The sequence below is a fragment of the Podarcis liolepis genome, assembly GCF_965112155.1.
Source record: "Podarcis liolepis genome assembly, contig: HAP1_SCAFFOLD_111, whole genome shotgun sequence".
Taxonomy (NCBI): Eukaryota; Metazoa; Chordata; class Lepidosauria; order Squamata; family Lacertidae; genus Podarcis; species Podarcis liolepis.
In genome coordinates, this window is record NW_028148713.1 from 30,663 (window position 1) to 92,022 (window position 61,360).

Genomic DNA, 61,360 nt, shown 5'->3' on the forward strand with positions numbered 1-61,360 from the left:
CCGCCCCAAGCCTGGCGCACCCGGCAGGAGGTCCCACCGGGTGCGCCAGGCTTGGGGCGGCAGCGGACTGCTAGCTTCTAGGTGCGCGCAAGCAGTCCGCTGCTGCCCCAAGCCTGGCGCACCCGGTGGGACCTCCTGCCAGGTGCGCCAGGCTTGGGGCGGCAGCGGACTGCTTGCGCACACCTAGAAGCTAGCAGTCCGCTGCCGCCCCAAGCCTGGCGCACCCGCAGGAGGTCCCACCGGGTGCGCCAGGCTTGGGGCGGCAGCGGACTGCTAGCTTCTAGGTGCGCGCAAGCAGTCCGCTGCCGCCCCAAGCCTGGCCACCCGGCAGGGGGTGCGCGAGGCTTGGGGCGGCAGCGGACTGCTTGCGCGCACCTAGAAGCTAGCAGTCCGCTGCCGCCCCAAGCCTGGCGCACCCGCAGGAGGTCCCACCGGGTGCGCCAGGCTTGGGGCGGCAGCGGACTGCTAGCTTCTAGGTGCGCGCAAGCAGTCCGCTGCCGCCCCAAGCCTGGCGCACCCGGCAGGGGGTGCGCGAGGCTTGGGGCGGCAGCGGACTGCTTGCGCGCACCTAGAAGCTAGCAGTCCGCTGCCGCCCCAAGCCTGGCGCACCCGGCAGGAGGTCCCACCGGGTGCGCCAGGCTTGGGGCGGCAGCGGACTGCTAGCTTCTAGGTGCACGCAAGCAGTCCGCTGCCGCCCCAAGCCTGGCGCACCCGGTGGGACCTCCTGCCAGGTGCGCCAGGCTTGGGGCGGCAGCGGACTGCTTGCGCACACCTAGAAGCTAGCAGTCCGCTGCCGCCCCAAGCCTGGCGCACCCGCAGGAGGTCCCACCGGGTGCGCCAGGCTTGGGGCGGCAGCGGACTGCTAGCTTCTAGGTGCGCGCAAGCAGTCCGCTGCCGCCCCAAGCCTGGCCACCCGGCAGGGGGTGCGCGAGGCTTGGGGCGGCAGCGGACTGCTTGCGCGCACCTAGAAGCTAGCAGTCTGCTGCCGCCCCAAGCCTGGCGCACCCGCAGGAGGTCCCACCGGGTGCGCCAGGCTTGGGGCGGCAGCGGACTGCTAGCTTCTAGGTGCGCGCAAGCAGTCCGCTGCCGCCCCAAGCCTGGCGCACCCGGCAGGAGGTCCCACCGGGTGCGCCAGGCTTGGGGCGGCAGCGGACTTCTAGCTTCTAGGTGCGCGCAAGCAGTCCGCTGCCGCCCCAAGCCTGGCGCACCCGGCAGGGGGTGCGCGAGGCTTGGGGCGGCAGCGGACTGCTTGCGCGCACCTAGAAGCTAGCAGTCCGCTGCCGCCCCAAGCCTGGCGCACCCGGCAGGAGGTCCCACCGGGTGCGCCAGGCTTGGGGCGGCAGCGGACTGCTAGCTTCTAGGTGCACGCAAGCAGTCCGCTGCCGCCCCAAGCCTGGCGCACCCGGTGGGACCTCCTGCCGGGTGCGCCAGGCTTGGGGCGGCAGCGGACTGCTTGCGCGCACCTAGAAGCTTGGGGCGCACTGAGCTCAGCACGCCCCAAGCTCCTGGTATAGCGCAGCGATCCGCTAGCCCTGGGAGAGCCCCGCGGCTCTCCCAGGGCTAGCGGACTGCTTGCCGGCACGCAGAAGCTTGGGGCGCGCTGAGCTCCGCACGCCCCAAGCTCCTGGTGTAGCGCAGCGCACCTGGGGGGGAAATAAATTTTTTTTCCTTTATTTCCCCCCCAAAAATCTAGGTGCGTCTTATGGGCCGGTGCGTCTTATGGGGCGAAAAATACGGTACCTCCTTTGCCAGTTTCCTCCATTCCATTGCCCTTGGAAAAAGGACTCTTTCCCCTGCCACCTCTCCGAGCGTGAAGACATGTATACACACCTCCTAACCCAGGAAATGCCCAGAGGTGACAATTGCTGGGCTCACTGTTCTCCAAGGGAAGCCAGATCTCATCACGAGACTTGCCTCAGGCTCCAGACATGCAAAGGAAGTTCTGTTGTACTTTTGGGTGGTGGGTACTTAAGACATGTTTGCCTATGCTAATCTTATACTTGGGTGTTGTCCTGACACATTTGCCTATGCTAATCTTGTGTAACCCTCCCCTTTCTGACATTTTAGCGATGTAACAATGATGTATTGATGGTCGGCCAATTGGTGCCAAAGAAGGATAGAACTTTTTTTATGTATGCTACAACAGCAGCAAGAATACTCATCGCGAAGTATTGGAAGACACAAGATTTACCCACCCGGGAAGAATGGCAGGTGAAGTTGATGGACTATATCAGGGGTCTGCAACCCGCGGCTCCGGAGCCGCATGTGGCTCTTTTACACCTTTGCCACGGCTCCGGGGCGGATACTAGCGAGGGGAGGAGGCGCATTGTGCACCCCGACACTCCCCACTGTGGCGGGCGCTGTACTGGCTGTGACGTCACATGGGGGCGGTGCGTGCGTTAGTCACCTTCCCGCCCGCCGGCTACATTATAAGGGGCATGTACGCTGGTCACTGTTTTGAAGGGGAGTGAAGAACACACACACACAAAAAGGTAACTTGTTAATTTAATGTTTATTTCTATGAGGAGGAGTAATTCTGAGGAGTCAAACAAAGAAATAATAAAAAAGTGACAAAAAAGTTATTTTTATAATGACGGGTTTTGCGGCTCCCAGGTTTTTTTAACCTTCGGAAACGGGTCCAAGTGGCTCTTTTTGTCTTAAAGGTTGCAGACCCCTGGACTATATGGAATTGGCGGAAATGACTGGCAGAATCCGAGACCAGGGAGAAGAGTCTGTGGAAGAAGATTGGAAGAAATTAAAAGACTATTTAGAGAAATATTGCAAAATTAATGAATGTTAGAATGAAGTAATACGGCTTTAGTAGAAATATTATAAGGAATTAAGTATAGATAGGTTAATAGAGTATTAAATGAAAAAAATAAGGTTAGAATGAGTTAAGATGATTATAGGATTGAAAACAGAGGAGGATGGAAAGGAATTGCTGAAATAACTAACAGAAGTGGAATACAAAAAGGGAGGTGTGAGGAGGTCGTGGAAATAAGTGAATGAAAGATGGGATAACGAAATTGGTTGATTTATTTTATTGTCTTAATCTTGTTTTGTTAATTTGATGTGTTGTATTGTTTTCCTTGTTTTTTGTTTTCTTTTTTCTTTTAGTGTTTTTGGAAAAATAATAAATATATATATTAAAAAAAAAGATGCATTGATGATTCTGTGCAATGTATTGATGATCCCCCCTCCCGCCGCAAAAGGCAATCAGGCCGTGTTTGCAGCCTAGCCAGGCGCGCGATGTCCTCCCGGGTCAGCAGGGGTCCCGGGCCGGCGGTGAGCGATGCCTCCCCCGCCGCCGCAAAAGGCGAGCAGGCCGTACTAGAAGCCCCGCTGGGGCTCAGGCCAGCAGCCAGTGGAAGAGCAGTCAAGCTCCCTCCCACGCTGCGGGGAAAAAGCCGAAAAGGCCGCAACGTGCCCAACCGAGCACGCCAAAAATGCGGCCTAGCCTGGCTGAGGGGCCAAATCTCTCCCCCGCCCCCCATCCAGGCAAAGCAAAGAAGGCTGGCTACTTACCTCCATCCAGCCGCCTGGACATGCTCCTGATCTTGGAAGGAAGAACAGCAAAAGAGGCTTGAGCAACGGAGTCATCCTCTTTTCTTTTGCCCCCCCCCCCCGGATAGCAGAATAAAACGCTCTTTCTCTGGATTAACCCCTTGGTGTCCTTTGGCTCCTTTTGTCTCTGCTCGGGTGCAACAATTATTCCGACCCATGGATTAATAAGGCTACAGAGAGGCCTCCTCTGTTGGGCAAACATGGCGAGGAAAGAGGCTGCCCTGTGGAGGCAAAACCATCATGGCAGGAAGGCGGCTGTGGATACCCCGTGAGTGCTGGCACCCAAAGGTGCCACCCTCCTTCAGCCAGGAGGAGAAACCCCAAGAGCGTGGGACCCATGTGGCCCACAGGGGAGCCATGGCATCTCTGGGAGCGGCTGGGGCCTCCAGAAGATACAACATGGTGTTCCTGCCTATTTCAGAAAAGGGCGGGAAATGCCATCTCCTGGCCCTGCCGCCTCTGTGGGCTCCTGTGGCCATGGGGGGGACCCAGCTGACCCCCAAAACAATGGGGGAAAGAGGAACAGGGAGAGAATGAAGGAGAAATGAAGAAGAAGCTGGGAGGGGGAGCAGCCAAGACTCAGGAGGAAAACTCCCTCAGGAAAGTGGGTGAAGAAAGCGGATTGGCCAGCTGTCCAGTGCAGAGGCTTCTGAGGTGGGAAATGGGGTCAGATGGTTCTGGGAGCCCAGTGTAAACTGGTTTTCTGGCTGGAAACACAGGGAAAGGATGGCAGGTGTCCCTCTTGTTTTTAACTGGCGTTGGGAGAGTCCCATGGTGAGGGGCTGCCCCCTGAGCAACATGCACCCCTCCCCACCTTCCTGGGCTTCCCCATTCATGCCTGTGGGACTTTTATGGGGGGGGGCTTGTTAGACCAAAACTGTCCAGGGACTCTTTCCCAGAGGGATTCAGATGTCTCTGTGAAAGGAGTCACAGCACTGCACAGGCAAAGACCCCCCCCCAGCTCATGCTGGAAAGAGGGAGTGCGCATTCCAGTTCACATCACAGATCATTTTTAACCTAAGACCGTCCGAATATCCCTCCTCCAATTCCTCTTAGTTAAGAAATTGCACTTTACAGGCTTCCCGCAAGGCCTTCTTCGTTTTTGCTCCTTAATATGCTCTCCCACCTGTACATACATTACCTGGTCATTCAAATGAGCCATTTCTCCCGCAGAGGTGTGTTCTATAATATTCATGAAGCGTTTGCGCATGCGCCCTCATTCTTCAGCTACCACCTGCTCTTTCTCCTTCTTATCTCGAGTCACCTCTCAACTGTAAATTATCTGTCCCTCTTTCAAGGCAAACCACCGACTTCTGACACGTTCTTCCCTTGGTTGGAACACCAGCAGGGAAAGGCGCCTCTGAGGGAGTCTTCCCACTTGTCATGTCCAACATCTGCTTTGTCTCATCTGTAGTGTCTCCAGCAACTCAGGTTGGGAGACATGAAACAACTCAGGTTGTCAAGATCAAGAAGAGAAGAAAAAGAGGAGTTTGGATTTGATATCCCGCTTTATCACTCCCTTTAAGGAGTCTCCAAGCGGCCAACATTCTCCTTTCCCTTCCTCCCCCACAACAAACACTCTGTGAGGTGAGTGGGGCTGAGAGACTTCAGAGAAGTGTGACTGGCCCAAGGTCACCCAGCAGCTGCATGTGGAGGAGCGGAGACGCGAACCCGGTTCCCCAGATTACGAGTCCACCGCTCTTAACCATTACACCACACTGGCTCTCCGAAGCCATTCCCCGAAGGGACCCCCTTCTTTTGCTTTTGGGTGTCGGTTGAAACAGAACCTCCGTCTTTGAAGGCAGGCATGGTCGCTTCTTTTCTCCAAGGCCTTCCACCATGAGAGGAACGCAATGGGGTTGTGAGGGGGGGGGAGAGAGACGAGAGACCCCCCTGCCGCCCCCTTGTCTGAGAGCCCCCCTTTCTGCTCCCCTCACAAGAGGGTCCCCGTTGTGTCTCTGAGGGGCAAGAGAGGAGGAGCCCCTCCCCCCGCTCCTTCCTCCCCTCAGCGGCTCTGAGGGAAACGACTTTTCCCGCCTTTCGAAATCGGAGCCTCGCCTCAGGTTGAGGCGCCAAGGAGGCCGGTTCCTGGCAGGCCAGGCTGCAGTATCCCTGCAGGGCTGCCTCGCTTATCGGGGGATTTCTTCTATTTCGCCCTCATTTCTCTTCCTTTCTCTCGCTTTTCAAGCTTCTCTCTCTCTAGAAAGGCTGTCTAAACAACCCCTTCGCCAATGCCTGCATCCCTCCCAGCATTTAAAAGTCCGACTTCTTTTCATTTGCTGCGTATAATCCTAACACCAGGACTTTTATTCCTTCCTGGCAATGTCTTTTTTCGATTTATCTGAAGGTATAAATTACTGGCCTCAAGCTTTACTGATTAACCATTTTCCATGGGTCCTTTTTACGTGGGTCTTCTGCAAGCTTATTAAATCTCATTCCCAGGGGCGCCGACTTATAAAAAATATTGGGGGAGCCCGCGAAAGCTCATGAATAATAAATAAGCTCATGAATATGCAAATAAAGTGGCGGCGCCTCCTCGTGAGCGAATAGGGGAGAGCGTGCTGCGCCTATTAATCAGCTCCGAAGGAAATTGGGTGGAGCTTTTGCTCGGGAGGGAGGGCAGGAGGCATGCAGTCCGACCCTGTGCATTTTGGGCTGGGGGAGGGGCGGCGGCGGCGCTCGGCTGGAGGGGCGCCCGAGATTATTGGGGGGGCAGAGCCCCCCCAAACGAATTTTTGAGGGGGCTCGGGCCCCCTCAGGCCCCATGGAGTCGGCGCCTATGCTCATTCCTGCTTTCTTAATACATGTGTTATCTTACGCCTTTCGGATTTCAAATTTAGTCCATCACATTCCAGGTTAGAAATTTATAAGCCATATTTTAGAAACCCGAGTCTTTATTTTCGCAAAGAAAACAATGAAGGAAGGTGAGGAGAGGTGACCCCACCTAGGCCTGAAGTCACACCCCCCCCCCAAGCAGGCTCAAAGCTTCTCAAAGCTTCTCAAAATCATTTTCTCAGCCGCTAAGCATCAGAAACATTCCGCTTGCTGTAACTAAAAAGATTGCAACAAGGTAGAGAACAGAGCCCATTGTCTTCTCATGCCTTTCTCAGAACCACATTGCAACTTGCTTTCTCTCCGGGAAGCATGCCAAAGCACAAGAATGAAACAACGGGAACACTCTGAAAACCCCATCAACCCCCTTTCCTGCCAAGAGTCCACAATAGTCCCAAGACAGCTTTCTGTACATGCTCAGGAACCTCAACATGGGGCAGGACTCCTGAGGGAGGAGAAAGGAGGAGGGAACTGGAAAGGGGTAGATATGATTGTGCACATGACTGTGAACTTCATGCATGCTTTTTGTGACTTATCACACTTGCTCCTTCTACCAGTTCATGGATGGTAGAAATAAAAGCCTTTTTCTCCAAAACTATTCCTTGAGTGTCTGTTGACTCCCACTTCCCTTTCCCAGGCGCAATATTTTCCCCACCCGAGGGCAAAGCCTCATAAGGCTACATTTCTTGGTGCGTTGGCCGGGAGAAACTGAATCCCTGAGGATAAGGGATGTGGGTTCAAGGCGTCCCTGCCGTGAACAGCTTGGTTCGTGTCAGCAGTTCCAGTGCACATCCTGCCAAGTTCGTGGGAGGAATTGCCACCCGTTCCTGAGTGGACACACTGCAAGGACCGGAGAAAAAGCAACGGCCGAAGGAAGGAACCTCGAGGAAAAAGGTAGGCTCCACAGGGTATAGGTGGGAGCAAACAAACAGGGCCTGATCAGCCCGACCAGTAGGGCAGGAAAAGTGCCACTGGTTTTGGTGTCACCCAGAAAAGCAGCAAAAAGGGTGCTGCTGGGCCCCGGTCGAAGTCTAAGCACTGCCGGTTGGTTGGTTTTGGTAAAAAAGGGGGATTTGGGGAGGTGCATGGGTTTTTCTGAATGTGCGTGTGGGGACACTCCAGTGAATGTTTTGAGTGTGTGAGACGTTGGAAGCAACGTCTGGCCTGTGACTGAGTGGAAAAATAACGTTAGGAGGAGGGGTGTCCCAGTATCCCAAGTGTCCAAGTGTTCCAGGGTCATGGAGAAAAAGCAGTAAAACAACTCCCACGACCCCCCTGCAATGTTTCCTGAAGAAGAAAAAACCTGATGAAAAATAGACTCCAACACTTATGTGAAGTTCCTGACCGTCCCCCATGGCTTAGGAAAAGCAGAACTGTGATTACCCGTGCCGTGCCAAACGGTGCCCAGTATGGCAGCAAGTACAAGTTAGGAAAAAACTAACTGAGGGAGGAGGGAACTGGAAAGGGGTATATATGCTTGTGCACATGACTGTGAACTTCATGCATGCTTTTTGTGACTTACCACACTTGCTCCTTCTACCAGTTCATGGATGGTAGAAATAAAAGCCTTTTCTCCGAAACTATTCCTTGAGTGTCTGTTGACTCCCACTTCCCTTTCCCGGGCGCAATATTTTTCCCACCCGAGGGCAAAGCCTCATAAGGCTACAACAGCACAAGTCCAGCCCCAATAATTCCGACTTGCTCTTCTTCATGAGATTCCACCTGTGCAGGATCTCCCAGCTCCTTCTATTTCTTCCTCCAGAATTCCTCCGCTTTCAGAATCATAACTGTCAACTTTTCCCTTTTCTTGCGAGGAATCCTATTCGGAATAAGGGAATTCCCTTTAAAAAAGGGAAACGTTGGCAGCCATGTTCAGAATCTGCACACACGTTTCTTTCTTGGCTTTGCAAGTGAAGCAGATCCCTTCAGGAAACTCCCAGCAAAAGGGTCCCTATTGCATCACCTGCAGTTACACGCAGGGGTTTGTGAACCCTTGTATGTGTGAATGCACTTAGCCCTGTGCATTTATAAGAGCACGGCATTAATTTCGTGAGATCCGCACACTGATCCCATCACTTTTGGAAGCACTGCTGTGCAGCCCCACCCGAGGCTGGCTTACTCAGAAGTAAGTCCTACTCTCCCATGCAGGCAGGCATGGTCATTTCTTTTCTCTTCCACATCTGTCCCCCCCCCTTGAGTCTCCCCCACCCAAAGGATCGCGTGGGCGTTTCATTCCTTGCATGGGACACTTTTTCCTCTCTTTTTCCTGGGATGAAAAGCGGCTGCAGAAGCAGGAAAATCCGCTTGGCGGGGGGAAGAGATCATTTTCGGGAGGGGGGATCTCCTGTCTGGGAAGCCACTCGCTGAGCTGGGGGTTTTCCCCCGGGGGGGGGGGGTGTCTTGATGGAGCCATCTCTGAGCCCAAGACACCTCCTGCCACTGCGCAGACCTTCGCCTCTTCTCCATCCCAGCCTTTCCTTGGGATCCTGGAGCCTCTCTTTTGGGGGAGGGGCAGAGCCAAGGTAACCCCCCCCATGGCCACCCCCGCCCCCCTTGCTGTTGGTCTGCTTCGATGGGGGCTCCTTGGGGCAGAGTCCTTGGCCCAGAGGGAGGGAAGGGGGCAGCCCCTGGAGCGCAGGCGCAGAAGCAGCCAGGGAGAGGGAGAGGCGGGCTCGGTGCCCTCGGCTTGGCAAGGGTTAAAAGGAGCCGAGCTGGATTGCCCTAGAGAGGACAGGAAGTGAAGGACCTCCCTGGCCCACTTCCCTTCCTGCCAGCCGCGAGGAGGCTGCTGCTTTCTTCTCTCGCCTGGGCCCAAGCTTCCTGGGTGAGTCTCCTCTCTCTTCCCCCGGAGGGTGCCGTGGGGAGAAGGGGGTCCCAGGGGGCAGGGAGGGGCATGGGGGGCCCTGCTCAGTGGGGGGAGACCCCCAAGTCATGGCAGAAGGCAAAGGAGGCGCAGCAGCGAAGGGAGGGAGGGAGGGAGGGAGGGAGTGGCTGGCAGGCAGGCGTCGCCCCAGGAGTTGGGCTAGAAGCCGGGGAAGGAAGGTGGGGCGCCCGGGGGGGGAGGGAGGCGCTCCCCTCCTAGCCTGGAGGTCATCAAGTACCTTTGGCTGCTTCGTTCCTGTGCTTCAGGTAGAGTTGCACCTTTGCTTGGGCAAAATACAGGTGTGGGTGTGTGGGGGGTGTAACTGGGGGGGCTACAGATTCCTTGACCTGGTGCAGAAACCCCTTCAAAGCAATCCGTTCTTGTTGTTGAGTCGTGTCCGCCTCTTTGTGACCCCCTGGACCAGAGCACGCCAGGCCCACCTGTCTTCCACTGCCCCCCACAATTTGGTCAAGCTCATGCTGGTCTCTTCGAGAACACTGTCCCACCATCTCGTCCTCTGTCGTCCCCTTCTCCTTGCGCCCTCCATCTTTCCCAACATCAGGGTCTTTTCCAGGGAGGCTTCTCTTCTCATGAGGGGGCCAAAGTCTTGGAGCCTCAGCTTCAGGATCTGTCCTTCCAGTGAGCACTCAGGGCTGATTTCCTTCAAAATGGAGAGGTTGGATCTTCTTGCAGTCCATGGGACTCTGCACCATAATTCAAATGCAATGCAATGCAATCCATTACAATGATCCAATGGAAGCTCACAGTCACTGCAAACATTCCAGCAACAATATTGACAGGAAATCCTCCTGACCTGCTGGATTTCTGCCTGCCAGAATGATGTAGAAACCCAGCCCAAAAAGTGGGGAGGGGGGATGGTGGGAGAGAGAGCAACAAAGCCTGCTTCTCTTCCTCATAGATTGGCATACCCCAGGGCACCAAGGTCCCTTTGGCTCCCCCATGAAATATTTGAGGCCCCCACCCCGTTAATGGGCATTGCCATTCAACTGGTGTGTGCACGCTGCATCTTGGGATCAGCTTTGCAGGGTGGGGCTTACTTGGGTCCATGGGCGTCCGATGGGGAGAATTAAATCCTTGATTAAATGAGATTCTGCCCCTTAACATCAATCCTGGCTATGCCCGATGCCTACTTCCTCTAATATTTTATTCAGGTTGGCACCCCTGATTAACTGTAGCTGTTCACTGCTGCTGCTGCTATTATTATTACTACTACTACTACTACTATTCGGTGTGTATCCTGCCCTTCATCCAAAGTTTACAGGGCGATTCACAACATAAACATGCAAAATTAGAACACCAAACGCATAATGAAACAAAGGCAAAGGCAATGATCTCTCCTCCCACAAACATATTGAAAAGGCCATAGAATGCTAACCAGCCAAAGGCCCAGTTATAGAAAAAGGTTTTTGCCTGGCACCTCAAGATGTCAGGAAGGGTCCAGGCGAGCCTCTCTTGGGAGAGCTTCCCCCGAATGGGGAGCCACTGCAGAAAAGGTTCGTTTTTGTGTTGCCACCACCCAGACCTCTCATGGAGAAGGCACACAGAGGAGAGGCTGGATGGCCATCGGTCAGGGATGGTCTAGTTGAGATTGCTGCATTGCCCCAGAGGGTTGGCTAGATGACCCTCAGGGGTCCCTTCCTACTCTACAACTCTCTGACGCAGGTTTGTGAAGATATTTAGGTACAAGTTGGATGCAGGGGGTGCATAGGATTCTAGCCCACCTTATGCACCGTCGGCTCAGGAATAAGTAAGTCCCGCTGATCATGATGAGACTCCCAGGCTGTGCAGTCTTGCTTTTTAAATAAATGTTTTCCTTTTCAGATAATACAGAGCATGGTGAAATCCCAATAAATAGTGCCTTTGCTAGACTCTTTTCAGGCACCTGCTAAAAGCAGTCTTGTTTAGGCAAGCTTACTCAGATGATTGGGAAGCTGAAGGAATTTTAATCTGTTTTAATACTTTAGCTTTTGTATGTTTTAAAGTAGGGTTGTTAATTTTTCTTGATTTTACTGCTGTGATTTTTTGTTTTGTTTTATGTTTTGGTAAACATTTTTGCAGGCTTTTAAAAATAAACTTTATTAAATAAACAATAAATATAAATAAAATAACAGAACCCATCCTGTGGATTTAAGTATCTGCCCCCAGTGGCCTCCTTGTTATCAGAGGCCCAGAATCCACATTCCTTTGTAAGAAAATATGAAATAAAGTCAAAACAAAATCAACGGGGGGGGGGGGGAGTGACAGGAAATTTTCCGCACCAGCTAACACCTGACCTTGCTACGCCACTGCATGGGGGCATGCAAAGAAACCCCCTTCAGATTGAGGGATAAGTCACATTTCTGAACAGAGGCTGTAGCCAGACGGGAACATTTGCACATGGGAGGAGCACAGGGAGAAGAAAAGCCCTTCTGCATCTGCAGCAGCACAACTGGGCCACTTCCTCTGTCCCAGATGCAACAAAACATGTCTCTCCCCTATTCAGGCTAAACAAGTAGACAAACTAATGTGAAAGCAGATTTATCCTCAGGAAATGCTAAACAAGGATAAAAGACTCCTTCTCCCAACCTTCTGGGATTATCAGTCATTGGGTGGCTTGTACTATTAACAGAGGACATGGAAAACATAAAATCATTTTTGGCTATCTGTAATAAAATTCTAACCATCTTGAAAGGTACTTGTAAAACCTTCTGGAAAAATCTAGCAGAGCGTCTGTGAGTTTTGATAAAAAAGAAATGGAAATTGGTGCAGTCTCAAAATAGGCTAGTTCTTTCAAGCTACCCTCAGCCTTTGGGAATCTTGTCACAAGAGGAGTGTAAAGCTCACCTCTGGAGTTTATAAAGGGTATACATGCCTGGTGTTCTTAAGAACACTACAGATTTAGGACATGGGGAAGATCTATACATTGATGGCTTCCATGCCAGGGTGGGGGCCACATTTTGAGACTGGAGACTTGCGAAGGTGGTGTATAAACACAGACAATATCTAAGGAGGAGTGGTGTTTTCGTCTCATGATATTTCAGAAATGTGGCATCACCAGCTCCTCTGCTTCCACATACAGATTTGGTCCCCAGGCAACCCCTGACAGAGGCAAATAGGGCCACAACATCTGCCTGGCTTGCAGTGAGAGAGCTCAAAGAGTGTGAACTGGGCTCTCCATTCAAAGCACCTAGCATGGGGGCACCCACATGTAATAGCTACTTGTCTACTTTCTGCCCATGCTCTGGGGTTGCAGTTTTCAGGATTGGGGACAGGGCGCCACTGGTTCTGCCACCAAGTTCTGTCCAAAAGCCCCACTGAGTTCAATGGGATATGTGAGAGAGTATAGGCCCATACCCCAGAACGAACCTAAGGATTAGGTTGTTCATAAGAAGAGGAGGGAGTGAAGGGAGAGGGAAGGGGTAATCTCAATAATATCAGGACCCAAGCTAACTGCTGCAGTTGTGGTTAAGCAGCTAGCAGCAGCTGTGGTTAAAACCACAATTGCTTCAGCTATGTAGGCCAGAAGCTGTTTCCTGCTTCCTGCTTCAGTAATGCAAGAGAAGAAGAACACACATACAAGGGAGGGAGGGGAGCTTAGCTAGCCATATAGCCATATGCCATATAAGGTAATAAGTTGTAACCTTGCCAGCTGATTGGGGAGACGAATGCATGCTCCCAGGTATAAGAATGCTTGCTGAACACAGTATACGGGCCGCCAGTCTTTGGAAGATATTCCACTGGCTGCCTCTGCGCAGATCTCAATAAAACTCTTTTCTCCGAAGAAGTTGCTTCCCTGGTGCTTTTGTTCTCTCCTCGGTCCTGGGCAAGCAGGCAAATGAATCCCCTGTAAGCTAAGGCTTCATTGTCAACCTACGTATACAAGCTGACGTGGTTGGAAGGAGGGAGAGGGTGCCTGGAGGGTATATATGCTGCATGTAACTTGTCATTTTTTTGGACTTGCTGTGGACTCACCACGCAAGTGCCTTCTGCTATCCGGAGAGCAGAATAAACTCTTTCTTTGAACCAACTCGGTGTCATTTTGACTTCCTTCCTCCTGTCACGGAGCAACGCAGACCCAATCGGTGAACTCCAATAAGGCTACATTGGAACCATTGGAGATGTTTAGGAAAAGGGCTTGTGTTGGGAAGGGGCTGCCCCATTTGTGCTTCTTCAGGGGCAGGAGAATATCTAGGGCAGGAGAATCCCTGCAGGGCCTCTGAGGTTTGCTTCTTCCTCTCTCCCAGGCTCCTCGACTCCTCAGGAAGGATGAAAGAGACGGATCCTGCAAAGCTAGCGAGGATGGAAGGGGGAAGATGGACGGTTGACCTGGTCAGGTTATCTCCCGCACCCCTCCCCACAACCTCTGAGTGTTCCCTCTCAGGGACCTCCAAGAGATCTGGTGACTTGGATGGATGGAGCTGGAGAGGTATTGGGGCTTGCTCAGCTTGGGGGTGGGGGGAGGCAGGCAGGCGGATGGAGATGGAGAAGGGGAGCACCTTTTCAGGCTCCTCCACCTGCCTGCCTGAACCTCCACTGTTTGGAGGGAGACCAACAGTGTCTGGGATTCTAACATCCCCACGGTGAATCCTGAATGGAGGGATATCAACTCTTTCCTCTGTGAATGTTCTCCATCTAGTCATGCCTTTTTAAACAAGGACCAGGCTTGTCTGAACCTCCAGGCCTTCTTCAATATTGGCTTCAGAGCTTTTAGGGAAGTTGAAATAACTTCTGTGAGGTCTGTTGTTTTGGCTCTGTCTGCATTAGACTGACCTCGGAGATGGAGTGGATTCCAGGATTGAGCCAAACAAAATCTATCCCAGATTAAAGCCAAGCAGTATGTCAGTTAATACCAATCAACAAAGGCAGTGAAAACTATAGTAAGGCCTCACACCTAACTCTCTCCAGTTCTTCCTCTGTCACAAGCATTTATTAACTTTGTTCAATAATGGATGTGAACCATGTCGCCTTCGCTCTGAGTGGGGTTTGGGTCCAGGACAGCGATGCAGAGTGACTTACACTAACATGGCAGTGCATTGCTGGGGGAGGGGGGGGCAGGTGTTGGATTTGATGCTTCTGTGTCATCTGTGCCCCGTCACGGTATGCTGGCAGTGTGGCCCCACCGGTTTCAAGAGAGTCAGGTGCCCCGCAGGTATGCAGAAATGCTGGGGGGGTCAAAGATGCCACACATCAACAATGACATTAAGTTAGACTCCAAGGATGTCTGCTTGAGGCTGAAACAGAGCACTCTCAAGTCTCGCGGGGGGGGGGATTTTGTTCAATAATCTGGAGCGCCATTTCTTTCCGAGGCTCCAATTAGCTTCTCTTTTCATTGCAGATGGTGAAGAACTGGAAGAGAAGAACAAGGGGGACCAGAACAGAATCCACATAGCAGAGAAGTCATATAAATATTCAGAGTGTGGAGAGAACATCCGTCAGAGCTCCCATTCCACCTCCCATCAAAGAAAGAGCTTCGTTAGGAGGGATAGCTTCACTTCACACGAAAGAACAAAGAGTAGGGAGAAATTGTATCAGTGCAGAGAATGTGGAAAGAGTTTCACTCGGAAGGACAGTCTCGCTTCCCATCATAGAATTCATACAGGGGAGAAACCCTATAACTGCATGGAATGTGGAAAGAGCTTTAGTTACAGCCACCATTTCACTTCCCATCAAAGAATTCATACAGGGGAGAAACCCTATCATTGCTTGCAGTGTGGGAAGAGCTTCAATCGGAAGGATCATCTCACTTCCCATCAAAGAATTCATACGGGGGAGAAACCCTATCAGTGCTTCGAATGTGGAACGAGCTTCAGAAAAAGTTCCCATCTCAGTTCTCATCAAAGAATTCATACAGGGGAGAAACCCTATCAGTGCTTCGAATGTGGAAAGAGCTTCAAGGAGGGGGCAACGCTCTCTTCCCATCAAAGAATTCATACTGGAGACAAACCTTATAAGTGCCCAGAATGTGAAAAAAGCTTCAGCCAGAAGGGTAGTCTCACTTCACATCAAAGGATTCATACAGGGGAGAAAACATATCAGTGTTTGGAATGTGGAAAGAGCTTCCGGACGGAGATTAAGCTCACAAGCCATCAAATAATTCATAGAGGGGAGAAACCTTTTCAATGCCATGAGTGTGGAAAGAGCTTTCGTATCCGGCTGAGTCTCACATTCCATCAAAGAATTCATACAGGGGAGAAACCCTATCAGTGCTTAGAATGTGGAAAGAGCTTTAGTCAAAGTGCACATCTCACTTCCCATCAAAGAATTCATACAGGGGAGAAACCCTATCAGTGCTTCGAATGTGGAAAGAGCTTCAGTCTCAGCCATAGTCTCACTTCCCATCAAAGAATTCATACAGGGGAGAAACCCTATCAGTGCTTGGAATGTGGAAAGAGCTTCAGGGATAGGTCAAAGCTCTCTTCCCATCAAAGAATTCATACAGGGGAGAAACCTTTTCAATGCCATGAGTGTGAAAAGAGCTTTCGTCACAGTTCCAGTCTCACTTCCCATCAAAGAATTCATACTGGGGAAAAACCCTATCAGTGCTTGGAATGTGGGATGAGGTTCAATCGGAAGGATGGTCTCACTTCTCATCAAAGAATTCACACAGGGGAGAAACCTTTTCAATGCCACGAGTGTGAAAAGAGCTTCAGTCAGAGCTCCAATCTCACTTCCCATCAAAGAATTCATACAGGGCAGAAACCATATCAGTGCTTGGAATGTGGAAAGAGCTTTCGTCAGAGAGGTGATCTCACTTCCCATCAAAGAATTCATACAGGGGAGAAACCCTTTCAATGCCTGGAATGTGGGAAAAGCTTCAGTCTCAGTCACAGTCTCACTTCACATCAAAGAATTCATACAGGGGAGAAACCATATCCATGCCTGGAATGTGGAAAGAGCTTCAGAAACAGTGCCCATTTCACAGTCCATCAAAGAATTCATACAGGGGAGAAACCATATAAATGCCTGGAATGTGGGAAGAGCTTCAGTCACAGGAAGACACTCACTTTGCACCAAATAATTCATACAGGGGAGAAACCCTATCAGTGCTTGGACTGTGGAAAGAGCTTCAATCGGAAGGATGGTCTCAATTCCCATCAAAGAATTCATGCAGAGGGAAGACCAAAAAGGAAAAGTAATGAAGCAAAAATTATTAAACAACCCGTACAAAACACAGTTGAATGGGAAAGAGAAAGGGACGGGGGAGAATAACTAAAAATACCCTTTATCACATTTGTATCATATAACAATAGAATGGGAAACACCAAAGATCTGTTCAAGAAAATTGGAGATATGAAAGGAACATTTCGTGCAAAAATTACCATAATAAAGGTAATTACGGAGTTACAGTGAGGGAGGGGGGGTGAGTATTTGACCCCCTGCTAAATTTGCCTGTTTGCCCTCTGATGAAGAAATAAGCCATCCTTAATTTAAATGGTATGTTTATTTGTAGCTGTGAGAGACAGAATAACAACAAGAAAACCCCCAGAAACCCAGAAGACAAAAGTCAGAGATTGATGTGCTGTGCATTATAATGAGTGAAATAAGTATTTGATCCCTTTGCAAAAGATGACTTCGTCCTTGGTGGCAAAACCCTTGTTGGCAATTACAGAGGTCAGTCGTTTCTTGTAGGTGGCCACCAGGTTTGCACACGTCTCAGGAGGTATTTTGTCTCACTCCTCTTTGCAGATCCTCTCCAAGTCAGTAAGATTTCAAGGCTGGTGTGTAGCTACTCGAACCTTCAGCTCCCTTCACAGATTTTTTATTGGGATTAAGGTCTGGAGACTGGCTAGGCCACTCCAGGACCTTAATGTGCTGCTTCTTGAGCCATTCCTTTGTTGCCTTGGCCGTGTGTTTTGGGTAATTTCCATGCTGGAATACCTATCCTCGACCCATTTTCAATGCCCTGGTATGATTGATTGCTTCTGTCAACAGGTGTCTTTTGTACAGGTACTGTAACAACCTGGGATAACAGGTAAGATCTCTGCCTTACAGCAGGTGCTTCTAATCTCAGTTTATTACATACAGTGAAGATACCAGGTAGATTTGACATCTGGCTGGTTGATAGGGGATCAAATACTTATTTCACTCATTATAATGCACATCAATCTCTGACTTTTGTCTTCTGGGTTTCTGGGGATTTTCCTGTTGTTATTTTGTCTCTCACAGCTACAATAAACCTACCGTTAAAATTATGGACTGCTCATTTCTTCGTCAGAGGGCAGCGATGGATAATTTTGGGAATATATGCTCCCAATGAGAGGACACCTGAACTTTATAAAGGGGGGATATAAACTTTATAGGGAATATAATGTTAATGGGAGATCTAAATGGGGCCGTTTCATTAGGTTAGGACAGGATAATATGGAAATTAGGACACAAAAGGAGGGGGAAATGCCTAATTCCTTTTTGAACATGACAACAAATTAGTGGACCTATGGAGAGAAACATCTATTAGACAGGGAATATACATTTTAATAATAATAATAATAATAATAATAATAATAATAATAATAATAATAATTTATTATTTATACCCCGCCCATCTGGCTGGGCATCCCCAGCCACTCTGGGCGGCTTCCATAAAACCAAAAATACAGTAAAATCACACGTTAAAAACTTCCCTGAACAGGGCTGCCTTAAGATGTCTTCTGAATGCCAGGTAGTTGTTTATCGCTTTGACATCTGCTGGAAGGGCGTTCCACAGGGCGGGCGCCACTACCGAGAAGGCCCTCTGCCTGGTTCCCTGTAGCTTTGCTTCTCGCAATGAGGGAACCGCCAGAAGGCCCTTGGCGCTGGACCTCAGCGTCCGGGTAGAATGATGGGGGTGGAGACGCTCCTTCAGGTATACTGGGCCGAGGCCGTTTAGGGCTTTAAAGGTCAGCACCAACACTTTGAATTGTGCTCGGAAACGTACTGGGAGCCAATGTAGGTCTTTCAAGACTGGTGTTATATGGTCTCGGCGGCCGCCCCCAGTCACCAGTCTAGCTGCCGCATTCTGGATTAGTTGTAGTTTCCGAGTCATCTTCAAAGGTAGCCCCACGTAGAGTGCATTGCAGTAGTCCAAGCGGGAGATAACCAGAGCATGCACCACTCTGGCGAGACAGTCCGCAGGCAGATAGGGTCTCAGCCTACGTACCAGATGGAGCTGGTAAACAGCTGCCCTGGACACAGATTTGACCTGTGCCTCCATGGACAGCTGTGAGTCCAAAATGACTCCCAGGCTGCGCACCTGGTCCTTCAACAAGTAGAAGAGATGCGGTGTGGGCAACAAAAGAACTGGCTCTTTTGTTGGAAAGTGGAAATACAACTGAGAACAATCTTAAGACCACTATTCAGTATTAGTTATATGTCAAAGGGAACAATTAACACATAGAAGATGGAGACTAAATGAAGCTTCTGGGAGGGGGCCAAGCTCACTAGCCATCAAAGAATTCATACAGGGGAGAAATCTTTTCAATGCCATGAGCGTGGAAAGAGCTTTTGTCACAGTTCGTCTCACTTCCCATCAAAGAACTCATACAGGTCAGAAACCGTATCAGTGCTTTGAATGTATTTTCCAGTTTCTACCCTCAAGACTTTTGCCATGACATTCTACCCCTCTGCCAGAAGAGCATCTTTAGCTCCCTAGTTTCTGTGGCAACACTTTTTGGGATGTGGTTCTTTGCAGGCACAATTGTATTCAATAAAGGCCTTATCTTTCCACTTGGACACTTCCTCCTTTTCTTTTGGTTTTCTGCGGGTAACCTCCAGTCTAGGATTCTCTTTTTGAATTTCTCCTGCATACACATGACTGAATTAAAAAAATAAATATATATGAAAATGATTTATAATGAGACTGAAACACTAATTTTTTTGGTAGGAACAACTCTTTAAAACATTCAAAAAATGAATCAGCGACAAATTTTAAAAAATATTTTTTTCATACTGTGAAGTTCATTTTACAGGTGGTTTGGGGGGGCATTATTCCAAAGCAGAACCCATCTTTTTCACAGGATCCTTATGAAATTTGGGGATGTCTGCATGTGATCCCATCTCTACAGCTCACATATAAACACCACAGAGAAGGTGGCCGGAGCCTGAAAGGCGAAAGCATCGGCCTCAAATGCAGGCCTCAGGGATGCTTCCCCTCCATGGAGACCTGGGACCCCTTCTCCTTTGGAAGGGACCTCCGAGAAGGAAGCCAGGGCAGATCAGTCCCTGGACCTTGGAGGCAATTCCTAGACTATTCTGTAAAGATGTGTGATGGAAATGACCGGGGGGGGGGCACATCATTAAAATTGTTAAATGTTACCAATATTCTGCCTGAATTTATCCTTTCAACTTGACAGCTCAGGGAAGATACTTAGCTTTAAAAATATAAAATTACCTCCTTTGCCAGTTTCCTCCATTCCATTGCCCTTGGAAAAAGGACTCTTTCCCCTGCCACCTCTCCAAGCGTGAAGACATGTATACACACCTCCTAACTCAGGAAATGCCCAGAGGTGACAATTGCTGGGCTCACTGTTCTCCAAGGGAAGCCAGATCTCATCACCGGACTTGCCTCAGGCTCCAGACATGCAAAGGAAGTTCTGTTGTACTTTTGGGTGGTGGGTACTTAAGACATGTTTGCCTATGCTAATCTTGTGTAACCCTCCCCTTTCTGAAATTTAGCGATGTAGCAATGATGTATTGATGGTCGGCCAATTGGTGCCAAAGAATGGCAGATGAAGTTGATGGACTATATGGAATTGGCGGAAATGACTGGCAGAATCCGAGACCAGGGAGAAGAGTCAGTGGAAGAAGATTGGAAAAAGTTTAAAGACTATTGTCAGGGGTTTAGGAGCAGAGGCAAGGGCAAGGGAGGAAACAGAGAGCGAAGGGGAGGAGGCAGAAGAAAAGATGAGTGATGACGACGACCCGAGATCTCCGAGTCTTTCCAGTGAATCAGAGGATTCACAGAAAGGAGCACCAGTGGCCAGGGCAAGGGGGGAGTCTAGGGGGGCACCCCAGGAAGATAGAGCCAGAGGGGACTCAGAGGAGAGCAGTTGGAAATTGGGACCAGCGTCACCGCCAGAGAGCAGGGAAGAGGAAGGGAGCCAGGGGGCAAGCGCTGGCAGCTCACCACAGGAGGGAGGGCACGAGTCAGGAGTGGCCACACCTCCATCGGGGAGCGAAGAAACGGTTAAGCGGAAAGTGGAAGGTTGGGCGCGCGCGCCAAGTTCAAATGCAGAGGAAGGCGGCGCAGTAAGCAGCCCGGAAAGGGAGCCAGGTCCTAAAGCCCGGCGCAAGGAGACAGGAGGGTCCGGGGGGTCAGCGTCAGAAGAATCCCGGAAGGAAGAGACCCCGGGGGGTAGAGGGACCCAGAGGAGGACAGTCAGGCGGAAAAGGTGGAGCCGGGCTAGGATATTAAGTTGGTGCACACGGGGCGGAGACTCAGACGGAGCTTCGCCGATCTAGCTACTAGACGTAGAGTTGCACGCAGCAGCTTGAGAATGGAAACTGTAACTCAATAAAGACTTTTACTTAATGATCGCTGGCTAGCGTGATCCTCTGTGAGCTAGGATCTTCAAGCAGCTCTGACAACTATTTACAGAAATATTGTAAAATTAATGAATGTTAGAAAAATGTTGGAATGAAGTAATATGGCTTTTGTAGAAATATTATAAGGAATTAAGTATAGATAGATTAATAGAGTATTAAAGGAAAAAAATAAGGTTAGAATGAGTTAAGATAATTATAGGATTGAAAACAGAGGAGGATGGAAAGGAATTGCTGAAGTAACTAACAGAAGTGGAATACAAAAAGGGAGGTGTGAGGAGGTCGTGGAAATAAGTGAATGAAAGATGGGATAACGAAATTGGTTGATTTATTTTATTGTCTTAATATTGTTTTGTTAATTTGATGTGTTGTATTGTTTTTCTTGTTTTTTGTTTTCTTTTTTCTTTCAGTGTTTTTGGAAAAATAATAAATATTATTTAAAAAAAAGATGTATTGATGATTCTGTGCAATGTATTGATGATCCCCCCTCCCGCCGCAAAAGCCAATCAGGCCGTGTTTGCAGCCTAGCCAGGCGCGCGATGTCCTCCCGGGTCAGCAGGGGTCCCGGGCCGGCGTTAAGCGATGCCTCCCCTGCCGCCGCAAAAGGCGAGCAGGCCGCACTAGAAGCCCCACTGGGGCTCAGGCCAGCAGCCAGTGGCAGAGCAGTCAAGCTCCCTCCCACGCCGCGGAAAAAAAGCCGAAAAGGCCGCAACGTGCCCAACCGAGCACGCCAAAAATGCGGCCTAGCCTGGCGGAGAGGCCAAATCTCTCCCCCGCCCCCCATCCAGGCAAAGCAAAGAAGGCCGGCTACTTACCTCAATCAAGCCGCTTGGACACGCTCCTGATCTTGATCCTGATCCTGGAAGGAAGAAGAGCAAAAGAGGCTTGAGCAACGGAGTCATCCTCTTTTCTTTTGGCCTTAGGCCCACCCCCGGCCGGCTGTCCATTGTCCTCCCTGGCCAAGGGCAGGTCAAAGGCCGGATCAAGCAGGTAGGTGGCACCCGCCCAGGTGAGCCCCACTCGGTGCTGCAAACCCCGCCCACCTGTGGGGAAGGGAGGGTGGATATTCTGGGATATGGTGCAAAAGTTTTAAAAGTTAATGTCTCCCCATGCTCAGAGTTCATACTGCTATTTGAACCTGTTGCGCAACAATAAAGGCTCTAAGTCTACTGACTGCTGTTTTGCTCCAAATTACTTGGCTGGAATTTCCTTCTTTTACTGACCACATGGACCAGTGGGGGACTTGTACCCCAACGAGCTGGGCTGCTGAGTAGTCTCTCCACCCAGAGTTTTCTTTCACAGAGGCCATATAAAGTTCCTTTCCCCATTTGTCAGGAGCCTGATCTCCATTTGGGGTTCCTCCTTCCGCACCCCAAGGTTCCTCCAAGGCCTTGGGAAAGGAAACTGATGCAGGCTCTGGTTGCTGCCCAGGGCCCTGCAGGGGATTCAGGCTGGGGGGGGGGCTGTCTCTTCCTCTGGCCATTGCAGCCCCCAGGAAGCCTTGGAAGAAAGGCAGGAGACCCTCAGCAGACAACAGCCAAGCTCGGTTCTTCTCCAAAATGGCTTCCTCTTCTGAAGCCGCTGGCCTGGCCTCTTCCAATGGAGAGGCCTCCTCTGTTGGGCAAACATGGCGAGGAAAGAGGCCGCCCTGCGGAGGCAAAGCCATCATGGCAGGAAGGCGGCTGTGGATACCCCGTGAGTGCTGGCACCCAAAGGTGCCACCCTCCTTCAGCCAGGAGGAGAAACCCCAAGACCGTGGGACCCATGTGGCCCACAGGGGAGCCATGGCATCTCTGGGAGCGGCTGGGGCCTCCAGAAGATACAACATGGTGTTCCTGCCTATTTCAGAAAAGGGCGGGAAATGCCATATCCTGGCCCTGCCGCCTCTGTGGGCTCCTCCTGGGCCTGCCAGGCCATGGGGTGGGGGGAACCCAGCTGACCCCCAAAACAATGGGTGAAAGAGGAACAGGAAGAGAATGAAGGAGAAATGAAGGGGAGCAGGCAAGAGGGAAACTCAGGAGGAAAACTCCCTCAGGAAAGTGGGCGAAGAAAGCAGATTGGCCAGCTGTCCAATGCAGAGGCTTCTGATTGGTCCAGCCCCGCTCTGGGGTGGGAAATGGGGTCAGGTGGTTCTGGGAGCCCAGTATAAACTGGTTTTCTGGCTGTAAACACAGGGAAAGGATGGCAGGTGTCCCTCTTGCTTTGAACTGGCGTTGGGAGTCAGGAGGGAGAGTCCCATGGTGAGGGGCTGCCCCCCTTATCAACATGCACCCCCACCTTCCCCATCCCTCTCCCCTCCTTCCTGCGCTTCCATGCCTGCCTGTGGGGCTTTTATGGGGGGGGGGTGTTAGACCAAAACTGTCCAGGGACTCTTTCCCAGAGGGATTCAGATGTCTCTGTGAAAGGAGTCACAGCACTGCACAGGCAAAGACCCCCCCCCAGCTCATGCTGGAAAGAGGGAGTGCGCATTCCAGTTCACATCACAGATCATTTTTAACCTAAGAGCGTCCAAATATTCCTCCTCCAATTCCTCTTAGTTAAGAAATTGCACTTTACAGGCTTCCCACAAGGCCTTCTTCATTTTTGCTCCTTAATATGCTCTCCCACCTGTTACATACATTACCTGGTCATTCAAATGAGCCATTTCTCCCGCAGAGGTGTGTTCTATAATATTCATGAAGCGTTTGAGCATGCGCACTCATTCTTCAGCTACCACCTGCTCTTTCTCCTTGTTATCTCGAGTCACCTCTCAACTGTAAATTATCTGTCCCTCTTTCAAGGCAAACCACCGACTTCTGACACGTTCTTCCCTTGGTTGGAACACCAGCAGGGAAAGGCGCCTCTGAGGGAGTCTTCCCACTTGTCATGTCCAACATCTGCTTTGTCTCATCTGTAGTGTCTCCAGCAACTCAGGTTGGGAGACATGAAACAACTCAGGTTGTCAAGATCCACCATTCCCCGAAGGGACCCCCTTCTTTTGCTTTTGCAAGCAGAGGTCGAAAGAGAACCTCCGTCTTTGAAAGCAGGCACGGTCGCTTCTTTTCTCCAAGGCCTTCCACCATGAGAGGAACGCAATGGGGTTGTGAGGGGGGAGAGAGACGAGAGACCCCCCTGCCGCCCCCTTGTCTGAGAGCCCTCCTTTCTGCTCCCCTCACAAGAGGGTCCCCGTTGTGTCTCTGAGGGGCAAGAGAGGAGGAGCCCCTCCCCCCGCTCCTTCCTCCCCTCAGCGGCTCTGAGGGAAACGACTTTTCCCGCCTTTCGAAATCGGAGCCTCGCCTCCGGTTGAGGCGCCAAGGAGGCCGGTTCCTGGCAGGCCAGGCTGCAGTATCCCTGGGCTGCCTCGCTTATCGGGGGATGTCTTCTATTTCGCCCTCATTTCTCTTCCTTTCTCTCGCTTTTCAAGCTTCTCTCTCTCTAGGAAGGCTGTCTAAACCAGTGTTTCCCAACCGGTGTTCCGCGGCACACTAGTGTGCCGTGAGACACCGGCTGGTGTGCCGTGGGAGGGAGGCGGGCGAGTCGGGCGGCGAGAGGCGGCGGCGGCGAGGATCCGCGTCGAGCCGGGGGCGGCTCCGCGGTGCTGGTGCCGAGCGGCGGGGCAGCGCGCGCAAAAGGGAGGAGCGCGAGACAGCGGAGGAGGAGGAGGCCGGCATGTCCGGGCAGCAGCAGCAACAGCAGCAGCAGCAACTCCCGGCGACGGCTCCTCCTCCGCCCGCTATCGCCGCCACCACCACAACAGCCGCCGCCGCCTCAGCTGCCGCCGTCCCTCAGTCCCTCGCTCTGCTGCCTCCTCCCACCCCGGCAAGGGGAAGGGAAAAAACTTTCACTTTTGTGCGTCCCTCCCGGCGTGACGCTGCGCGCTGACGTCACGGGGCGGGGCTTTAATGGTGGTGTGCCGCGAGATTTTTTTCCGGTAAACAGGTGTGCCGTTGCCCAAAAACGTTTGGGAAACACTGGTCTAAACAACCCCTTCGCCACTGCCTGCATCCCTCCCAGCATTTAAAAGTCCGACTTCTTTTCATTTGCTGCGTATAATCCTAACACCAGGACTTTTATTCCTTCCTGGCAATGTCTTTTTTCTTTTTGCAAGTGAATTTTTATTGTTTTCCTTACATATTCTTTTCCAACAAATTGTAATAGCACCATACATTTCCTTTGACTCTGCCGAGTCACGACCCCCCTCCCTCCCCACAACTGGTATATTTATCGTCTTTCCATCACACACATCATTCTCAAATTAGTACTATTATACATTGGAGGTATTATGTCAATCCTGCTAGTGTCTTGACCTCTTTACAATTCTTCTTTAAGTATTCAATAAATTTACTCCAGTTATTTTGGTATCTTTGATCTTCCTGGTCCCGGATCCTCCCTGACAGTTTGGCAAGTTCTGCCTATTCTGTCAACTTCGCCTGCCACTCCTGTATAGTTGGTATATCTTGTACTTTCCATCTTTGGGCCAGAAGGGTCCTCGCAGCAGCTGTAGCATACATGAACAAATTTTGATCTTCTATTTTAATTTCTGTTCCTATTAAGCCTAATAGTCACGCTTCTGGTCTTTTGGGGAAAGTATATCTAAATATTTTTTTGAGTTCATTATAAATTGCTTCCCAAATTTTTTTTTACCTTATCGCAGGTCCACCACATATGGAAATAGTCCCCATCTGCCTTTTTACATTTCCAACACTTTCTTTCTTTTTTCCTATACATTTTAGCTAATTTTACTGGCGTCAAATGCCATCTATACATCATTTTTAGCAAGTTTTCCTTCAAAGCCATGCATCCTGTGAATCTCAAACCCTCCTTCCATAATCTTTTCCACGCATCCAATTCAATGTTATGCCCAATATCAGTTGCCCATTTTATCATTGATTCCTTTACTTCTTCATCTTTTGTATACCATTCTAGCAATAAGCTATACATTCTTGATAAAGTTTTATCTTTACAGTCTATTAACTCGATTTGGAATTTCGATTTTTTACCTTCGAACCCATTTCTTTTTTTGTCTTCCTTTAATAAATCACTGATCTGATGGTATTGCAGCCACCCTGTTAACCTCTTTTCAATTTGGTCGTATGGTTTGAGCTTTATCCCTTGGGCTGTTTTCCTAGTAATATCCTCATATGTTATTCTTTCCCCTTCCATGTTTGCTTTTTTTGTTGTCAGCACCTCAATTGGTGATATCCACCACGGTGTCTTTCTTTCCAGGAGGTTTTTATTCCGATCCCATACTTCATATAAAGATTTCCTAATCACATGGTTTAGAAAACCTTTATGTACCTTTACTTTGTTATACCATAGGTACGAATGCCAACCATATCTATTATCATGGCCCTCTAAATCTAATAGGTCGGTGTTTTCTAAGGTCAGCCAGTCTTTTAACCATACCAAGCACGAAGCTTCATAATATAAAGTCAGGTCTGGTAAATCAAAACCTCCTCTCTCTTTCTTATCTACTAGTATCTTCATTTTTATCCTTGGCCTTTTTCCCTGCCAAACAAACTTCGCTAAGTTTTTTTGCCAATCCTTAAATTGTCTTTCCTGGCAATGTCTTTTTTCGATTTATCTGAAGGTATAAATTACTGGCCTCAAGCTTTACTGATTGTGTGAATGCACTTAGCCCTGTGCATTTATAAGAGCACGGCATTAATTTCGTGAGATCCGCACACTGATCCCATCACTTTTGGAAGCACTGCTGTGCAGCCCCACCCGAGGCTGGCTTACTCAGAAGTAAGTCCTACTCTCCCATGCAGGCAGGCATGGTCATTTCTTTTCTCTTCCACATCTGTCCCCCCCCCTTGAGTCTCCCCCACCCAAAGGATCGCGTGGGCGTTTCATTCCTTGCATGGGACACTTTTTCCTCTCTTTTTCCTGGGATGAAAAGCGGCTGCAGAAGCAGGAAAATCCGCTTGGCGGGGGGAAGAGATCATTTTCGGGAGGGGGGATCTCCTGTCTGGGAAGCCACTCGCTGAGCTGGGGGTTTTCCCCCGGGGGGGGGTGTGTCTTGATGGAGCCATCTCTGAGCCCAAGACACCTCCTGCCACTGCGCAGACCTTCGCCTCTTCTCCATCCCAGCCTTTCCTTGGGATCCTGGAGCCTCTCTTTTGGGGGAGGGGCAGAGCCAAGGTAACCCCCCCCCCATGGCCACCCCCGCCTCCCTTGCTGTTGGTCTGCTTCGATGGGGGCTCCTTGGGGCAGAGTCCTTGGCCCAGAGGGAGGGAAGGGGGCAGCCCCTGGAGCGCAGGCGCAGAAGCAGGAGAAACTGCAGCCAGGGAGAGGGAGGGAGAGGCGGGCTCGGTGCCCTCGGCTTGGCAAGGGTTAAAAGGAGCCGAGCTGGATTCCTAGAGAGGACAGGAAGTGAAGGACCTCCCTGCCCACTTCCCTTCCTGCCAGCCGCGAGGAGGCTGCTGCTTTCTTCTCTCCCTTGGCCCAAGCTTCCTGGGTGAGTCTCCTCTCTCTTCCCCCGGAGGGCGCCGTGGGGAGAAGGGGGTCCCAGGGGACAGGGAGGGGCATGGGGGTCCCTGCTCGGTGGGGGGAGACCCCCAAGTCAGGGCAGAAGGCAAAGGAGGCGCAGCAGCGAAGGGAGGGAGGGAGGGAGGGAGTGGCTGGCAGGCAGGCGTCGCCCCAGGAGTTGGGGGGAGAGGGGCGGGGAGGAGGAGGGGGAGAAGGGGCAGGAAGGGGGGAGAAGGGTTAAAAGGAGCCGGGGAAGGAAGGTGGGGCGCCCGGGGCGGAGGGAGGCGCTCCCCTCCTAGCCTGGAGGTCATCAAGTACCTTTGGCTGCTTCGTTCCTGTGCTTCAGGTAGAGTTGCACCTTTGCTTGGGCAAAATACAGGTGTGGGTGTGTGGGGGGTGTAATTGGGGGGCTACAGATTCCTTGACCTGGTGCAGAAATCCCTTCGTGACCCCCTGGAGCAGAGCACGCCAGGCCCTCCTGTCTTCCGCTGCCTCCCTCATGCTGGGAGCTTCCAGAACACTGTCCCACCATCTCGTCCTTCTCCTTGTGCCCTCCATCTTTCCCAACATGGGGGTCTTTTCCAGGGAGTCTTCTCTTCTCATGAGGGGGCCAAAGTATTGGAGTCTCAGCTTCAGGATCTGTCCTTCCAGTGAGCACTCAGGGCTGATTTCCTTCAGAATGGAAAGGTTTGATCTTCTTGCAGTCCATGGGACTCTGCACCATAATTCAAATGCAATGCAATGCAATCCATTGCAATGATCCAATGGAAGCTCACAGTCACTGCAAACATTCCAGCAACAATATTGACAGGAAATCCTCCTGACCTGCTGGATTTCTGCCTGCCAGAATGATGTAGAAACGAAGGCCAAAAAGTGGGGAGGGGGGATGGTGGGAGAGAGAGCAACAAAGCCTGCTTCTCTTCCTCATAGATTGGCATACCCCAGGGCACCAAGGTCCCTTTGGCTCCCCCATGAAATATTTGAGGCCCCCACCCCGTTAATGGGCATTGCCATTCAACTGGTGTGTGCACGCTGCATCTTGGGATCAGCTTTGCAGGGTGGGGCTTACTTGGGCCCATGGGCGTCCAATGGGGAGAATTAAATCCTTGATTAAATGAGATTCTGCCCCTTAACATAAATCCTGGCTATGCCCGATGCCTACTTCCTCTAATATTTTATTCAGGTTGGCACCCCTGATTAACTGTAGCTGTTCACTGCTGCTGCTGCTATTATTATTATTACTACTACTACTATTCGGTGTGTATCCTGCCCTTCATCCAAAGTTTACAGGGCGATTCGCAACATAAACATGCAAAATTAGAACACCAAATGCATAATGAAACAAAGGCAAAGGCAAACCAATGATCTCTCCACCCACAAACATATTGAAAAGGCCATAGAATGCTAACCAGCCAAAGGCCCAGTTATAGAAAAAGGTTTTTGCCTGGCACCTCAAGATGTCAGGAAGGGGCCAGGTGTGCCTCCCTTGGGAGACCTTCCCCCAAATGGGGAACCACTGCAGAAAAGGAGAAGGCACACAGAGGAGAGGCTGGATGGCCATCGGTCAGGGATGGTCTAGTTGAGATTGCTGCATTGCCCCAGAGGGTTGGCTAGATGACCCTCAGGGGTCCCTTCCTACTCTACAACTCTCTGGCGCAGGTTTGTGGATTTTTAGGTACAAGTTGGATGCAGGGGGTGCATAGGATTCTAGCCCATCTTATGCACCGTCGGCTCAGGAATAAGTAAGTCCCGCTGATCATGATGAGACTCCCAGGCTGTGCAGCCCGGCTTTTTAAATAAATGTTTTCCTTTTCAGATAATACAGAGCATGGTGAAATCCCAATAAATAGTGCCTTTGCTAGACTCTTTTCAGGCACCTGCTAAAAGCAGTCTTGTTTAGGCAAGCTTACTCAGATGATTGGGAAGCTGAAGGAATTTGAATCTGTTTTAATACTTTAGCTTTTGTATGTTTTAAAGTAGGGTTGTTAATTTTTCTTGATTTTACTGCTGTCATTTTTTGTTTTGTTTTATGTTTTGGTAAACAGTTTTGCAGGCTTTTAAAAATAAACTTTATTAAATAAACAATAAATATAAATAAAATAACAGAACCCATCCTGTGGATTTAAGTATATGTCCCCAGTGGCCTCCTTGTTATCAGAGGCCCAGAATCCACATGCCTTTGTAAGAAAATATGAAATAAAGTCAAAACAAAATCAATGGGGTGGGGGGGAGTGACAGGAAATTTTCCGCACCAGCTAACACCTGACCTTGCTACGCCACTGCATGGGGGCATGCAAAGAAACCCCCTTCAGATTGAGGGATAAGTCAGATTTCTGAACAGAGGCTGTAGCCAGACGGGAACATTTGCACATGGGAGGAGCACAGGGAGAAGAAAAGCCCTTCTGCATCTGCAGCAGCACAACTGGGCCACTTCCTCTGTCCCAGATGCAACAAAACATGTCTCTCCCCTATTCAGGCTAAACAAGTAGACAAACTAATGTGAAAACAGATTTATCCTCAGGAAATGCTAAACAAGGATAAAAGACTCCTTCTCCCAACCTTCTGGGATTATCAGTCATTGGGTGGCTTGTACTATTAACAGAGGACATGGAAAACATAAAATCCTTTTTGGCTATCTGTAATAAAATTCTAGCCACCTTGAAAGGTACTTGTAAAACCTTCTGGAAAAATCTAGCAGAGCGTCTGTGGGTTTTGATAAAAAAGAAATGGAAATTGGTGCAGTCTCAAAAGAGGCTAGTTCTTTCAAGCTACCCTCAGCCTTTGGGAATCTTGTCACAAGAGGAGTGTAAAGCTCACCTCTGGAGTTTATAAAGGGTATACATGCCTGGTGTTCTTAAGAACACTACAGATTTAGGACATGTGGAAGATCTATACTTTGATGGCTTCCATGCCAGGGTGGGGGCCACATTTTGAGACTGGAGACTTGCGAAGGTTGTGTATAAACACAGACAATATCTAAGAAGGAGTGGTGTATTCGTCTCATGATATTTCAGAAATGTGGCATCACCAGCTCCTCTGCTTCCACATACAGATTTGGTCCCTAGGGAACCCCTGACAGAGGCAAATAGGGCCACAACATCTGCCTGGCTTGCAGTGAGAGAGCTCAAAGAGTGTGAACTGGGCTCTCCATTCAAAGCACCTAGCATGGGGGCACCCACATGTAATAGCTACTTGTCTACTTTCTGCCCATGCTCTGGGGTTGCAGTTTTCAGGACTGGGGACAGGGCGCCACTGGTTTTGCCACCAAGTTCTGTCCAAAAGCCCCACTGAGTTCAATGGGATATGTGAGAGAGTATAGGCCCATACCCCAGAACGAACCTAAGGATTAGGTTGTTCATAAGAAGAGGAGGGAGTGAAGGGAGAGGGAAGGGTTAATCTCAATAATATCAGGACCCAAGCTAACTGCTGCAGTTGTGCTTAAGCAGCTAGCAGCAGCTGTGGTTAAAACCACAATTGCTTCAGCTATGTAGGCCAGAAGCTGTTTCCTGTTTCCTGCTTCCTGCTTCAGTAATGCAAGAGAAGAAGAACACACATACAAGGGAGGGAGGGGAGCTTAGCTAGCCATATAGCCATATGCCGTATAAGGTAATAAGTTGTAACCTTGCCAGCTGATTGGGGAGACGAATGCATGCTCCCAGGTATAAGAATGCTTGCTGAACACAGTATACGGGCCGCCAGTCTTTGGAAGATATTCCACTGGCAGCCTCTGCGCAGATCTCAATAAAACTCTTTTCTCCGAAGAAGTTGCTTCCCTGGTGCTTTTGTTCTCGGTCCTGGGCAAGCGGGCAAATGAATCCCCTGTAAGCTAAGGCTTCATTGTCAACCTACGTATACAAGCTGACGTGGTTGGAAGGAGGGAGAGGGTGCCTGGAGGGTATATATGCTGCATGTAACTTGTCATTTCTTTGGACTTGCTGTGGACTCACCACGCAAGTGCCTTCTGCTATCCGGAGAGCAGAATAAACTCTTTCTTTGAACCAACTCGGTGTCATTTTGACTTCCTTCCTCCTGTCACGGAGCAACGCAGACCCAATCGGTGAACTCCAATAAGGCTACATTGGAACCACTGGAGATGTTTAGGAAAAGGGCTTGTGTTGGGAAGGGGCTGCCCCATTTGTGCTTCTTCAGGGGCAGGAGAATATCTAGGGCAGGAGAATCCCTGCAGGGCCTCTGAGGTTCCCTTTGCTTCTTCCTCTCTCCCAGGCTCCTCGACTCCTTAGGAAGGATGAAAGAGACTGATCCTGCAAAGCTAGCGAGGATGGAAGGGGGAAGATGGACGGTTGACCTGGTCAGGTTGTTTCCCGCATCCCTCCCCACAACCTCTGAGCGTTCCCTCTCAGGGACCTCCAAGAGATCTGGTGACTTGGATGGATGGAGCTGGAGAGGTATTGGGGCTTGCTCAGCTTGGGGGTGGGGGGAGGCAGGCAGGCGGATGGAGATGGAGAAGGGGAGCACCTTTTCAGGCTCTTCCACCTGCCTGCCTGAACCTCCACTGTTTGGAGGGAGACCAACAGCGTCTGGGATTCTAACATCCCCACGGTGAATCCTGAATGGAGGGATATCAACTCTTTCCTCTGTGAATGTTCTCCATCTAGTCATGCCTTTTTAAACAAGGACCAGGCTTGTCTGAACCTCCCAGGCCTTCTTCAATATTGGCTTCAGAGCTTTTAGGGAAGTTGAAATAACTTCTGTGAGGTCTGTTGTTTTGGCTTCTGTCTGCATTTGACTGACCTCGGAGATGGAGTGGATTCCAGGATTGAGCCAAACAAAATCTATCCCAGATTAAAGCCAACCAGTATGTCAGTTAATACCAATCAACAAAGGCAGTGAAAACTATAGTAAGGCCTCACACCTAACTCTCTCCAGTTCTTCCTCTATCACAAGCATTTATTAACTTGCTTCAATAATGGATGTGAACCATGTCGCCTTCGCTCTGAGTGGGGTTTGGGTCCAGGACAGCGCTGCAGAGTTTGCATGACTTACACTAACATGGCAGTGCATTGCTGGGGGGGGGGGGTCCAGGTGTTGGATTTGATGCTTCTGTGTCACCTGTCACAGTATGCTGGCAGTGTGGCCCCACCGGTTTCAAGAGAGTCATGTGCCCCGCATGCATGCTGAAACGCTGAGGGGTTGAAGATGCCACACATCAACAATGACATTAAGTTAGACTCCATGGATGTCCGCTTGAGGCTGAAACGGAGCACTCTCAAGTCTCACAGTGAGGTGGGGGGGATTTGTTCAATATTCTGGAGCACCATTTCTTTTTGAGGTTCTAATTAGCTTTTCTCTTCATTGCAGATGGTGATGAATTGGAAGGGAAGAACAAGGGGGACCAGAACAGAATCCACATAGCAGAGAAGTCATATAAATATTCAGAGTGTGGAGAGAACATCCGTCAGAGCTCCCAGTCCACCTCCCATCAAAGAAAGAGCTTCTTTAGGAGTGATAGCTTCACTTCACACGAAAGAACAAAGAGTAGGGAGAAATTGTATCAGTGCAGAGAATGTGGAAAGAGCTTCACTTGGAAGGTCAGTCTCGCTTCCCATCATAGAATTCATACAGGAGAGAAACCCTATCAGTGCTTCGAATGTGGAAAGAGCTTTAGTTGCAGCCACCATCTGACTTCCCATCAAAGAATTCATACGGGGGAGAAACCCTATCATTGCTTGCAGTGTGGAAAGAGCTTCAGGCGGAAGGATCATCTCACTCCCCACCAAAGAATTCATACGGGGGAGAAACCCTATCAGTGCTTGGAATGTGGGAAGAGCTTCAGTCAAGGCTCCCATCTCACTTCCCATCAAAAAATTCATACAGGGGAGAAATTGTATCAGTGCTTTGAATGTGGGAAGAGCTTCAGTCAAAGTGCATCTCTCACTTCCCATCATAGAATTCATACAGGGGAGAAACCCTATCAGTGCTTCGAATGTGGGAAGAGCTTCAGTCAGGGGATTTCTCTCACTTCCCATCAAAGAATTCACACTGAGGGACAACCAAAAAGGAAAAAAGGAAAAAATATTAAACAACCCTTACAAAACACAAGTGTATAAAAAAGAGAAGGGGGGAGAATAACTAAAAATACCCTTTATCACCTTTGTATCATATATATCATATCATTTATCAACCCATAGAAAGGCAGGCTCCCCCAGCTCTCCCCTGGGTGCCCCCCTCTTTTCCCCGTCTTCCACCCTGAGAGATCTTTCCTTCCCTGCATTCCTTGCAGGTCCCTCCCCCCTCTTCCTGTTTTTGTTGTTGTTTTTTAGTCGTTTAGTCATGTCCGACTCTTCATGACCCCATGGACCAGAGCACACCAGGCACCTCTGTCTTCCACTGCCTCCCGCAGTTTGGTCGAAGTCATGCTGGGTGCTTCGAGAAACAGGTAACTTCCTGTTTTAGATAATTTTTAAACCTTTATTGTACCGAAATTTTAAAAATACATACAATATAAAACATTACATTCAAACATTACAGATTATGAATACACAAAAAGTATAAATGAAATAAAAGAGAGAGAAAAAGTAGAAGAATAGAAAATGATGTTATTTACGATAAAGAAAAGCCTTCCAACTATACTCATTGTACTATTTTGAACTTAAATTTTTTACAGTTTCCTAAATCTTCGCCCCCACACACCTCACATTCTCCTTTTTGGTTCTAGTTTTCTCCAATATTTCCTTATACTAAAGGACTCATTCGATATACTGTTGTTACCTGCTCTGAGCCCGGCTTCGGCTGGGGTGGGCAGGATATAAATAAAATATTATTATCATCTGCCATAAAGCTTTTGTTATCACAGTAATCTTTAAGATATTCTTTGATTACTTTCCATTCTTTATTACCATCTTGTATTTCCTCTTACTGCTCTGGTTATTCTTGCTAATAATAATAATAATAATAATTTATTATTTATACCCCGCCCATCTGGCTGGGTTTCCCCAGCCACTCTGGGCGGCTTCCAACAAAACACTAAAATACAGTAACCTATTAAACATTAAAAGCTTCCCTAAAGAGGGCTGCCTTCAGATGTCTTCTAAAAGTTTGGTAGTTATTTTTCTCTTTGACATCTGGTGGGAGGGTGTTCCACAGGGCGGGTGCCACTACCAAGAAGGCCCTCTGCCTGGTTCCCTGTAACTTAGCTTCTCTCAGTGAGAGAACCACCAGAAGGCCCTTGGAGCTGGACCTCAGTGTCCAGGCAGAACGATGGAGGTAGAGATGCTCCTTCAGGTATCCTGGGTCGAGACCATTTAGGGCTTTAAAGGTCAGCACCAACACTTTGAATTGTGCCCAGAAACGTCCTGGGAGCCAGTGTAGGTCTTTCAAGACCGGTGTTATGTGGTCTCGGCAGCCGCTCCCAGTCACCAGTCTAGCTGCTGCACTGTGGATTAGTTGTAGTTTCCGGGTCACCTTCAAAGGTAGCCCCACATAGAGCGCATTGCAGTAGTCCAAGCGAGAGATAACCAGAGCATGTACCACTCTGGCGAGACAGTCTGCAGGCGGGTAGGGTCTCATCCTGCGTACCAGATGGAGCTGATAAACAGCTGCCCTGGGCACAGAATTGACCTGCTCCTCCATGGACAGCTGTGAGTCCAAAATAACTCCCAGGCTGCGCAGCTGGTCCTTCAGGGGCACACTTACACCATTCAGGACCAGGGTGTCCCCTACACCTGCCCGCCTCCTGTCCCCCCAAAACAGTACTTCTGTCTTTTCAGGATTCAACCTCAATCTGTTAGCCGCCATCCATCCTCCAACCACCTCCAGGCACTCACACAGGAACTTCACCGCCTTCACTGCTTCCGATTTGAAAGAGAGGTAGAGCTGGGTATCATCCGCTTACTGATGAACACCCAGCCCAAACCCCATGATGATCTCTCCCAGCGGCTGCATGTAGATGTTGAAAAGCATGGGGGAGAGGGCAGAACCCTGAGGCACCCCACAAGTGAGAGCCCAGGGGTCTGAACACTCATCCCCCACCACCACTTTCTGAACACGGCCCTGAACTGTAAGTATGCTGGCAATTTCGTTTGCCATTTGAATTTTGAGGGGATGGTTTCGCTTTTCCAACTTTTCGCAATTAGAATCCTGGCAGCAGTTGTGGCATACATAAATAATGGTCTATTTGACTTCTTGATTTCCGTTGTCATGATTCCTAACAAAAAAATCTCCGGGCTCTTGGAACGCGTGAATACTGGAAAACTGTCCTCCTCCTTTGTGTGTCCTCCTTCATTCAAAATAAAGGAATCTTAATATAAAACATGGGGCTCAGGCCAGCAGCCAGTGGCAGAGCAGTCAAGCTCCCTCCCACGCTGCGGACAAAAAGCCGAAAAGTCCGCAACGTGCCCAACCGAGGACGCCAAAAATGCGGCCCAGCCTGGCGGAGGGGCCAAATCTCTCCTCCGCCCCCCATCCAGGCAAAGCAAAGAAGGCCGGCTACTTGCCTCAATCCAGCCGCCTGGACACGCTCCTGATCTTGGAAGGAAGAAGAGCAAAAGAGGCTTGAGCAACGGAGTCATCCTCTTTTCTTTTGGCCTTAGGCCCACCCCCAGCTGGCCGTCCATTGTCCTCCCTGTCCATGGGCAGGTCAAAGGCCGGATCAAGCAGGCAGGTGGCACCCGCCCAGGTGAGCCCCGTTCGGTGCTGCAAACCCCGCCCACCTGTGGGGAAGAGAGGGTGGATATTCTGGGATATGGTGCAAAAGTTTTAAAAGTTAATGTCTCCCCATGCTCAGAGTTCATACTGCTATTTGAACCTGCTGCGCAACAATAAAGGCTCTAAGTCTACTGACTGCTGTTTTGCTCCAAATTACTTGGCTGGGATTTCCTTCTTTTACTGACCACATGGACCAGTGGGGGACTTGTACCCCAACGAGCTGGGCTGCCGAGTAGTCTCTCAACCCAGAGTTTTCTTTCACAGAGGCCATATAAAGTTCCTTTCCCCATTTGTCAGGAGCCTGATCTCCACTTGGGGTTCCTCCTTCCGCACCCCAAGGTTCCTCCAAGGCCTTGGGAAAGGAAACTGATGCAGGCTCTGGTTGCTGCCCAGGGCCCTGCAGGGGATTCAGGCTGGGGGGGGGCTGTCTCTTCCTCTGGCCATTGCAGCCCCCAGGAAGCCTTGGAAGAAAGGCAGGAGACCCTCAGCAGACAACAAACAAGCTTGTTTCTTCTCCAAAATGGCTTCCTCTTCTGAAGCCGCTGGCCTGGCCTCTTCCAATGGAGAGGCCTCCTCTGTTGGGCAAACATGGCGAGGAAAGAGGCTGCCCTGCGGAGGCAAAGCCATCATGGCAGGAAGGCGGCTGTGGATACACCGTGAGTGCTGGCACCCAAAGGTGCCACCCTCCTTCAGCCAGGAGGAGAAACCCCAAGAGCGTGGGACCCATGTGGCCCACAGGGGAGCCATGGCATCTCTGGGAGCGGCTGGGGCCTCCAGAAGATACAACATGGTGTTCCTGCCTATTTCAGAAAAGGGCGGGAAATGCCATCTCCTGGCCCTGCCGCCTCTGTGGGCTCCTGTGGCCATGGGGGGGACCCAGCTGACCCCCAAAACAATGGGGGAAAGAGGAACAGGGAGAGAATGAAGGAGAAATGAAGAAGAAGCTGGGAGGGGGAGCAGCCAAGACTCAGGAGGAAAACTCCCTCAGGAAAGTGGGTGAAGAAAGCGGATTGGCCAGCTGTCCAGTGCAGAGGCTTCTGATTGGTCCAGCCCCGCTCTGGGGTGGGAAATGGGGTCAGATGGTTCTGGGAGCCCAGTATAAACTGGTTTTCTGGCTGGAAACACAGGGAAAGGATGGCAGGTGTCCCACTTGTTTTTAACTGGCATTGGGAGAGTCCCATGGTGAGGGGCTGCCCCCTGAGCAACATGCACCCCTCCCCACCTTCCTGGGCTTCCCCATTCATGCCTGTGGGACTTTTATGGGGGGGGGGGCTTGTTAGACCAAAACTGTCCAGGGACTCTTTCCCAGAGGGATTCAGATGTCTCTGTGAAAGGAGTCACAGCACTGCACAGGCAAAGACCCCCCCCCAGCTCATGCTGGAAAGAGGGAGTGCGCATTCCAGTTCACATCACAGATCATTTTTAACCTAAGACCGTCCAAATATCCCTCCTCCAATTCCTATTAGTTAAGAAATTGCACTTTACAGGCTTCCCGCAAGGCCTTCTTCGTTTTTGCTCCTTAATATGCTCTCCCACCTGTACATACATTACCTGGTCATTCAAATGAGCCATTTCTTCCACAGAGGTGTGTTCTATAATATTCATGAAGCGTTTGAGCATGCGCACTCATTCTTCAGCTACCACCTGCTCTTTCTCCTTCTTATCTCGAGTCACCTCTCAACTGTAAATTATCTGTCCCTCTTTCAAGGCAAACCTCCGACTTCTGACACGTTCTTCCCTTGGTTGTAACACCAGCAGGGAAAGGCGCCTCTGAGGGAGTCTTCCCACTTGTCATGTCCAACATCTGCTTTGTCTCATCTGTAGTGTCTCCAGCAACTCAGGTTGGGAGACATGAAACAACTCAGGTTGTCAAGATCCACCATTCCCCGAAGGGACCCCCTTCTTTTGCTTTTGCAAGCAGAGGTTGAAAGAGAACCTCCGTCTTTGAAGGCAGGCATGGTCGCTTCTTTTCTCCAAGGCCTTCCACCATGAGAGGAACGCAATGGGGTTGTGAGGGGGGAGAGAGACGAGAGACCCCCCTGCCGCCCCCTTGTCTGAGAGCCCCCCTTTCTGCTCCCCTCACAAGAGGGTCCCCGTTGTGTCTCTGAGGGGCAAGAGAGGAGGAGCCCCTCCCCCCGCTCCTTCCTCCCCTCAGCGGCTCTGAGGGAAACGACTTTTCCCGCCTTTCGAAATCGGAGCCTCGCCTCAGGTTGAGGCGCCAAGGAGGCCGGTTCCTGGCAGGCCAGGCTGCAGTATCCCTGGGCTGCCTCGCTTATCGGGGGATGTCTTCTATTTCGCCCTCATTTCTCTTCCTTTCTCTCGCTTTTCAAGCTTCTCTCTCTCTCTAGAAAGGCTGTCTAAACAACCCCTTCGCCAATGCCTGCATCCCTCCCAGCATTTAAAAGTCCGACTTCTTTTCATTTGCTGCGTATAATCCTAACACCAGGACTTTTATTCCTTCCTGGCAATGTCTTTTTTCGATTTATCTGAAGGTATAAATTACTGGCCTCAAGCTTTACTGATTAACCATTTTCCATGGGTCCTTTTTACGTGGGTCTTCTGCAAGCTTATTAAATCTCATTCCCAGGGGCGCCGACTTATAAAAAATATTGGGGGAGCCCGCGAAAGCTCATGAATAATAAATAAGCTCATGAATATGCAAATAAAGTGGTGGCGCCTCCTCGTGAGCGAATAGGGGAGAGCGTGCTGCGCCTATTAATCAGCTCCGAAGGAAATTGGGTGGAGCTTTTGCTCGGGAGGGAGGGCAGGAGGCATGCAGCCTGACCCTGTGCATTTTGGGCTGGGGGAGGGGCGGCGGCGGCGCTCGGCTGGAGGGGCGTCCGAGATTATTGGGGGGGCAGAGCCCCCCCAAACGAATTTTTGAGGGGGCTCGGGCCCCCTCAGGCCCCATGGAGTCGGCGCCTATGCTCATTCCTGCTTTCTTAATACATGTGTTATCTTACGCCTTTCGGATTTCAAATTTAGTCCATCACATTCCAGGTTAGAAATTTATAAGCCATATTTTAGAAACCCGAGTCTTTATTTTCGCAAAGAAAACAATGAAGGAAGGTGAGGAGAGGTGACCCCACCTAGGCCTGAAGTCACACCCCCCCCCCAAGCAGGCTCAAAGCTTCTCAAAGCTTCTCAAAATCATTTTCTCAGCCGCTAAGCATCAGAAACATTCCGCTTGCTGTAACTAAAAAGATTGCAACAAGGTAGAGAACAGAGCCCATTGTCTTCTCAGGCCGTTCTCAGAACCACATTGCAACTTGCTTTCTCTCCGGGAAGCATGCCAAAGCACAAGAATGAAACAACGGGAACACTCTGAAAACCCCATCAACCCCCTTTCCTGCCAAGAGTCCACAATAGTCCCAAGACAGCTTTCTGTACATGCTCAGGAACCTCAACATGGGGCAGGACTCCTGAGGGAGGAGAAAGGAGGAGGGAACTGGAAAGGGGTAGATATGATTGTGCACATGACTGTGAACTTCATGCATGCTTTTTGTGACTTATCACACTTGCTCCTTCTACCAGTTCATGGATGGTAGAAATAAAAGCCTTTTTCTCCAAAACTATTCCTTGAGTGTCTGTTGACTCCCACTTCCCTTTCCCAGGCGCAATATTTTTCCCACCCGAGGGCAAAGCCTCATAAGGCTACATTTCTTGGTGCGTTGGCCGGGAGAAACTGAATCCCTGAGGATAAGGGATGTGGGTTCAAGGCGTCCCTGCGGTGAACAGCTCGGTTCGTGTCAGCAGTTCCAGTGCACATCCTGCCAAGTTCGTGGGAGGAATTGCCACCCGTTCCTGAGTGGACACACTGCAAGGACCGGAGAAAAAGCAACGGCCGAAGGAAGGAACCTCGAGGAAAAAGGTAGGCTCCACATGGTATAGGTGGGAGCAAAGAGAGTTTGATCAGCTCCGGCAGCAGGGTAGAAGAAGTGCCACTGGTTTTGCCCAGAAGCAGCAGTAAAGGGTGCTCTTGGGCCCCGGATGAAGTCGTGAAGCGCTGCCGGTTGGTTTTGGTAAAAAGGGGATTTGGGGAGGTGCATAGGTTTTTCTGAATGTGCGTGTGGGGACACTCCAGTGAATGTTTTGAGTGTGTGAGACGTTGGAAGCAACGTCTGGCCTGTGACTGAGTGGAAAAATAACGTTAGGAGGAGGGGTGTCCCAGTATCCCAAGTGTCCAAGTGTTCCAGGGTCATGGAGAAAAAGCAGTAAAACAACTCCCACGACCCCCCTGCAATGTTTCCTGAAGAAGAAAAAACCTGATGAAAAAAAGACTCCAACACTTATGTGAAGTTCCTGACCATCCCCCATGGCTTAGGAAAAGCAGAACTGTGATTACCCGTGCCGTGCCAAACTGTGCCCAGTATGGCAGCAAGTACAAGTTAGGAAAAAACTAACTGAGGGAGGAGGGAACTGGAAAGGGGTATATATGCTTGTGCACATGACTGTGAACTCATGCATGCTTTTTGTGACTTATCACACTTGCTCCTTCTACCAGTTCATGGATGGTAGAAATAAAGACTTTTCTCCGAAACTATTCCTTGAGTGTCTGTTGACTCCCATTTTCCCTTTCCCGGGCGCAATATTTTTCCCACCCGAGGGCAAAGCCTCATAAGGCTACAACAGCACAAGTCCAGCCCCAATAATTCCGACTTGCTCTTCTTCATGAGATTCCACCTGTGCAGGATCTCCCAGCTCCTTCTAATTCTTCCTCCAGAATTCCTCCGCTTTCAGAATCATAACTGTCAACTTTTCCCTTTTCTTGCGAGGAATCCTATTCGGAATAAGGGAATTCCCCTTAAAAAAGGGAAACGTTGGCAGCCATGTTCAGAATCCACACACACTTTTCTTTCTTGGCTTTGCAAGTGAAGCAGATCCCTTCAGGAAACTCCCAGCAAAAGGGTCCCTATTGCATCACCTGCAGTTACACGCAGGGGTTTGTGAACCCTTGTATGTGTGAATGCACTTATCCCTGTGCATTTAGAAGAGCACGGCATTAATTTCGTGAGATCCGCACACTGATCCCATCACTTTTGGAAGCACTGCTGTGCAGCCCCACCCGAGGCTGGCTTACTCAGAAGTAAGTCCTACTCTCCCATGCAGGCAGGCATGGTCATTTCTTTTCTCTTCCACATCTGTCCCCCCCCCCTTGAGTCTCCCCCACCCAAAGGATCGCGTGGGCGTTTCATTCCTTGCATGGGACACTTTCTCCTCTCTTTTTCCTGGGATGAAAAGCGGCTGCAGAAGCAGGAAAATCCGCTTGGCGGGGGGAAGAGATCATTTTCGGGAGGGGGGGGAATCTCCTGGCCGGGAAGCCACCCCCTCCTTCCTCCCCCCCCCTCGCTGAGCTGTGGGGTTTTCCCCCCGGGGGGGTGTCTTGATGGAGCCATCTCTGAGCCCAAGACACCTCCTGCCACTGCGCAGACCTTCGCCTCTTCTCCATCCCAGCCTTTCCTAGGGATCCTGGAGCCTCTATTTTGGGGGAGGGGCGGAGCCAAGGTAACCCCCCCCCATGGCCACCCCCGCCCCCCTTGCTGTTGGTCTGCTTCGATGGGGGCTCCTTGGGGCAGAGGCCTTGGCCCAGAGGGAGGGAAGGGGGCAGCCCCTGGAGCGCAGGCGCAGAAGCAGCCAGGGAGAGGGAGAGGCGGGCTCGGTGCCCTCGGCTTGGCAAGGGTTAAAAGGAGCCGAGCTGGATTGCCCTAGAGAGGACAGGAAGTGAAGGACCTCCCTGGCCCACTTCCCTTCCTGCCAGCCGCGAGGAGGCTGCTGCTTTCTTCTCTCGCCTGGGCCCAAGCTTCCTGGGTGAGTCTCCTCTCTCTTCCCCCGGAGGGCGCCGTGGGGAGAAGGGGGTCCCAGGGGGCAGGGAGGGGCATGGGGGGCCCTGCTCAGTGGGGGGAGACCCCCAAGTCATGGCAGAAGGCAAAGGAGGCGCAGCAGCGAAGGGAGGGAGGGAGGGAGGGAGGGAGTGGCTGGCAGGCAGGCGTCGCCCCAGGAGTTGGGCTAGAAGCCGGGGAAGGAAGGTGGGGCGCCCGGGGGGGGAGGGAGGCGCTCCCCTCCTAGCCTGGAGGTCATCAAGTACCTTTGGCTGCTTCGTTCCTGTGCTTCAGGTAGAGTTGCACCTTTGGTGGGGCAAAATACAGGTGTGGGTGTGTGGGGGGTGTAACTGGGGGGCTACAGATTCCTTGACCTGGTGCAGAAATCCCTTCAAAGCAATCCGTTCTTGTTGTTGTTTAGTCATGTCCGCCTCTTCGTGACCCCCTGGAGCAGAGCACGCCAGGCCCTCCTGTCTTCCACTGCCCCCCACAATTTGGTCAAACTCATGCTAGTCTCTTCGAGAACACTGTCCCACCATCTCGTCCTCTGTCGTCCCTTCTCCTTGTGCCCTCCATCTTTCCCAACATCAGGGTCTTTTCCAGGGAGGCTTCTCTTCTCCTGAGGTGGCCAAAGTCTTGGAGCCTCAGCTTCAGGATCTGTCCTTCCACTGAGCACTCAGGGCTGATTTCCTTCAGAATGGAAAGGTTTGATCTTCTTGCAGTCCATGGGACTCTGCACCATAATTCAAATGCAATGCAATGCAATCCATTGCAATGATCCAATGGAAGCTCACAGTCACTGCAAACATTCCAGCAACAATATTGACAGGAAATCCTCCTGACCTGCTGGATTTCTGCCTGCCAGAATGATGTAGAAACGAAGGCCAAAAAGTGGGGAGGGGGGATTGTGGGAGAGAGAGCAACAAAGCCTGCTTCTCTTCCTCATAGATTGGCATACCCCAGAGCACCGAGGTCCATTTGGTTCCTGTTGGGATACTGCCAGGGAGATGAAGTCCATAGCCCCCAAGGCGGCTGCCGGACGATCCATCGATCTCCCTTAGTCACGCAGTATGAGCTATTAGCGACACGAGTTTCCTGGAAATACCTTGCCACATTGCAGGGCTCATGCACACTCTTATCAGCAGTATTCACACAGTGAAAGATGCACGTCAGGAGAGCATATTTACAGGCTTTATTCAGCGTTGATCAGAAGAAAGAAAAGACATGACCGTCTGCTTCAGTGTTCAAGCAGAGAGAGAAAACGAAAGCAATAGCAAACATAAACATCCTGTGAACAGGAAATACGCAGGCTGTGACACAAACATCCTGCTCCCTTTTAAGGTGGAACGGAAATATCCTAACAGTTCCACCATGAAATATTTGAGGCCCCCACCCCCTTAATGGGCATTGCCATTCAACTGGTGTGTGCACGCTGCATCTTGTGATCAGCTTTGCAGGGTGGGGCTTACTTGGGTCCATGGGCGTCCGATGGGGAGAATTAAATCCTTAATTAAATGAGATTCTGCCCCTTAACATAAATCCTGGCTATGCCCGATGCCTGCTCCCTCCTAATGTTTTATTCAAGTTGGCACCCCTGATTGACTGTAGCTGTTCACTGCTACTATTATTATTGTTGTTGTTGTTGTGATTGTTAAATTTCTATCCTGCCCTTCATCCAAAGTTTACAGGTCGATTCACAACATAAACATGCAAAATTAGAACACCAAACGCATAATGAAACAAAGGCAAAGGCAAACCAATGATCTCTCCACCCACAAACATATTTCAAAGGCCATAGAATGCTAACCAACCAAAGGCCCAGTTATAGAAAAAGGTTTTTGCCTGGCACCTCAAGATGTCAGGAAGGGGCCAGGCGAGCCTCTCTTGGGAGAGCTTCCCCCGAATGGGGAGCCACTGCAGAAAAGGTTCGTTTTTGTGTTGCCACCACCCAGACCTCTCATGGAGAAGGCACACAGAGAAGAGGCTGGATGGCCATCAGTCAGGGATGGTCTAGTTGAGACTGCTGCATTGCCCCCAGGGGGTTGGCTAGATGACCCTCAGGGGTCCCTTCCTACTCTACAACTCTCTGGCGCAGGTTTGTGAAGATTTTTAGGTACAAGTTGGATGCAGGGCGTGCATAGGATTGTAGCCCATCTTATGCACCGTCGGCTCAGGAATACGTCCCGCTGATCATGATGAGACTCCCAGGCTGTGCCGTCCTGCTTTTTAAATAAGTGTTTTCCTTTTCAGATAATACAGAGCATGGTGAAATCCCAATAAATAGTGCCTTTGCTAGACTCTTTTCAGGCACCTGCTAAAAGCAGTCTTGTTTAGGCAAGCTTACTCAGATGTTTGGGAAGCTGAAGGAATTTTAATCTGTTTTAATACTTTAGCTTTTGTATGTTTTAAAGTAGGGTTGTTCATTTTTCTTGATTTTACTGCTGTCATTTTTTGTTTTGTTTTATGTTTTGGTAAACAGTTTTGCAGGTTTTTAAAAATAAACTTTATTAAATAAACAATAAATATAAATGAAATAACAGAAGCCAAAACACAACCCATCCTGTAGATTTAAGTATCTGTCCCCAGTGGCCTACTTGTTATCAGAGGCCCAGAATCCACATTCCTTTGTAAGAAAATATGAAATAAAGTCAAAACAAAATCAACGGGGGGGGGGGGGGAGTTACAAGAAATTTTCCGCACCAGCTAACACCTGACCTTGCTACGCCACTGCATGGGGGCATGCAAAGAAACCCCCTTCAGATTGAGGGATAAGTCACATTTCTAAACAGGCTGTAGCCAGACGGGAACATTTGCACATGGGAGGAGCACAGGGAGAAGAAAAGCCCTTCTGCATCTGCAGCAGCACAACTGGGCCACTTCCTCTGTCCCAGATGCAACAAAACATGTCTCTCCCCTATTCAGGCTAAACAAGTAGACAAACTAATGTGAAAACAGATTTATCCTCAGGAAATGCTAAACAAGGATAAAAGACTCCTTCTCCCAACCTTCTGGGATTATCAGTCATTGGGTGGCTTGTACTATTAACAGAGGACATGGAACACATAAAATCCTTTTTGGCTATCTGTAATAAAATTCTAACCATCTTGAAAGGTACTTGTAAAACCTTCTGGAAAAATCTAGCAGAGCATCTGTGGGTTTTGATAAAAAAGAAATGGAAATTGGTGCAGTCTCAAAAGAGGCTAGTTCTTTCAAGCTACCCTCAGCCTTTGGGAATCTTGTCACAAGAGGAGTGTAAAGCTCACCTCTGGAGTTTATAAAGGGTATACATGCCTGGTGTTCTTAAGAACACTACAGATTTAGGACATGTGGAAGATCTATACTTTGATGGCTTCCATGCCAGGGTGGGGGCCACATTTTGAGGCTGGAGACTTGCGAAGGTTGTGTATAAACACAGACAATATCTAAGGAGGAGTGGTGTATTCGTCTCATGATATTTCAGAAATGTGGCATCACCAGCTCCTCTGCTTCCACATACAGATTTGGTCCCTAGGGAACCCCTGACAGAGGCAAATAGGGCCACAACATCTGCCTGGCTTGCAGTGAGAGAGCTCAAAGAGTGTGAACTGGGCTCTCCATTCAAAGCACCTAGCATGGGGGCACCCACATGTAATAGCTACTTGTCTACTTTCTGCCCATGCTCTGGGGTTGCAGTTTTCAGGATTGGGGACAGGGCGCCACTGGTTTTGCCACCAAGTTCTGTCCAAAAGCCCCACTGAGTTCAGTGGGATATGTGAGAGAGTATAGGCCCATACCCCAGAACGAACCTAAGGATTAGGTTGTTCATAAGAAGAGGAGGGAGTGAGGGAGAGGGAAGGGTTAATCTCAATAATATCAGGACCCAAGCCAACTGCTGCAGTTGTGGTTAAGCAGCTAGCAGCAGCTGTGGTTAAAACCACAATTGCTTCAGCTATGTAGGCCAGAAGCTGTTTCCTGCTTCATGCTTCTTGCTTCAGTAATGCAAGAGAAGAAGAACACACATACAAGGGAGGGAGGGGAGCTTAGCTAGCCATATAGCCATATGCCATATAAGGTAATAAGTTGTAACCTTGCGAGCTGATTGGGGAGACGAATGCATGCTCCCAGGTATAACAATGCTTGCTGAACACAGTATACGGGCCGCCAGTCTTTGGAAGATATTCCACTGGCTGCCTCTGCGCCGATCTCAATAAAACTCTTTTCTCCGAAGAAGTTGCTTCCCTGGTGCTTTTGTTCTCTCCTCGGTCCTGGGCAAGCGGGCAAATGAATCCCCTGTAAGCTAAGGCTTCATTGTCAACCTACGTATACAAGCTGACGTGGTTGGAAGGAGGGAGAGGGTGCCTGGAGGGTATATATACTGCATGTAACTTGTCATTTCTTTGGACTTGCTGTGGACACACCACGCAAGTGCCTTCTGCTATCCGGAGAGCAGAATAAAGTCTTTCTTTGAACCAACTCGGTGTCATTTTGACTTCCTTCCTCCTGTCACGGAGCAACGCAGACCCAATCGGTGAACTCCAATAAGGCTACATTGGAACCACTGGAGATGTTTAGGAAAAGGGCTTGTGTTGGGAAGGGGCTGCCCCATTTGTGCTTCTTCAGGGGCAGGAGAATATCTAGCACAGGAGAACCCTTGCAGGACCTCTGAGGTTCCCTTTGCTTCTTCCTCTCTCCCAGGACCCTCGACTCCATAGGAAGGATGAAAGAGACGGATCCTGCAAAGCTAGCAAGGATGGAAGGGGGAAGATGGACGGTTGACCTGGTCAGGTTGTCTCCCGCATCGCTCCCCACAACCTCTGAGCGTTCCCTCTCAGGGACCTCCAAGAGATCTGGTGACTTGGATGGATGGAGCTGGAGAGGTATTGGGGCTTGCTCAGCTTGGGGGTGGGGGGAGGCAGGCAGGCAGATGGAGATGGAGAAGGGGAGCACCTTTTCAGGCTCCTCCACCTGCCTGCCTGAACCTCCACTGTTTGGAGGGAGACCAACAGCGTCTGGGATTCTAACATCCCCACGGTGAACCCTGAATGGAGGGATATCAACTCTGTCCTCTGTGAATGTTCTCCATCTAGTCATGCCTTTTTAAACAAGGACCAGGCTTGTCTGAACCTCCAGGCCTTCTTCAATATTGGCTTCAGAGCTTTTAGGGAAGTTGAAATAACTTCTGTGAGGTCTGTTGTTTTGGCTCTGTCTGCATTAGACTGACCTCGGAGATGGAGTGGATTCCAGGATTGAGCCAAACAAAATCTATCCCAGATTAAAGCCAAGCAGTATGTCAGTTAATACCAATCAACAAAGGCAGTGAAAACTATAGTAAGGCCTCACACCTAACTCCAGTTCTTCCTCTGTCACAAGCATTTATTAACTTTGTTCAATAATGGATGTGAACCATATCGCCTTTGCTCTGAGTGGGGTTTGGGTCCAGGACAGCACTGCAAAGTGACTTACACTAACATGGCAGTGCATTGCTGGGGGAGGGGGGGTCAGGTGTTGGATTTGATGCTTCTGTGTCATCTGTGCCCCGTCACGGTATGCTGGCAGTGTGGCCCCACCGGTTTCAAGTCAGGTACCCCGCAGGCATGCAGAAATGCTGGGGGGGGGGGTCAAAGACACCACACATTGACAATGACATTAAGTTAGACTCCAAGGATGTCTGCTTGAGGCTGAAACAGAGCACTCTCGTCTCGCGGGGGGGGGGCGGACTTTGTTCAATAATCTGGAGGCTCTAATTAGCGTCTCTTTTCATTGCAGATGGTGATGAATTGGAAGAGAAGAACAAGGGGGACCAGAACAGAATCCACATAGCAGAGAAGTCATATAAATATTCAGAGTGTGGAGAGAACATCCGTCAGAGCTCCCAGTCCACCTCCCATCAAAGAAAGAGCTTCGTTAGGAGTGATAGCTTCACTTCACATGAAAGAACAAAGAGTAGGGAGAAATTGTATCAGTGCAGAGAATGTGGAAAGAGTTTCACTCGGAAGGGCAGTCTCGCTTCCCATCATAGAATTCATACAGGAGAGAAACCCTATAACTGCATGGAATGTGGAAAGAGCTTTAGTTACAGCCACCATCTCACTTCCCATCAAAGAATTCATACAGGGGAGAAACCCTATCATTGCTTGCAGTGTGGGAAGAGCTTCAATCGGAAGGATCATCTCACTTCCCATCAAAGAATTCATACGGGGGAGAAACCCTATCACTGCTTCGAATGTGGAACGAGCTTCAGAAAAAGTTCCCATCTCAGTTCTCATCAAAGAATTCATACAGGGGAGAAACCCTACCAGTGCTTCGAATGTGGAAAGAGCTTCAAGGAGGGGGCAACGCTCTCTTCCCATCAAAGAATTCATACTGGAGACAAACCTTATAAGTGCACAGAATGTGCAAAAAGCTTCAGCCAGAAGGGTAGTCTCACTTCACATCAAAGGATTCATACAGGGGAGAAAACATATCAGTGTTTGGAATGTGGAAAGAGCTTCCAGAAGGAGATTCAGCTCACAAGGCATCAAATAATTCATAGAGGGGAGAAACCTTTTCAATGCCATGAGTGTGGAAAGAGCTTTCGTATCCGGCTGAGTCTCACATTCCATCAAAGAATTCATACAGGGGAGAAACCCTATCAGTGCTTAGAATGTGGAAAGAGCTTTAGTCAAAGTACACATCTTACTTCCCATCAAAGAATTCATACAGGAGAGAAACCCTATCAGTGCTTCGAATGTGGAAAGAACTTCAGTCTCAGCCATAGTCTCACTTCCCATCAAAGAATTCATACAGGGGAGAAACCCTATCAGTGCCTGGAATGTGGAAAGAGCTTCAGGGATAGGTCAAAGCTCTCTTCCCATCAAAGAATTCATACAGGGGAGAAACCTTTTCAATGCCATGAGTGTGAAAAGAGCTTTCGTCACAGTTCCGGTCTCACTTCCCATCAAAGAATTCATACTGGGAAGAAACCCTATCAGTGCTTGGAATGTGGGATGAGGTTCAATCGGAAGGATAGTCTCACTTCCCATCAAAGAATTCATACAGGGGAGAAACCCTATCAGTGCTTCGAATGTGGAAAGAGGTTCAGTCAGAGCTCCAATCTCACTTCCCATCAAAGAATTCATACAGGGCAGAAACCATATCAGTGCTTGGAATGTGGAAAGAGCTTTCGTCAGAGAGGTGATCTCACTTCCCATCAAAGAATTCATACAGGGGAGAAACCCTTTCAATGCCTGGAATGTGGGAAAAGCTTCAGTCTCCGTCACAATCTCACTTCACATCAAAGAGTTCATACAGGGGAGAAACCATATCCATGCCTGGAATGTGGAAAGAGCTTCACAAACAGTGCCAATTTCACAGTCCATCAAAGAATTCATACAGGGGAGAAACCATATCAATGCCTGGAATGTGGGAAGAGCTTCAGTCACAGGAAGACTCTCACTTTGCACCAAATAATTCATGCAGGGGAGAAACCATATCAGTGCTTGGAATGTGGAAAGAGCTTCAGTCAAAGTGGAACGCTCTCTCAGCATCAAAAAATTCATACAGGGGAGAAACCCTATCAGTGCTTGGACTGTGGAAAGAGCTTCAATCGGAAGGATGGTCTCACTTCCCATCAAAGAATTCATGCAGAGGGAAGACCAAAAAATTACAGTAATAAAGCAAAAATTATTAAACAACCTGTACAAAACACAGTTGAATGGGAAAGAGAAAGGGACGGGGGAGAATAACTAAAAATACCCTTTATCACATTTGTATCATATAACAATAGAATGGGAAACATGAAAGATCTGTTCAAGAAAATTGGAGATATGAAAGGAACATTTCGTGCAAAAATTACCATAATAAAGGACAAAAGTGGTCCGGAGTTACAGTGAGGGAAGGGGGTGAGTATTTGACCCTCTGCTAAATTTGCCTGTTTGCCCTCTGATGAAGAAATAAGCCATCCTTAATTTAAATGGTATGTTTATTGTTTTCTGTGAGAGACAGAATAACAACAAGAAAAACCCCAGAAACCCAGAGGACAAAAGTCAGAGATTGATGTGCTGTGCATTATAATGAGTGAAATAAGTATTTGATCCCTTTGCAAAAGATGACTTAGTGCATGGTGGCAAAACCCTTGTTGGCAATTATAGAGGTCAGTCGTTTCTTGTCGGTGGCCACCAGGTTTGCACACGTCTCAGGAAGTATTTTGTCTCACTCCTCTTTGCAGATCCTCTCCAACTCAGTAAGATTTCAAGGCTGATGTGTAGCTACTCGAACCTTCAGCTCCCTTCACTGATTTTTGATGGGATTAAGGTCTGGAGACTGGCTAGGCCACTCCAGGACCTTCATGTGCTTCTTCTTGAGCCATTTCTTTGTTGTCTTGGCCGTGTGTTTTGGGTCATTTTCATGCTGGAATACCTATCCTCGACCCATTTTCAATGCCCTGGTAAGATTGATTGCTTCTGTCAACAGGTGTCTTTTGCACAGGTACTGTAACAACCTGGGATAACAGGTAAGACTTCTCCCTTACACCAGGTGCTTCTAATCTCAGTTTATTACATACAGTGAAGATACCAGGTAGATTTGACATCTGGCTGGTTGATAGGGGATCAAGTACTTATTTCACTCATTATAATGCACATCAATCTCTGACTTTTGTCTTCTGGGTTTCTGGGGATTTTCCTGTTGTTATTCTGTCTCTTACAGCTACAATAAACCTATCGTTAAAATTATGGACTGGTCATTTCTTCGTCAGAGGGCAGCGATGGATAATTTTGGGAATATATGCTCCCAATGGGAGGACATCTGAACTTTATAAAGGGGATATAAACTTTATAGGGAATATAATGTTAATGGGAGATCTAAATGGGGCCGTTTCATTAGGTTAGGCAGGATAATATAGAAATTGGACACAAGAGGGGGAAATTTGTTGTACATGACAACAAATTAGTGGACTTATGGAGACAAACATCCATTAGACAGGGAACTTCTGGAGACAAACATCCATTAGACGGGGAATACACATTTTATTATAATGCTTAAAACTCAACAAGTAGAAGAGATGCGGTGTGGGCAACAAAAGAATTGGCTCTTTTGTTGGAAAGTGGAAATACAGGGACCTCTGGGTCAGTGCCATCGGCAATGGCGGAATTCCTCTGACCCGAGGAATTTGCCCCGTGGAAAATAGGGTCTGACTGCTATGGCGAAGGCAGAGACCCGGGAAAAATCACAGGCAGGAGAAGCCTGTGAACGTGGGACTCGGCGGGCACCTTCTGCGCCTCCCCTACTCGCAGGGAAACCCGATTTTGGGGTTCCGGAGCGACGTGGGGTGAGTAGCGCGGTGCTTCTAGTCGTCTGCTTCTTTAACGGAGTGAAGCTGCATAGCTGTTGCCGGAGAGTGCTGACTTTTTCCTGTGGACAATTTGAACCTAATGTAATTACCCGTGAGTAGAGCTGGAATGGGAGAATTAGACTTTTAAACATACAATTTGGCATCGAAGCAGGGAGGATCAAAACAGGAAGTCTGCCTTCCCCTTTTTGTAAATAGACTGAGGCAAAAAGGCTGTAAGCTGAAGCCTTGGAAAGCCTTTCGCAAAAGACTAAAATTTCAACGGTAAAGAACATTTCCCCCCCCTCGAGGGCAGGAGAAGAGGGGGGAAGTTGTGGACTGAGCAGACCTGCAGGAGAGAGTGAAGAGAGTTAGAATTCTGCCACTCTGACCTGGAATCGGACTGCCTGCTGGATTGAAGTTTTTTGGAATGTTCAGTGACAGCTAGCTAAGCAAGATAAATACTTTATTTCTATATTGCTTCTACAGTTTTGGGGTCTTTTTTTAAAAAAGAACAAATAGTAGCAGAAAACTGAAACTAATTTTGGATCCTTGAATTGTGTTTAAAAGGGCGGAAATGACTGGCAGAATCCGAGACCAGGGAGAAGAGTCGGTGGAAGAATATTGGAAAAAGTTTAAAGACTATTTACAGAAATATTGTAAAATTAATGAATGTTAGAAAAATGTTGGAATGAAGTTATATGGCTTCAGTAGAAATGTTATAAGGAATTAAGTATAGATTAATAGAGAATTAAAGGGGAAAATAAGGTTAAAATGTGTTATGATAATTATGGGATGGAAAGCAGAGGAAGATGGAAAGGAATTGCTGAAACAACTAAATAGAAGTGGAATACAAAAAGGGAGGTGTGAAGAGGTCATGGAAATAAGTGAATGAAAGATTGAAATTATTTCATGTGTTTTAAATTGTTTCTGTCTTGTTTTCTTAGTTTAAATTGTTTTTGTTTTGTTTTCTTAGTTTAAATTGTTTTTGTTAGTTTAGTGTTAGGTATTGTTTTTGTATTGTACTGTTTATTTTCTTTTTCTATGTATTGTTACGGAAAACCTGGGTGCGTGTTTACCCTGCCACCCAGCCAATCGGACCAAGTCCGTGGATTCTAGCGGAAGAAAAGGAAGCTCAGCCGGACGCAGGAGCAAAATGTGGAGATCCAAGTTTATTGCGCAACAGGTTCAAAGTGGAATTGAACCCCGAGCATGGGGTGACATAGACTTTTAAAAGTTCCCCCCATCACCCAGAATACAGTGCAGGAAACGTCATGAATACATTATGGGAAGGTCATGTTTCGTGGGTTACATCATGAATACATTTCACACGTCATGAATAGATTATGGAAGGGGTGGGACCACATTCATTAACATTTCAGATGAGGGAGGGGGAATATGCGGAGGGAGAAATATGCACAGATAAACATTCATCAAGTACCGGTGGTGGCAAGACAATGGGTCAGAGATATGCATCGTCTGCCACCCAATATTGCCTAGAGGAAGGGTTTGGCGAAACGATCTGACAGGATTAGGAAGTTCCTGCGTACGTGACCCGCCGCTTTGGGGATTATGGAAGTAGGGACAGCATCATGGAGTCCAGGGGGAGCTGAGTTGAATGACACCAAGAGTGAGGAAATCGGAGCTACGGTTGATTTTATATCAATTTATAAAGATTTCAAAGGTTTCCGGGCTATTCCGTACTGCAGGGTAAAAGGTAGAACAGAATGGATACATTTTGACAGGCGGAAGAGGAATGGATACATTGTAACTGGATTTTGACAGGTTTACGAGGTCTCTGGTTTCGGATCCATTGTTCTCGCAGCAGGGGGGCCGTCCGCCGCTTGTTAGGAGTGAAATGAGGCGTGCAAGAGCTGCTTGAGCTAGCTCTTGCAGGATGAATGCATGACTGTGATTGGCTAAAGCGCGGCCATAGGAATAAGCGGAGAAGAGAAACACTCGGTCTACTCGTTCTAAGTATGGGGCGCAGATAGGCATAGGAAAGATAGGGAGTATATTTATATAGTCGAGCTTATTTCGCTCGGGAAAGAATCGGGAAAAGTGTGGTGCTTGTGTAACAATGAAGGGGCTCCGAGGGTGGGTGTGCGGTGGCACCCTCGAGGTCATCGCCTCGGTCAGTCAAGGAGAGGGGGAAACAGGCACCCCCCCCTCGGTCCGTATTAGTATGTTCAATTTGTTGGAAAGTAATAATTTTTTTTTTAAAAGGAAAGTGGAAATACAACTGAGAACAATCTTAAGACCACTATTCAGTATTAGTTATATGTCAAAGGGAACAATTAACACATAGAAGATGGAGACTAAATGAAGCTTCCGGGAGGGGGCCAAGCTCACTAGCCATCAAAGAATTCATACAGGGGAGAAATCTTTTCAATGCCATGAGCGTGGAAAGAGCTTTTGTCACAGTTCATCTCAATTCCCATCAAAGAACTCATACAGGTCAGAAACCGTATCAGTGCTTTGAATGTATTTTCCAGTTTCTACCCTCAAGACTTTTGCCATGACATTTTACCCCTCTGCCAGAAGAGCATCTTTAGCTCCCTAGTTTCTGTGGCAACACTTTTTGGGATGTGGTTCTTTGCAGGCACAATTGTATTCAATAAAAGGCCTATCTTTCCACTTGGAGACTTCCTCCTTTTCTTTTGGTTTTCTGCGGGTAACCTCCAGTCTAGGATTCTCTTTTTGAATTTCTCCTACATACACATGACTGAATGGAAAAAATAAATAAATATGAAAATGATTTATAATGAGACTGAAACACTAAATTTTTTGGTAGGAACAACTCTTTAAAACATTCAAAAAATGAATCAGCGACAAATTTTAAAACATATTTTTTTCATACTGTGAAGTTCATTTTACAGGTGGTTTGGGGGGGCATTATTCCAAAGCAGAACCCATCTTTTTCACAGGATCTTTATGAAATTTGGGGATGTCTGCATGTGATCCCATCTCTACAGCTCACATATAAACACCACAGAGAAGGTGGCCGGAGCCTGAAAGGCGAAAGCATCGGCCTCAAATGCAGGCCTCAGGGATGCTTCCCCTCCATGGAGACCTGGGACCCCTTCTCCTTCGGAAGGGACCTCCGAGAAGGAAGCCAGGGCAGATCAGTCCCTGGACCTTGGAGGCAATTCCTAGACTATTCTGGAAAGATGTGTGATGGAAATGACCGGGGGGGGGCACATCATTAAAATTGTTAAATGTTACAAATATTCTGCCTGAATTTATCCTTTCAACTTGGCAGCTCAGGGAAGATACTTAGCTTTAAAAATATACCTCCTTTGCCAGTTTCCTCCATTCCATTGCCCTTGGAAAAAGGACTCTTTCCCCTGCCACCTCTCCAAGCGTGAAGACATGTATACACACCTCCTAACCCAGGAAATGCCCAGAGGTGACAATTGCTGGGCTCATTGTTCTCCAAGGGAAGCCAGATCTCATCACCGGACTTGCCTCAGGCTCCAGACATGCAAAGGAAGTTCTGTTGTACTTTTGGGTGGTGGGTACTTAAGACATGTTTGCCTATGCTAATCTTATACTTGGGTGTTGTCCTGACTCATTTGCCTATGCTAATCTTGTGTAACCCTCCCCTTTCTGAAATTTAGCGATGTAGCAATGATGTATTGATGGTCGGCCAATTGGTGCCAAAGAATGGCAGATGAAGTTGATGGACTATATGGAATTGGCGGAAATGACTGGCAGAATCCGAGACCAGGGAGAAGAGTCGGTGGAAGAAGATTGGAAAAAGTTTAAAGACTATTTACAGAAATATTGTAAAATTAATGAATGTTTGAAAAATGTTGGAATGAAGTAGTATGGCTTTAGTAGAAATATTATAAGGAATTAAGTATAGATAGGTTAATAGAGTATTAAAGGGGGGAAAATAAGGTTAGAATGAGTTAAGATAATTATAGGATTGAAAACAGAGGAGGATGGAAAGGAATTGCTGAAATAACTAACAGAAGTGGAATACAAAAAGGGAGGTGTGAGGAGGTCGTGGAAATAAGTGAATGAAAGATGGGATAATGAAATTGGTTGATTTATTTTATTGTCTTAACCTTGTTTTGTTAATTTGATGTCTTGTATTGTTGTTTTTTCTTTTAGTGTTTTTGGAAAAATAATAAATATATATATATATTTAAAAAAAAGATGTATTGATGATTCTGTGCAATGTATTGATGATCCCCCCTCCCGCCGCAAAAGGCAATCAGGCCGTGTTTGCAGCCTAGCCAGGCGCGCGATGTCCTCCCGGGTCAGCAGGGGTCCCGGGCCGGCGGTGAGCGATGCCTCCCCCGCCGCCGCAAAAGGCGAGCAGGCCGTACTAGAAGCCCCGCTGGGGCTCAGGCCAGCAGCCAGTGGCAGAGCAGTCAAGCTCCCTCCCACGCTGCGGACAAAAAGCCAAAAAGGCCGCAACGTCCCCAACCGAGGACGCCAAAAATGCGGCCTAGCCTGGCGGAGAGGCCAAATCTCTCCCCCGCCCCCCATCCAGGCAAAGCAAAGAAGGCCGGCTACTTACCTCAATCCAGCCGCCTGGACACGCTCCTGATCTTGGAAGGAAGAACAGGAAAAGAGGCTTGAGCAACGGAGTCATCCTCTTTTCTTTTGGCCTTAGGACCACCCCCGGCCGGCCGTCCATTGTCCTCCCTGGCCAAGGGCAGGTCAAAGGCCGGATCAAGCAGGTAGGTGGCACCCGCCCAGGTGAGCCCCACTCGGTGCTGCAAACCCCGCCCACCTGTGGGGAAGGGAGGGTGGATATTCTGGGATGTGGTGGGAAAGTTTTAAAAGTTAATGTCTCCCCCTGCTCAGAGTTCATACTGCTATTTGAACCTGTTGCGCAACAATAAAGGCTCTAAGTCTACTGACTGCTCTTTTGCTCCAAATTACTTGGCTGGGATTTCCTTCTTTTACTGACCACATGGACCAGTGGGGGACTTGTACCCCACCGAGCTGGGCTGCTGAGTAGTCTCTCAACCCAGAGTTTTCTTTCACAGAGGCCATATAAAGTTCCTTTCCCCATTTGTCAGGAGCCTGATCTCCATTTGGGGTTCCTCCTTCCGCACCCCAAGGTTCCTCCAAGGCCTTGGGAAAGGAAACTGATGCAGGCTCTGGTTGCTGCCCAGGGCCCTGCAGGGGATTCAGGCTGGGGGGGGCTGTCTCTTCCTCTGGCCATTGCAGCCCCCAGGAAGCCTTGTAAGAAAGCCAGGAGACCCTCAGCAGACAACAGCCAAGCTTGTTTCTTCTCCAAAATGGCTTCCTCTTCTGAAGCCGCTGGCCTGGCCTCTTCCAAAGGAGAGGCCTCCTCTGTTGGGCAAACATGGCGAGGAAAGAGGCCGCCCTGCGGAGGCAAAGCCATCATGGCAGGAAGGCGGCTGTGGATACCCCGTGAGTGCTGGCACCCAAAGGTGCCACCCTCCTTCAGCCAGGAGGAGAAACCCCAAGACCGTGGGACCCATGTGGCCCACAGGGGAGCCATGGCATCTCTGGGAGCGGCTGGGGCCTCCAGAAGATACAACATGGTGTTCCTGCCTATTTCAGAAAAGGGCGGGAAATGCCATATCCTGGCCCTGCCGCCTCTGTGGGCTCCTCCTGGGCCTGCCAGGCCATGGGGTGGGGGGAACCCAGCTGACCCCCAAAACAATGGGTGAAAGAAGAACAGGAAGAGAATGAAGGAGAAATGAAGGGGAGCAGGCAAGAGGGAAACTCAGGAGGAAAACTCCCTCAGGAAAGTGGGCGAAGAAAGCAGATTGGCCAGCTGTCGAATGCAGAGGCTTCTGATTGGTCCAGGCCCGCTCTGGGGTGGGAAATGGGGTCAGGTGGTTCTGGGAGCCCAGTATAAACTGGTTTTCTGGCTGGAAACACAGGGAAAGGATGGCAGGTGTCCCTCTTGCTTTGAACTGGCGTTGGGAGTCAGGAGGGAGAGTCCCATGGTGAGGGGCTGCCCCCCTTATCAACATGCACCCCCACCTTCCCCATCCCTCTCCCCTCCTTCCTGCGCTTCCATGCCTGCCTGTGGGGCTTTTATGGGGGGGGGGGTGTTAGACCAAAACTGTCCAGGGACTCTTTCCCAGAGGGATTCAGATGTCTCTGTGAAAGGAGTCACAGCACTGCACAGGCAAAGACCCCCCCCCCAGCTCATGCTGGAAAGAGGGAGTGCGCATTCCAGTTCACATCACAGATAATTTTTAACCTAAGACCGTCCGAATATCCCTCCTCCAATTCCTCTTAGTTAAGAAATTGCACTTTACAGGCTTCCCACAAGGCCTTCTTCATTTTTGCTCCTTAATATGCTCTCCCACCTGTTACATACATTACCTGGTCATTCAAATGAGCCATTTCTCCCGCAGAGGTGTGTTCTATAATATTCATGAAGCGTTTGCGCATGCGCCCTCATTCTTCAGCTACCACCTGCTCTTTCTCCTTCTTATCTCAAGTCACCTCTCAACTGTAAATTATCTGTCCCTCTTTCAAGGCAAACCACCGACTTCTGACACGTTCTTCCCTTGGTTGGAACACCAGCAGGGAAAGGCGCCTCTGAGGGAGTCTTCCCACTTGTCACGTCCAACATCTGCTTTGTCTCATCTGTAGTGTCTCCAGCAACTCAGGTTGGAAGACATGAAACAACTCAGGTTGTCAAGATCAAGAAGAGAAGAAAAAGAGGAGTTTGGATTTGATATCCCGCCTTTCACTCCCTTTAAGGAGTCTCAAAGCGGCTAACATTCTCCTTTCCCTTCCTCCCCCACAACAAACACTCTGTGAGGTGAGTGGGGCTGAGAGACTTCAGAGAAGTGTGACTGGCCCAAGGTCACCCAGCAGCTGCAGGTGGAGGAGCGGAGACGCGAACCCGGTTCCCCAGATTACGAGACTACCGCTCTTAACCACTACACCACACTGGCTCTCCGAAGCCATTCCCCGAAGGGACCCCCTTCTTTTCGGTGTCGGTTGAAACCTTTTGCAAGCAGAGGTTGAAAGAGAACCTCCGTCTTTGAAGGCAGGCATGGTCGCTTCTTTTCTCCAAGGCCTTCTACCATGAGAGGAACGCAATGGGGTTGTGAGGGGGAGAGAAACGAGAGACCCCCCTGCCGCCCCCTTGTCTGAGAGCCCCCCTTTCTGCTCCCCTCACAAGAGGGTCCCCGTTGTGTCTCTGAGGGGCAAGAGAGGAGGAGCCCCTCCCCCCGCTCCTTCCTCCCCTCAGCGGCTCTGAGGGAAACGACTTTTCCCGCCTTTTGAAATCGGAGCCTCGCCTCAGGTTGAGGCGCCAAGGAGGCCGGTTCCTGGCAGGCCAGGCTGCAGTATCCCTGCAGGGCTGCCTCGCTTCTCGGGGGATGTCTTCTATTTCGCCCTCATTTCTCTTCCTTTCTCTCGCTTTTCAAGCTTCTCTCTCTCTAGAAAGGCTGTCTAAACAACCCCTTCGCCACTGCCTGCATCCCTCCCAGCATTTAAAAGTCCGACTTCTTTTCATTTGCTGCGTATAATCCTAACACCAGGACTTTTATTCCTTCCTGGCAATGTCTTTTTTCTTTTTGCAAGTGAATTTTTATTGTTTTCCTTACATATTCTTTTCCAACAAATTGTAATAGCACCATACATTTCCTTTGACTCTGCCGAGTCACGACCCCCCTCCCTCCCCACAACTGGTATATTTATCGTCTTTCCATCACACACATCATTCTCAAATTAGTACTATTATACATTGGAGGTATTATGTCAATCCTGCTAGTGTCTTGACCTCTTTACAATTCTTCTTTAAGTATTCAATAAATTTACTCCAGTTATTTTGGTATCTTTGATCTTCCTGGTCCCGGATCCTCCCTGACAGTTTGGCAAGTTCTGCCTATTCTGTCAACTTCGCCTGCCACTCCTGTATAGTTGGTATATCTTGTACTTTCCATCTTTGGGCCAGAAGGGTCCTCGCGGCAGCTGTAGCATATATGAACAAATTTTGATCTTCTATTTTAATTTCTGTTCCTATTAAGCCTAATAGTCACGCTTCTGGTCTTTTGGGGAAAGTATATCTAAATATTTTTTTGAGTTCATTATAAATTGCTTCCCAAATTTTTTTTTACCTTATCGCAGGTCCACCACATATGGAAATAGTCCCCATCTGCCTTTTTACATTTCCAACACTTTCTTTCTTTTTTCCTATACATTTTAGCTAATTTTACTGGCATCAAATGCCATCTATACATCATTTTTAGCAAGTTTTCCTTCAAAGCCATGCATCCTGTGAATCTCAAACCCTTCTTCCATAATCTTTTCCACGCATCCAATTCAATGTTATGCCCAATATCAGTTGCCCATTTTATCATTGATTCCTTTACTTCTTCATCTTTTGTATACCATTCTAGCAATAAGCTATACATTCTTGATAAAGTTTTATCTTTACAGTCTATTAACTCGATTTGGAATTTCGATTTTTTATCTTCGAACCGATTTCTTTTTTTGTCTTCCTTTAATAAATCACTGATGGTATTGCAGCCACCCTGTTAACCTCTTTTCAATTTGGTCGTATGGTTTGAGCTTTATCCCTTGGGCTGTTTTCCTAGTAATATCCTCATATGTTATTCTTTCCCCGTCCATGTTTGCTTTTTTTGTTGTCAGCACCTCAATTGGTGATATCCACCACGGTGTCTTTCTTTCCAGGAGGTTTTTATTCAGATCCCATACTTCATATAAAGATTTCTTAATCACATGGTTTAGAAAACCTTTATGTACCTTTACTTTGTTATACCATAGGTACGAATGCCAACCATATCTATTATCATGGCCCTCTAAATCTAATAGGTCGGTGTTTTCTAAGGTCAGCCAGTCTTTTAACCATACCAAGCACGAAGCTTCATAATATAAAGTCAGGTCTGGTAAATCAAAACCTCCTCTCTCTTTCTTATCTACTAGTATCTTCATTTTTATCCTTGGCCTTTTTCCCTGCCAAACAAACTTTGCTAAGTTTTTTTGCCAATCCTTAAATTGTCATTCCTGGCAATGTCTTTTTTCGATTTATCTGAAGGTATAAATTACTGGCCTCAAGCTTTACTGATTGTGTGAATGCACTTATCCCTGTGCATTTATAAGAGCACGGCATTAATTTCCTAAGATCCGCACACTGATCCCATCACTTTTGGAAGCGTTGCTATGCAGCCCCACCCGATGCATGCTTACTCAGAAGTAAGTCCTACTCTCCGATGCAGGCAGGCATGGTCATTTCTTTTCTCTTCCACATCTGTCCCCCCCCCTTGAGTCTCCCCCACCCAAAGGATCGCGTGGGCGTTTCATTCCTTGCAAGGGACACTTTTTCCTCTCTTTTTCCTGGGATGAAAAGCGGCTGCAGAAGCAGGAAAATCCGCTTGGCGGGGGGAAGAGATCATTTTCGGGAGGGGGGGGAATCTCCTGGCCGGGAAGCCGCCCCCTCCTTCCCCCCCCCACTCGCTGAGCTGGGGGGTTTTCCCCCGGGGGGTGTCTTGATGGAGCCATCTCTGAGCCCAAGACACCTCCTGCCACTGCGCAGACCTTCGCCTCTTCTCCATCCCAGCCTTTCCTTGGGATCCTGGAGCCTCTCTTTTGGGGGAGGGGCGGAGCCAAGGTAACCCCCCCCCATGGCCACCCCCGCCCCCCTTGCTGTTGGTCTGCTTCGATGGGGGCTCCTTGGGGCAGAGGCCTTGGCCCAGAGGGAGGGAAGGGGGCAGCCCCTGGAGCGCAGGCGCAGAAGCAGGAGAAACTGCAGTCAGGGAGAGGGAGGGAGAGGCGGGCTCGGTGCCCTCGGCTTGGCAAGGGTTAAGAGGAGCGGAGCTGGATTCCTAGAGAGGACAGGAAGTGAGGGGGGCGCAGGTCCTCCCTCCCTGCCCACTTCCCTTCCTGCCAGCCGAGAGGAGGCTGCTGCTTTCTTCTCTCGCCTGGGCCCAAGCTTCCCGGGTGAGTCTCCTCTCTCTTCCCCCGGGGGGCGCCGTGGGGAGAAGGGGGTCCCGGGGGGCAGGGGGGGAGACCCCCAAGTCAGAGAGCGGAGAGTCAGGGCAGAAGGCCAAGGAGACGCAGCAGCGAAGGAAGGAAGGGAGGGAGGGAGTGGCTGGCAGGCAGGCGTCGCCCCAGGAGTTGGGGGGAGAGGGGCGGGGAGGGGGAGAGGGGCCGAAAGAAGCCGGGGAAGGAAGGTGGGGCGCCCGGGGGGGGAGGGAGGTCATCAAGGGTGCCGTGGGGAGAAGGGGGTCCCAGGGGGCAGGGAGGGGCATGGGGGTCCCTGCTCGGTGGGGGGAGACCCCCAAGTCAGGGCAGGAGGCAAAGGAGGCGCAGAAATGGCAGGCAGGCGTCGCCCCAGGAGTTGGGGGGAGAGGGGCGGGGAGGGGGAGGGGAAGGAAGGTGGGG

General features: G+C 49.4%; 3 protein-coding genes across 4 annotated transcripts; all 3 read left to right on the forward strand.

Moving 5' to 3' along the window:
* Positions 1 to 9,156: 9,156 nt before the first annotated feature.
* LOC310699087 (uncharacterized protein) lies at positions 9,157 to 17,730 on the forward strand. The gene is made up of 3 exons (XM_083520703.1): positions 9,157 to 9,220; positions 13,504 to 13,685; positions 14,595 to 17,730. The coding sequence occupies exons 2-3, from the start codon at positions 13,526 to 13,528 to the stop codon at positions 16,466 to 16,468; spliced, it is 2,034 nt and encodes a 677-aa protein (XP_083376829.1). The 5' UTR covers positions 9,157 to 9,220; positions 13,504 to 13,525; the 3' UTR covers positions 16,469 to 17,730.
* Positions 17,731 to 26,906: 9,176 nt separating this feature from the next.
* LOC310699088 (uncharacterized protein) lies at positions 26,907 to 35,548 on the forward strand. Of its 2 annotated transcripts, none has more exons than XM_083520705.1 (4): positions 26,907 to 27,215; positions 31,451 to 31,605; positions 32,546 to 33,623; positions 34,954 to 35,548. In XM_083520705.1, exons 1-3 carry the CDS (start codon positions 26,914 to 26,916, stop codon positions 33,292 to 33,294), a joined length of 1,206 nt encoding a protein of 401 aa, XP_083376831.1. In that variant the 5' UTR covers positions 26,907 to 26,913; the 3' UTR covers positions 33,295 to 33,623; positions 34,954 to 35,548. The 2 variants fall into 2 exon arrangements, with proteins under 2 accessions (XP_083376831.1, XP_083376830.1); XM_083520704.1 differs by having other exon boundaries at positions 31,451 to 31,632; positions 34,954 to 35,321.
* A 6,113-nt stretch (positions 35,549 to 41,661) lies between these two features.
* LOC310699086 (uncharacterized protein) lies at positions 41,662 to 49,638 on the forward strand. Its single transcript, XM_083520702.1, has 3 exons — positions 41,662 to 41,698; positions 46,384 to 46,565; positions 47,455 to 49,638. The coding sequence occupies exons 2-3, from the start codon at positions 46,406 to 46,408 to the stop codon at positions 49,410 to 49,412; spliced, it is 2,118 nt and encodes a 705-aa protein (XP_083376828.1). The 5' UTR covers positions 41,662 to 41,698; positions 46,384 to 46,405; the 3' UTR covers positions 49,413 to 49,638.
* The last annotated feature ends 11,722 nt before the right edge of the window (positions 49,639 to 61,360 follow it).

Coding starts and splice junctions, on each gene's coding strand:
- LOC310699086 (XM_083520702.1), top strand. CDS start 46,406: ATGAAAGAGACGGATCCTGCAAAGCTAGCAAGGATGGAAGGGGGAAGA. Junction 46,566..47,454: donor GGATGGATGGAGCTGGAGAG/GTATTGGGGCTT, acceptor TTTTCATTGCAG/ATGGTGATGAATTGGAAGAG.
- LOC310699087 (XM_083520703.1), top strand. CDS start 13,526: ATGAAAGAGACGGATCCTGCAAAGCTAGCGAGGATGGAAGGGGGAAGA. Junction 13,686..14,594: donor GGATGGATGGAGCTGGAGAG/GTATTGGGGCTT, acceptor TTTTCATTGCAG/ATGGTGAAGAACTGGAAGAG.
- LOC310699088 (XM_083520704.1), top strand. CDS start 26,914: ATGGCCACCCCCGCCTCCCTTGCTGTTGGTCTGCTTCGATGGGGGCTC. Junction 27,216..31,450: donor CCTTGGCCCAAGCTTCCTGG/GTGAGTCTCCTC, acceptor CCTCTCTCCCAG/GCTCCTCGACTCCTTAGGAA. Junction 31,633..32,545: donor GGATGGATGGAGCTGGAGAG/GTATTGGGGCTT, acceptor TCTTCATTGCAG/ATGGTGATGAATTGGAAGGG.